Source organism: Rhododendron vialii, chromosome 7a, assembly GCF_030253575.1.
Source record: "Rhododendron vialii isolate Sample 1 chromosome 7a, ASM3025357v1".
Classification (NCBI taxonomy): Eukaryota; Viridiplantae; Streptophyta; class Magnoliopsida; order Ericales; family Ericaceae; genus Rhododendron; species Rhododendron vialii.
Genome location: NC_080563.1, coordinates 25996174 through 26068262, shown reverse-complemented (window position 1 = coordinate 26068262; position 72089 = coordinate 25996174). Strand labels below are relative to the sequence as shown.

Sequence of the window (72089 nt, the reverse complement as noted above, 5' to 3'; positions counted from 1 at the left end):
TGGCTGGCCCTTGCATCTTAGCTTAGTCTTGGCCTCTTTCATGTCCCCGCACTATTTTTGGGGTATTCTGTTGTCTTTCATGGCTTGAAGCCATCTCATCTGTCTGTAAATATATATACTCTGCTCTATTAGCTGCGTGGTTTGTCCTGGGTGTGCGCTGGTCCCTTTCCAGAGCCCAGAGGATTGCAAACAAAGACTGAGAAGCTAGATAAGTGGAGTACGCCAGTTGGGTTATGGCGTGCGCAGGTTACATCAGCATGCACTGGTTCGGCCAGTGCATGCTGGTGCGGAGCCTGTTCGCGTCCCTTCAAGACAGCGTACTCCAAATTATTCGGGTTGCTCGGTGCTTGTTCTCAATCTATATTTATCATTGCAAGCAAGTCATCCATAAGCATTTTATCACATAACTGTAACTTGTTACAGTTTTAATCCCCATTAACTGTTCCCCCTCCCTAACTAGCCCAAAAATGATTAATGAGAGAAAAATGCAAACGCTTTATAAAATGCCCGAGTAGAGACCGATCTCCGGATTGGGCGAGAGGGGGTGCCATAAAACCCTTCCCCTCTCGTAACCTGGCTCCCGAACCTCAGATATCGAAGGTGACGACGGTCCAGTCTACAAGCCTTTTTCAAAATCAAACAAATGTGGCAAACGTTTTCGAGTTCAGTTCCTTGGGTGTTTCACCGCTAAAACCCGAGTGGTGACTCTGAATCGAAGCGTTTCGCCGCGCTTTTCCAAGAGGGCAGCACCCAGATTTTCACAAATAAAATTTTTCGGGGGCGTGTGCCCACATAAGGTTCAGCTAATCCATGTATCATATGGATTACTCCCTTTGGATTCTGCTCGTAATCCAACTCCATTGCTTTTTCTTTATCCTTGGAATCTTCTTGGATAAATTCTTTGAGATAACCTCGCGAGACTAAATCATCAAGATGCCTTTTAAACATCTCACAATCTTCAATCATGTGGCCCCAATCCTTATGGTAGCTGTAGTGCTGATTCGTAGCACGTTTTACATCTTTATTCCCACCTAGAGTTGGAGGCCATTTGAAATAAGGTTGATTCTTTATTCGATAAAGAATCCTGTAAATGGGCTCTTTCCAGACCGTATTTATTGAGAAGAATGACTTGGGATCCGGAGCTTGTTTGTCCTTGTACGACTCTTTCTTTGCTTGCCCATAATCTTTCCTTTCACGATAAGTTTTGGGCTCTGGCTTGTCTGCTTTCTTTATAGGCCCCTTTACTTGCTCGGCGGCCAGCTTACCATCCTCCCGAAGAATGTCATCCTCATTTCTGGCGTGCTGCTCAATTCGCTCCATCAATTTTGCCAGTGTCTGCACTGGACTCATGTTTAAGGATTTACGCAGCTCCCCCCGAACAGGCAAGCCTGTCTTGAACGTGGCTATTGCGTATTCCTCGCTGCAACCTTCAATCTCGTTGAAGGTTTCCCAGTACTTTTTTGCATATTTCCTGATCGGCTCATCCTCGCCTTGCTTCATAAAGGAAAGGCTCTCAAAAGTTTTTGGAGCTTTCCTGCTCGTCAAAAACCGTGCAGTGAATTCTTCGGCCAATTGCACCCATGTTCGGATGGAACGTGAACCCAACCTATGAAACCAAGACAAAGCTACCTTCCCTAAACTTGACGGGAACATTTTGCACATAATTGCATCATCTCCTTCATGCATAAACATTGCCTGCTGGTAATGCTGTATATGCGCCACGGGATCAGCATCTGTCTCCTAGAGGATAAACGTTCCGTGTTTCACTCTGATCGGCAACTTAGCCTCCTGTAACTTTCTTGTAAAAGGGGAGGATGCTATATTCTTAAGTGCTTTCCGTGCTGCCTCTTGTGCAGTCATGGTTTCATCCTCTGGTCCTTTCTTTTCGTTGGGTCTAGTTCTTTCCCAGTCGAAATCAGGTCTTTTGTACATGTCCCTATGATGTTTCCTACTCCCTTCCTCCTCAGGGGTAGAACTTCGACCTCTGCTTTTCCTCTTTCTTGGAGAAACCCTCCTTCACTCCGGTGTTCGGGTCTTGCTCCTCTCTTTTCGTGGAGAAGCTCTATGTCGCCTTGGGGTTGGACTTCTGCTTCTGCTCTTCCTTCCTCTTGAAGGAGCTTTTCTGTATTGTATCATAGCATACCCACTACCTCTAGAATTTCTTCAAGATAGTCCGGAATCCTCCGGATGTTCCCTGATTCTCTCTAGTTCTCTGATCTCATGTTCTCATTTTTTAATCAGACGAGCATACTCCTCGATTTCTTGTCTCTTTTTATCAAGAACGTCTTCGCTACGGTACACACTCCTAGAGTGTGCGATCGATTCATCCCTTCGATGGGATCTACTCCTTCTCGTGGATCTTGAAACCGTCTCTCCCTTTCTATTTTTGGAGTTGTCATGGACGGTAAGGGGGCGGCCCTTACTCGTGGTCCTCCTGTGTCCACCCTCGGGCTTTCTCGAAGCCCCAGGTGGAGATTTATCCCTTCCTCCATCTAACACATCCTTTGGGTCGTGCGGTGTTGCTGGATCTACTTCCACCATGGTCGTATTTCTAAGGGAACTCTTTCGTTTCCCACAGACAGCGCCAATTGTAGGTGGACAAATTCAAGTAGTGCTTTGATTAGCACTAGATTGTAACGGCCTTTCGTGCCTCTTGATCGGAACCCGAATTTGTCGTCGGAACCCTTGATCTGCAAAACAGACAAGGAGTGAGCGCACCTTGCCTCTTGTGGCAAAGGCCCTCCGATGCCTTTGTTAGTATCTCGTACTGGTAATAAACCCTAAATATCAATAGGAAGTCACGTATGAATGCAATGTCTTGCATACCTTTTGCCTCTAGGTTTACCTCATATTTATAGATATGCATATGCTTGTTGCCCAAGCATTCCTGTTGCCATAGGATTCCCAACTCGTATAGGAAACCCAGGATATCAAGGATTCTTGTTTCCCTTATCAGTTTATTAGAAAAGAGTCCTTTTAGGATTCTTTTCCATTACTGGCCGAACATCCCATTCTCTCTGGGTATCTTTCTCAAATCCTATATTCTCTGGATCTTATTCCTTTTCGGGACATGACTATTCTGGAATCTTCCAGAGTATTCCCTCTGCTCCTACTCTTGATTGGAGCTCTTTCCTTGTTCGGCCTTCTCATAGCTGAACAGATGGCTTGGACCAGTCACTTCACATGTAACTGGTCCTTTATCAATTATTTGGACTAACGACCTCACATGCCTTTTTGTCTTTATTAGCCGATCAGACTGCATGGATCAATGACTTCCCATATCATTAGTCCATATCGTCGTTCACCATACTGCTCGGCGATAAGTCCTATCATACTTACCACGTGCTTCCAAATATCACGTGTTCGGCAACTAAAAGTATCTGTTTGGGAATACCCCCTACAACTGCGTACTGGATGCTCAAAGCCTATAATTTGAATGCTCGGACTCTAACTTTTGAATGCTCTAGGTTTACGCTCTGAATGTTCAAGTCTAGAACTTGAAAGAAGTTCTATGCTTAAAACAACACACACGCACAGGCCTGTGCACAATTGCATCACTATTATCACATCGAGTTTGCATCAATTACATTACCATATCCATTATCATATCTAACCATTATCATCACATACCACTACAAGAAAAATGAAAATTGGTGACAAAAAAGTGGCGACGGAATTTAATTTTGTCACTAAATGAGTATATTTGGCGACGAAAAAATAAATTCGTCACCGTTTTGACAACTTCTGTGACGAAATAATTTTGTCACCAATTATACATGTTTAGCGACGAAAAAAATATTTTCGTCACCAAAAGTACCCATTTGGCGACGAAATACATTTTTCGTCACCAAAAGCTTAAAAAAGGTGACGAAATATTTTAAGGGACGAAATTATTTTTTGTCGCCAAAGATAATCATTTGGTGACAAAAAATATATTTCGTCGCTAAATGAGACCAATTTAGTAACGAAATATTTTTTTTGTCACCAAATGCTTAACTTTGGTGACGAAAAATAATTTCGTCACCATTTTAACGCTTTCAGGGACGAAAAATATATTTCGTCATCAAATGGGCACCTTTCGTGACGAAATTTATTAATTGCGCTTTGTCACTAAATGTATTTCGGACATAACTCTTTACTAAAAACTCCGATTGAGATAATTCAAATTGTGTTTGAACAATAACTCAATTGCCTACAACTTTCATGTTTATCAAAATTACTAATTTTAATGTTTAAAGGTTCAAAATTGCATTCAAAATATATTTTAATGTTAAACATATATGTTATATATTAGATATTTCAAATATTTACTGAAAAGTGTGTGTGGTGCAGTTGGTTAAAGCTTGCGTGAAAAACTCAAGAGACTTGGGTTCGAAACCTAGCAGGAGCAAGAAAGAATGCTTTTTTTCCCATATGAAAACGTCTTTTGCAACGAAAAATTTCGTCACCGATGAGACTCATCAGTGACGAATTTTTTCGTCGCCAAAAGGAATAATTTATGACAAAAAATTTCGTCATCAAAAAGCACAATAAGCGAGGAAAAAAATTTCGTCACCAATTATTCACTTTTTGATGACGAAGTATTTTGTCATCAAAAGACACTATAGGTGACGAAAAATAGATTTCGTCACCAGGTAGGAATCCTCGACAACCTTTAGTCGACAAATTTTTTTTCGTCACCTATATTATTTGTGACAAAAAACAAGCAATTTGTGACGATTTTCATTCGTCACCCAATGTGATTTTTCTTGTAGTGTACCTTGTTTTGCATCTCTCTTCTCACTCATGAAATAGGTCAAACTTGCAATCAACCTGCTCTGCGCCTCTATTTTATTGATCGGTCCAGTGCCTCGATCCTCTGGCTCTACGCCAATTATGGAAGATGGAAAAGCTCCGTGCTTAGACCTTCAGCTTCATACCAGCTCCGCACCTCGGTTCCCTCATCTGAAACTCCATACTCCAGTTACTGGCCTTGTGCCCTCATATCTCAAAACCAGTGTCCGATTGTCTCCAAAAGCAGGTATGGATTCCACCCCAATTACATCTATTCCATCAAGCTCATTCACAAGGATAGGCTACCCTGTCGAGCTCCCCTTAGTCAAAGTAAGGATGATTTGGAAAAGCAAATGACTTGCCCGCTGTGTACTGATAAACCCAAAAATACTGAAGATGCTCTTCGAAAAAATTTCCTCGACAGCCCCGCGCTCCTTCAACTACTCTATGCCAAAATCCTGACATTGCCCAGGTACGATGCACTACGGCTTTTAAAGCCCGAAGGTACGTCTTTTGTTCTAAACCCTCTATCATTTTAATTTTCTTTATTGCCCTCCGTACTATGATTGGTCTAAATTTCCCTTGTGGATTGCCTAGGCAGCCTCCCCACCCGACCATAACTAAAATCATTTTCAAAAAACCCTTGGAATAGTGGTTTGACCAAATTGAAGTTGTTTTATGATTTTGACTCTTACTTAAACATGTCTCACGATCCGTCTAAGTTCAGTCAAAGAGGGGCCTTTGTAGACACCTCAATTTGGCCTAACGATTATTTCAAGTCCCACCTTGGGGACCATCCCGATGATGAATAGATATAGTGATTGCTGGTTGACTTCTCGTAAACCCATGAACTTTTGGTGAGTACTTTTAGCCATTTAGAGGACTCAATTCAGAGCCAAATAGTCTTTCAGACATGTTGCTTGAAACATGTTGCTTGAAAATCTCTCTGAAAGATTGATTCCTGGGCAGCCATATCCATTCTTCGGCCGCCATATCCATTCCTCTGCTGCCAGATCCTTTGCTCGACCGCCAGATCGTCTATTTTCCAAATTCTAAAATTTTCTATCAAGCATTTGATTCGTTCTCAAAATCCTAGTAGCCTTTTTTCGATGCATTCGGGCCACGAAGCAAATTTCGTCTAGAGATCCTATTACCCTATACTACCTTATTGATTCACGCCATTTGATTGGCCGGAGTGAGTCACCAATTGCCTATATAAATAGGCACTTAGGGTTCTGAAATAACATCGCAATCATCCTCATAAGCCATGAATCTTTGCGCAAACACTCTCTCATGTTCCCTCTTTAAAAGCCCTAACCACCCGAAGGCAACCGCAATTTGACGATCAAACCCACGAAGTACAAACCCTTACCCTAGGGTTTTTGAGAAGCAAATCCGTCAATCACCCTTAATCCGAAGCAATCAAGCAACTAAGGGATCAAGTTGATGAGGCCCAAGGGCCTATGGTTTGGTTTATTTCATGCTTTTATACATTAATCATAGCATTTTGATTTTTCTGTTAATCATTTAGTTTGGTGTGAGGAAGAACATTGGCTGGGGATTAATCCTTTGGCCGATACATCGATCCGGTGGGATCCCTCAGCCATGACATCAATTCACTGGCTGAGGGATCAATTTGCTGGGGCAGTCTGCCTGTTCTGCTTATTTTTGATGCATGCTTCAATTATTGTTCTGGCTCATCTTATCAACTGCTAAAGGCTAAAATCAATTTAGGTGTTTAGGATTAAATAAAGCAAGTACTAATCATATGTTGAACAATTATGGGCAGTCTTACGATTGGGCAAAGAGGGGTGCCTAACACCTTCCCCTTATTGTACTCTTGGCTCCCGCACCCGGAATCTCTACTTGTTTTTTCTAGTTTTTATAAACTAGGTGGCGACTCTGTTTTGATGATAATCATTATCGTGTGGCAAAGTTCCTAGCCATGGGAATATCCACAACTTTGGTTTATGAAGTGGAACCAAACAAGCATGATCAACCTCTATGGCGATACCCCGTTTGGGAGGTGTCTACAAAATCCCTAAAAGACAAAATCGTTACCTTTGATTTCTCCAATTTAAAAAAAAAAAAAAAACTTTGACGGGAGATTAGTTGAGCAAGCAATGTTATAGTTTGAAAAATAAGACCATTACGAAAAGAATGAAGGGAATCGGTCTCTTGCGATGTCTCCTACGAAAAGACTTCAAACTCTGACCGAAGATTAGTCTGCAATACAACACAAAAATGCAAATCATCAGCCTAACAAAATCATTAATCATTAATTAAAAACAAACCAAAACACAAAAAACGCAGATATCTTAAAAAGGAAAAAGGTGGCTTAATCAAAAATTTTAAGCTTTGTATAAAAATAAATCATCGGCCTTTTCACTTTCATTAGAGAAAAAAGATCTCAATCAATAAAATTAGGGCCATTGCACAAAAGTTGAAGGATTCGTTGTAAGAAAGCTACCTAAGATCGGCAAAAAAATCTGCCATCATGGAACAAATATATACAGAAGAACAAAGTATTTACCTTTGATAATTCAAAGTACCCGAGTAAGTTATTAATCTTATGACCTGCAGCAAGGAAAAATATAAATTAAAAATCCTAGTTGAAAGATAGAAAAAATCAAAACAAAGATATGAGTACGTACCCACAAACATATATTCTCTATACTCGGTAGAAAACGGGATGCTCAATTTCTTGTTGAGAAACCCACGTACATGCAAAATCAGCGATGTCACCTAAAACCAATGGTTTAGATACCCAACCAAAGAATAGATGAGCACCAATCAGACTTTCATAGCCCTAGAAATCAACTTACGTGACTGTGTCCTTCATTTAGTGAGTGAGGAGGGAGGGGAGAAGGAGGAGGCAGGGAGAGAAAACGGTGGTGGTGGGTGTGTTTTGAATTTTGAATTTTGAAATGGAGAGAGAGAGAGATATATATATATTTTAGATCTGGTTTTGGAATTAAACGACGTGTGTGAGGTGAGCTCATGGTTTTGAGATGTGCTATATTTTTGTCCTTAAAAATGCCAAGTTTTACTGAACTGCCATCCTAAAGTTAGTTTGTGAGAGGGACATTTTTTGGACCCTTTGATAGGTAGGATTGGAGGGTAGAGATTGAAAGAAAAGGCATATTATTTTGGAATCTAGTAGATACCTCCCCTCTCTTGTTATATTGAATTACCATTCTCTGCTTCTAACCAATCCGATAACGAACCTAAGCCAATTAGATCACAACCTAAGCCAATTAAATCACTACATAATGATCCGCATAGAGCAATTTTATAAGAGGGAAAGAAACAAAGGAAGCACCAACACTCCAAGAAGTTGCAGTATTCGTGTCCGATACAATGGGATACAACGTGGTATGTCCATTAGTTTTTTTCCCTCTTAAATTATGCACATAAAATTGGAAAAAGTACCGCCCTCGATTCCACCGCTCTCCCTTGAGACTACAAATGTTAACAGCAGCTTACAACAACCAATGGCAACATTGCCGCATATTAGAAAAAGAACCAATAGCAACTAAACCATCTAAATTCAGTAAATCTAAAAGAGTAAGATTGTAAGTACCTACACTTTAAAATTTAAGCACACCAGCAATTGTTCTGAATTTAACAACATAAGAGCAAATCTAAGCACACCAGCTAGTGCTCTGCATTTAACAACATAATGACAAATCTAAGCACACTCGCCAGTGCTCTGTATAATAAATGAATATTTACAGATCTGAAACCTCGCGATTCGGCGTACTTGGCAAGATGTTCACATATATCTTTATTTGATTAGATTCAGCTGTACACACAGCAAAATCATGCTTACCAAATCCCATTTCATCTATGGTGAGGTGCCTTTATTGGTGAGCCGGCAAATCCCAATTTCTGATGGCGAATCTCAATTTCTGTTTAGATGGATCATGGAATAAAAACAGTAAAAAAACTTTACTCAAACTTGGTTTACCAAAACCAAGAGTTACTTAAGAGATAATAATTACCATAGAATATCCAAAAAAAATGTACAAACTACAAAAAAAATGCAGCATACATGTAATCACACTATGCCACATAAACAATATCTTTCAGTTATACACTTGGCGATTAGGAGAGAGTGAGGGAAATGGATGTGCAGGTCTTCTAATGATTTGATCACATTCTTACCTAGATCAACTCAAACAATACAATTCCACTAAAAGGGTTACATATATACTGCCAATATAAATTAACCAAAATAGATAAATCGCAATAACTACAAATACCACTACAAGAAAAATGAAAATTAGTGACGAAAAAGTGGCGACGAAATTTAATTTTGTCACTAAATGAGTATATTTGGCGACGAAAAAATAAATTCGTCACTATTTTGATAACTTTCGTGACGAAATAATTTCGTCACCAATTATGCCTGTTTAGCGACGAAAAAAATATTTTCGTCACTAAAGGTACCCATTTGGTGATAAAATAGATTTTTCGTCATCGAAAGTTTAAAAAAGGTGACAAAATTATTTTTCGTCGCCAAAGATAATCATTTGGTAACAAAAAATATATTTCGTCGCCAAATGTGAGCAATTTAGTAACGAAATATTTTTTTCGTCACCAAATGCTTAACTTTGGTGACGAAAAATAATTTCGTCACCATTTTAACGCTTTCAGTGACAAAAAATATATTTCGTTGTCAAATGGGTACCTTTCGTGACGAAATTTATGAATTACGCTTTGTCACTAAATGTATTTCGGACATAACTCTTTACTAAAATCTCCGATTGAGATAATTTAAATTGGGTTTGAACAATAATTCAATTGCCTACAACTTTCATGTTTATCAAAATTGCTAATTTTAGTATTTAAAAAACCAAAATTACATTCGAAATATATTTTCATGTTAAACATATGTGTTATATATTAGATATTTCAAATATTTATTGAAAAGTGTGTGTAGTGCAGTTGGTTGGAACTTGCGCGAAAAACTCAAGGGACTCGGGTTCGAAACCCAGCAGGAGCAAGAAAGATGGATTTCTTTTCCCATATGAAAACATCTTTCGCAACGAAAAATTTCGTCACCGATTTCTTATATTAGTGACAAAAAATTTCGTCACTAATGTGACCCATCGGTGACGAATTTTTTCGTCGTCAAAAAGCATAATATGTGAGGAAAAAAATTTTGTCACCAATTATTCACTTTTTGGTGACAAAATATTTCGTCATTAAAAGGCACTATAGGTGACGAAAAATAGATTTCGTCACCAGGTAGGAATCCTCGACAACCTTTAGTCGACAATTTTTTTTTCGTCACCTATATTATTTGTGACGAAAAACATGCAATTTGTGACGATTTTCATTCGTCACCCAATTGAATTTTTCTTGTAGTGTACACTGCCAATATAATTACAAAAAACTTACCTAACAGGATCTCCAATCATAACATAGCCTTGCTTACTTGAAGGACAAAATCAAAATAAAACATGTACAGTGTTTGACTGTAGAGAGCCATATTTTTCTTAAATATCGAAATGTTATTAAATGTCTAATTGGGAAAATGTGGTTTATTGGGTTATTATTTGAATTGAGGACAATAGTGAAAGTTTTGAGACTTGAGGGAGTGTGGGTGTGATAAAGAGACACATGAGTATATATTGGGGTGTGTGCGGAGTAGGATATCATTTTTCATCTCCATTTCTCATTTCTCTCTGTCGTCCCTCTCTCTCTCTCTCTAGCCGACTCTCTCCCTCTCTCTTGCTCTCTCTCAAAACTTCACTCCATCTCACAAAACCTTCAAGAATCAACCTCCTTCCGGCCTTCCATTCGCGACCTTGCGCTCGAGAATCCTTAGGTCAAGCTTGAATCGAAGATTTGGAGTTCAAAGAGACTAGGGCTCGTTCAAATCGCTTGAATCTTGGCCATTGTTGTGAGGTAGGGACTTCTTTACCTCTTTTATGTGTATATATGTTGATTTGGTGTAAGGATCGTGCTTTGATCATTCCCATTTGGTGCTTCAAAAGTCTGTCAAAACTGCAGAAAATCACCTCGGAACAGCGTGGTATTGATACCCAAGCAAGGGGTATCGATACCCCTTCCTTTTCTGGACTTCCAGCCTGCGAGGTATCGATACCCACTATAGGGGTATCGATACCCCTTCTTTTCCTGGACAGTTTCAACGCTGTTTTGTGCTCCTTCGATCATTCCGACTTCCGATCGCTTCTAAAACCCTTTCGGACACTTCTAAACCAATTATATGCATGTTCAATTGACTTCCTATGATAATCCGATGTATTCTTGGATCTCTTGGTTTCCGTTAGTAAGGATCGAATAAGGATTTATTCGATTACAACTTCGTTAAAATATGCCTTGTTGATTAATTGATTACTTGGCAATGTTAGTGGCATAATTATGGCATTGTTGGCATACCGCATGATGTTTCATGTGAACGTGTGATCAATGTAAAGTCTTAGTTTATTTGTTGAGTATGAAGGTAGGTGTGTGAGTCGGAAGTTGGGCTAGGAAGTCTCGTAACGCAAGGGGGTGGTAATACGGAGACTTAGACGGTTTTCGTAATGCTAGGGGTGGTAATACGGTGAACTGAGTCGTTAGGGATCACCATGACGCAAAGGGTGGCAACATGGTAATCCTCGTGGTGTTATACGGTAATGCAAGGGGTGGAAATACCGATGGTGGAAATTTGGGATAGCGAGTCATGTTGAGATTGGAGAGAGTGCCTAAGTCTTGTGAATTGTGTGGCAAATTTTGATGTTATCATACCTTTGAAAGATCGTAATGAATGTCAATACACATATGAATCAATTGTTATCTTTTGAGTGAGCTACTTCTCCACGTCATCTCATTCTGCACATGTCTTCATATTTTTATACATAAGATTGGTAAAGATTTTTCTACTGGGCTAGTATAGCTCAACCTAATCTTTCTTTTCAGGACAAAATGCCGGACAATAGATTACATGCATTCGTGTGCTTGGACATGAAGACATTTTGGGAGTTAACTTCGTTTTAGTTACTTAAACATCTTGTAATGACTCTCTTTGACAAAGATGGGTTTGTAACTAATAGTTCTTGAATTCCTTTGACTATACGTTTTTAATATTTTAGACATGTTCATACTTGTATCTAAGCTAATTTGGGCCGTGGTGCCAAGGTTGTAATTCTCTAAACTTAGGGACTCAGTTTGTAAATTAAACTGGTGGGAAACTCTTTTGGGTAATTATATGAGATATGTGAGGATCTTTCATTGAAATGACTTATTTATTTACGTTGAAAATCGAGGGTGTGACATTGACGTTCTTAGAAGAAAGATCTGTAATGGTACAACCCAACCTATTACCCAAAAACACTTACTTTGCAATGCCTCTTGGTCAGCCATGGTCGATTGCTAGGGTTAAGAGTAGGATGTGACTATGTTGTTGAAGAGTAGGAGCAGGAAGACAAGGATAGAGGAGTCAGATGCTTAAACCCTAGGTAGAAATCAAAGACCCAAACGTTGAGAGATGGAGAGAAAGGTATAGAATATTACCTCAATCATCGCCGATTTGGACCCCAGAATTAGGGCTTGGATCGTTAGAGAAGCAAGCAGCTGATTTAGGGCTTGGATCGTCTGAGCCCTAAATCAGCTTGATATTTACCAAAATGACATCCTTGTTCTCAGCCCTTGAATTGGTTTCGATCTCAGCCCTTAAACACGTCCTTCTTTTGCCATTGAAAATCCAAAATATTTACGAAATGCCATCCAAAAGTTAGTTTGCGAGAGGACATTTTGAAAAACCCCCCTTCCCTTGTTATATGTATGAAGACCAATATATAAAGCTATCATCCAATATTCAGGGTTTTTTTGCGAAAAGCAATTTGGCTAATGAAAAGCCATAAAACAAAGCATTGGACAATTAACTGTGTTCTCTTTCCTCTCTGTTTTGGCAAAATGCTATAAGGTAATGCAATCTCAACTTCATTATTCCCAGGACAATACTTTTGTTTATAACATTTACTAATCGAGTATCCTCAAAGTTTATACTAATCGAGTATTCTCGAAGAAAAAAAACTATCTTCTCTCAACCAATTCTATGTGAAAGAAGGAAATTAAAACACCAACTCAAGCAGTTTATATGTACTAACATTGTAACGCCCCAAATTTTGGGTACGTTAAAAAGACAATTTCATTGAAAACCTCAAAATAGAGTCTGGCTCTTATTACAACGAAACTCCCACAAGAGTTCAATAATTACACAAATGAAAAGGGTTCTAGGGTTCCTAACTACAGCTCCATCTGCTTCTCCATCCTAGCCAGCTCCTCGGCTCCAAAAGCCTCCAAGGTGTACTGTTCATCTTGATCATCTACAAGGTCTGACACATTATACCGGCGTCGCCACCAATATAATATGTCAGGGTCATCAAAAGGTAACACCGTGAGCTACAAAAGCTCAATAGAGTAACCCATACCCACTAACCCTTAACTTACAAACAATATATCATAAAGTCAACAAATTCCACATAACACATACTAAACTAACCAAAAAAAAGAATTAATAATGACACATCCACATTTGATATTCAATCATCGCTGGCGTCCAAGAGTTATGAGTTTCTCCTACGCGACATCTCGTAAACTGTGTCTCATTTTCACATACCGATCAACATTTCCAAAATCATTTTTCAACACACCCAACCTCTGTTCCGCCGTTCTGGGTTCCCGAGTATCCTCACAATGGTTCCACAGTCCCGGGTTCCCAATGGCACACATCAGCATTGGCTCCGTACCGCGGATAACCAAGCCATACCTCACCATGGTTCCGCTGCTCCGGGTTCCCATGGGAATGCACACAACCTCACAATGGTTTCGTTATTTCCGGATCCCCATTGGAACACACACAACCTCACAATGGTTCCGCTTTTCCTGGATTCCCATTGGAACACACACAACCTCACAATGGTTCCGCTTTTCCCGGATTCCCATTGGAACACACACAACTTCACAATGGTTCCGCTTTTCTCGGATTCCCATTGGAACACACACACACCTCACACAATGGGCAAGTCCGGCCACATTGCGGATTCCAAAACATTTCACCCTTTTCAAATATTTCTTTTACACACGCACACACACAACTCACATTATGCAACCAAAACCGGTCATAATGTAGTTTCAAAATATTTCTTTTTTCACAATCCATGCAATGGGCTACCAAGTCCGGCCACATTACGAGTTTTCATACACACAACGGGCTACCAAGTCCGGCCATGTTGCGGTTTTCACAATCCTCACGATGGGCTACCAAGTCCAGCCACCTCGCGGGTTTCCATACACACAATGGGCTACCAAGTCCGGCCACATTGCGGTTTCAAAACACATCTCTTCATTAACCACACCCTAGGTGTCATGTTTCTACTTTCTCGATTTTCGTGTCTCGTTTTCATGCATCGACTCCGCGGTAGGACAAAAGTAAGCAGGAATCATTCTAACAAGATCATCCAATTCTATATTACTTATCATGCTCAATCACCACTTATAGCATAACGCCACATGTACGGACGCCCTTGGAGTAAAATCACTTATGCTTACTCGAAGCACAACGCCACATGTACGGACGCCCTTGGAGTGAAATCACTTATGATTTATCACACCACAAGTAATACAAGCAATTCATATATGCATACTCATAATCATTTTAAAGATCAAAATACAAATACTTCTAAACAAACGATAAGTTCTATCTTTCAAAAATCCATTCTTTCCTCTTTTGTCGAAAGTTCAAAACAACACATGTTTATAAAGAGTAAAGACATTCTACTTTCTAACATACGGTTCTATACGTAGAGTTAGGGGGCAAGGGGTTCTACATATATGTAGAGATAGGGGACAAGGGATTCTACCTTACTTAGAGATAGTGTATACGGGATTCTACTTATACGTTGAGTTAGTGGACAAGGAACTCTACCTTACTTCTTGGCGGTAGGGCGGCTACGGAAAGTACGTCGGTGGTTGGACAGAGTAACTTTCTACGGTAGTTCCCGGTAGCTTCGAAAGAGAAAGGTCTCTCTCGAAACCTAATCTTGACTAAACTACTTAAGCTTTTTGGATCGAAGGGTGGTCAAGTGGCGGTTTAGTGGCGGCTTTGGATGAGTTTCTTGAAGAACACAAGAACAACTCAAGAACATGAAGAACAAAAGAAAGAACAAAGAAAGAACAAGATTTTTCTAGAGAGAGAAGTTGCTAGGTGAAGGTGTGAGTTGAATGAGAAACATGGGGTGCTATTTATAGCCAAAATCTTGGGCTATCCCTCCCCTCTCATGGCCGGCCTTCTGTCTCTCCAAATCCTCCATGGATTTGCTCCATTAAGTTGTCAAATGACATCACATGTCATGTCATGCCTTGTCCAATCATATCTTAGGTGTAAGGCTATAGAATCAAGTAAGATCTTTAGGCTTTTTAGGTGAATCTAGGTAATTATAACCTAGGTCTAGCTTGAAGTCAAAATCTTAGGCTAATAAAGGCTAGGATTTGTGTCATAATGGCCCATCAATGGTTGTCATTAGGCAAAATAGACTTAGGCCTATTTAGGTAGCTTGCATGGCTAGGTTAGTCCTTGGATTTGATCTTTGGAAGATTTGTTGGAAGGAAAGGAGACAATGGTACAAGATTTGGTTTTAAACAATTGAAAGATGTACAAAAGAGGACAATGGTGGTTATACTTGGCTAGGAAGAACAACCAAGGATTTGGTAGTACATTGGAAGATCAAAGATCAAGGTACACATCAAATCTTCTCTCTCTCTCTCTCCCTCTCTCTCCTCTCTCGGCTCACTCTCTCCTCTCCCTCTATCTCGGCCTCTCTCTCCCTCTCTCTCGGCAATCTCTCTCTCTCTCTCTCTCTCTCTCTCTCTCTCTCACAAGTACACTTATATAATATAAAAGTACAAGTACTAGATTTTCCCAAATCTAATAACCAATAAAGAATCTTAATTAAACACATGTCTCCATTAAACTAATAAACCAGTGTACTAATGTACTAATGTACTCTAGGAAGATCAACTCCCCAATAAATTAATCCAATTGGGTACAAAACCCCAATATAAAGTAATATAAGAGTACTTAGGAGAATCTTAGGCCTTAAAGGCTATTAAGTCTAATAAGTACTTTAATAATAAAATATATGTACTTCATCACATGGGCAATTAGGAAAAAGACTAGTTTAATAAACCCTAGTACTAGTTGAAAGAATAACTCTATTACCCAATGGATAATAGTTTCCCTTGCGGTTAATAACCAAAGGATAATAGAAATACAAGTACTTTTATACTTAAAATAAGATTTTGAAAAGACTACATGTACTTTAAACAAAATATAATAATGAAAAGCTCATTGTCCAATGGACAAAAATTACCCTAACATTATGAACCAAAGGGTAAAGGCAAAAGGTTCAAAAGGTTCATCTAGTAACTAGGTGAGTTTGGTTGCTCGGTTCCTCCAAGCAGTCGGTTGGAATCTAATTCGATTGGCCCCGAAGGACTAGAATCTAAATACGACGGATTACTGGAAGTAAAAATAAATAATTTAAATAAAATTCAAATATTGAACGAAATTTTTATTGACCAAAATTCAGGGGCGTTACAAACGTAGAATGAATCCTCAGTTGTACTTGTACCTGGAATGGAGGTAATGGCTTACGATTATCCAATATTTCAAACTACTCGGGATGCAACTTGACTTGCCACAGTGTTTCAAACAGGTCATTGAGAAGCTATATATATGTTTTCGTTTCAAACTCCCTTTTATTTTCATAGAAAATAAACAATAAAACCAAACCAGGTTAATCGTGAGAAATGTAGTAGTCTGATTGGCAAAAATAAATCTTTAAAAGGAAAAATCGTTACCTTTGATTTCTCTGATTAAAAAAAAAACCAAACTTTGACAGGAGATTAGTTGAGCAAGCAATGTCATAGTTTAAAAAATAAGACCATTACGAAAAGAATGAAGGGATCGGTCTCTTGTGATGTCTCCTATGAAAGCACTTCAAACTCTGACCAAAGATTAGTCCGCAACACAACACAAAAACGCAAATCATCAGCCTAACAAAGTCATTAATCATTAATTAAAGACAAACCAAAACACAAAAAACGCAGATATCTTAAAAAGGAAAAAGTTGGCCTAATAAAAAATTTTAAGCTTTGTATAAAAATAAATCATCGGCCTTTTCACTTTCATTGGAGAAAAAAGATCTCAATCAATAAAATTAGGGCCATTGCACAAAAGTTGAAAGAGTCGTTGTAAGAAAGCTACCTAAGATTCGCAAAAGAATCTGCCATCATGGAACAAATATATACAGAAGAACAAAGTATTTACCTTTGATAATTCAAAGTACCCGAGGAAGTTATTAATCTTATGTCCTGCAGCAAGGAAAAATATAAATTAAAAATCCTAGTTGAAGGATAGAAAAAATCAAAACAAAGAGATGAGTACGTACCCACAAACATATATTCTATGTACTCGATAGAAAACGGGACCCTCAATTTCTTGTTGAGAAACCCACATACATGCAAAATCAGTGATGTCACCCAAAACCAATCGTTTAGATACCCAACCAAACAATAGATGAGCACCAATCAGACTTTCATAGCCCTAGAAATCAACTTACCTAACTGTGTCCTACATTTAGTGAGTGAGGAGAGAGGGGAGAGGGAGGAGGCAAGGAGAGAGAACGGTGGTGGTGGGTGTGCTTTGAATTTTGAAATGGAGAGAGAGAGAGAGAGAGAAAGAGAGAGAGAGAGAGAGAGAGAGAGAGAGAGAGAGACATTTCAGATTTGGTTTTGGAATTAAACGACATGTATGAGGCGAGCTAGTGGAGTTGAGATGTGCTCTATTTTTGTCCTTAAAAATGCCAAGTATTTACTAAACTGCCATCCTCAAGTTAGTTTGTGAGCGGGACATTATGAGAGGGACATTTTTTTGGACCCTTGGATAGGTAGGATTAGGGGGTTGAGATTGAAAGAAAAGGCATATTATTTTGGAATCTTGTAGATACCTCCCCTCCCTTGTTACATTGATGTACTTCATACGTGATATAATGATCTCTCATGTCGCACCGGGCCCCACACACGTGGGTCTTTGATATAGCATATTTAGAAGCAATGAATTTTCTTTACCAAGTGGGCTATCTTGTGGTTGAATTCTATGCTGCTATTAGTAATTCATAGGGTGCACTACCAGCCTCATTGACTATCTTGTGGTTGAATATTCATTACTGCTGCTATTATTATCCTGTTAGTAACTCACAGAGTTCTATGCTGCTGCTATGGACTATGAATTTGTGTTACTAATCTGTTGGACAGTTGGCCTCTAGACGTTGTGTTACTATAAGATGTTAAGTTGTAAATGTTCAGTAAACTTGAACTTTGGGTTTGTCCCATTGAATTTAACCTACCTTGGGGGGGTTGTCCCTAGGACTGTTTAAACTTTTCTATGGAGCTTGTCCCTAGCTCACTACCCTTTCCTTTGGTTTTCTTACTATCATTGAATTTAACTTACCTTGGGGGGGGGGGGGGGGGGGGGGGGGGGGGGTTTGTCCCTAGGGCTATTTAAGCTTTTCTAGGGAGCTTGTCCCTAGCTCACTACCCTCTCCTTTGGTTTTCTTACTATCCATGGTAAGGCTCTAGGCATTGGAGCATCTCTACTTATTCACTAGTTGGTACTACTATTCTGCTTGTGAACTGTTGTCCAACAACTTGATGTCCAGCAATTGCCGTCTAACTTCTGTTGACCGGTAAGCTGCTGCTATTTCTTTAACTGTATAGCAAACTGCTGCTGTCCGGCTGCTACTATTTTGTGCTGTTCTGTTACTGTTGTTGTACACTGCCTCCAAGATGGTAGCTACGGCAACAATATGCTGTCCAGCAATCTGCCTTTTTCTGTTTGGTTGATCTGCATTTATGATATGGCGATTGTATTGGTTCTATCGCTCTATATGCTGTTCTATGTATAATCTATGGTATAAGTTATGACTTCGGTCCCGACTGCTACTACCTATTTCTTCCATGTCACTTTTGTAATGCTTAGGTGTCCAAGCACTTGCCTAGACACTTTTAGGCGTTGGCTTTGGCAGTAGTTCTTTAAGGCATTGTTTTCCTTCCCTCTTACTAGATGAATTGGAAACATCACATATCTTGTAGCCACTTGGCGTAGGCAATTTTCTTTACTTTTGTTTTGCTTTCTTTCTTTCCTCCTAGGGTATGCCCCTTGTAGGCTGTATATTAGGTTAGCCTCTTTTTCAATTTCAAGCTGATTTACCCAAAAAAAAAAATTTGTACAGTCACTAATTAGGGGACGTGAGAGGGTCTAATTTTATCTTGGTTCTAAGTATAAGTAGATGACCCATCTATGAAACTCTGGATTGAGCACTGACATGAATATAGCTTTATATAAATTGACTTGCTAAAAGGACAAAAATATACAGACAACTAATTTAGTGATAGCTTTATATAAATTGACTTGCTAAAAGAACGACAAAAATATATAGACAACTAATTTAGTGGTCGTATAGACTATGGAGCAACATCATCAGACACCCTGTTTCATGATAATCTAATCCACTAATTACTGCTAATTAACATCAACATCTTATGTATGAACAAAAAAATCAAAGGCATGAGGGTACATTTGTTAGGAAACCGAATCCTGAAGACCCAGTAATGATGCGTAAAGATTAGACAACAAAAAATTGCAAAAAAAACCCTATAAGGCGGAATTAGGGTTTTACCACCACTGTCGCGTCACGAATGCTGGTCGAACTTGTTACAGCAAGCACATCTTGCTATATGCCACGAATACTGCTCAATCGTGATCTTCTGTCATATTTCCTTATACCTCGAATCACGTACCCGTATGTGGAAACCCTACGTGATTATTTGTTCTCTCTCACAGCTCACTTTTCTAATCTCTCAAAAACATGTCGTCGACTTAAGGAGAAATAAATCTGGGCTCCCTGTGTAAATAAGAAATCTTAATCCCACCAGGATTCTATTTCTTATCATACAAATTACAATTGACTCCACTACAGAATTGTAATTGCACTCCCATTCTTATCTCAATTATATTTCAAGCTCCATGTTATTAAATACTTATTAATCTTCCCACGTTAAGATCACAGATATCCGTTGATTAAAATAAATTACTAACAATCTCCCACTTAATCAACATCTTATACCTTGAGACTATCTGCTTAACTTATTCGATATGTTGGACACAAAATCCACCTGCAGGGTTTGACATATTCGAAACTTATAAGCTTACTCAAGGGGGTATCATCAATCCCTACTGGGACGTGGATTCCATCAATAATTAATAGTTGTCATATACATAATGTTGCTACCCAACTCACCGAGACTATTGACCGTATAAAGATCTTACTCTTTAATGAATCAAAGTCAACAACATTAAATATATACCTCTAATAATTATCTTTGAATTAAGAGCATAAGCATTCATAATAACCATAAGGTTCCGATTGTCTTATAAAGTTAGTATGAAGACAATTACCTCAATGCAGTCCCGTTCAATGCACAATGAGTTGAAACTAGACCGTTCCCTACAGTCAAGACAGACTTACTAAACATTGTACTACAGTCCTACTGATGGTGTGTCCAGTTCCATCTAAGACTGTGAACCATATCTTATATTTCACAAATAACTGATGATCTAATCTTCTGTGTATAAGCCGAACTCTACACACCAGATCATCTACTTTGTAAAATAAAAGACACACATGCACAACATAGAATAATATTATGCAAACATTGCCCATAAAAGATTCTCATAAAAAATGGATAAAACTGATTAATAAATAGCAGTCAAATATTAATCCATTACACAAAAGCATGACTTTTAGTATAATTTTCTAACAAACTTCTACTAAGACTCAAAGTCATGCTGCCACACATCTCACTCCCATTCCCTTTACATGACTATCAAAAGTTTTAGCCTATAAGTTATTCGTAAAAAGATCTGCTGGGTTGTTTACTGATGCGATCTTGGACACAGCTACATCACCTCGCTGAACGATCTCTCGAATCAGGGGATACTTACGCTCGACATGTTTTCCTTCTTATGAGTTAGCAATTCCACCACTATTGTCACAATAGATGTAATAGCTAATTGCACTAAAGGAATCACTTCTAGATCCATCAAGAAGTTTCTAAGCCAAACGGCCTCTTTGGCTGCTTAAGACGCTACCACATACTCGGCCTCCATGGTGGAATCAATCAATGCACGATTGCTTGATACTCCTCCAACTTGTGGCTTTGCCTCCTAGGTAAACACATATCTTGAGGTATACTTCTGGAATCCTTATCTGACACAAAGTCTTAGTCTGTGTACCCATAAGGTATCAGACTATCTGACTGGTAAACCAACATAAATCTCTAGTCCTTTTCAGATACTTAAAAATATGTTTCACTATAGTCCAATGCTCTTGCCCTGGATTAGACTGAAATCTACTAACCATGCCAACGGCAAAGCAAATATTAGGTATAGTACACAACATAACATACATGAGGCTTCCTACTGCCAAGGCATAAGGAACTGCTTTCTTCTTCTCCATCTCCTCAGGTGTCTTACGACACCGATCCTTGGATAGGTTGATTCCATGTCTAAAAAGGGAGGAACCCTTTCTTAGAACCTTGCATGCTAAAATGAGCAAGGATTTCATCGATATAAGAAGCTTATGATAAGCCCAACATCCTATAATCTCACATAAGCTTAATCCCAAGGATGTGACCGGCTTCTCCCAAGTCCTTCATATCGAACTGGCTAGATAGTCACACATTTACCAAAGACAACATTCCCACATCGTTTCTGATTAGTAGATCATCTACATATCGTATCAGGAACACCACCACTTTTCTGTTGCGCTTCTTGTACACATATGACTCATCCAAACATTGATCAAAATAAAAAAAAACTTGATTGCTTGATCAAAACGGATGTTCCAAGATCTAGATGCTTACTTGAGTCCATGAATAGACTCCTTAAGCTTGCACAACATGTGCTCTTGACCCTTTGCAATGAATCCATCTGGTTCCATTATGTGGATGCGTTCATCCAGATTTCCATTAAGGAGTGCAGATTTCACAACCTTTTGCCAAAATTTTGCATCTTTATCTTCTAATTCGTCATTGAAGTTACAGGGTTCAACATGTTGTTGTTCAGGGATCATATCATAAGATTCTCCCAAGAACGTATACCGATTGGGTGGGACAATAACACTCTCACTACGATGAGGTACCGAGTGTGTCAACAACTCTTTCTTGCAGTGTAACCTCCTATTCAATTGGTGTTGAAGAAGTCTTTGTCGGTCCCTCTCCTCTCAATTTCTCTAGAACAATCTTGCTTCTGGGCTTGTGGTCTATTACATAGTCCTTTTGATTCTTAGGACTATAAAATAATCCACATTTCGTTCCTCTAAAGTACCCCACAAACAGACAAACTTATGTCCTTAATTCCAATTCATCTGCGTTCCCATTCAGCACATGTGCTGGACTACCCCAAACCCGAACATGCTGCAAACTAGGTTTGCGCCCAATCCACAGTTCTGTGGGTGTAGATGGTACTGACTTAGATGGTACCAAGTTAAGAATGTACGTTGTTGTCTCTAGTGCATGTCCCCAAAACAAAATTGGTAAATCTGAATAACTCATCATTGATCTCACCATATCTATAAGAGTCATATTCCTTCTTTCTACTAAACCATTTTGATGTGGATACTTGGTGCTGATAATTGGGATGTAATCACAAGTACTCCCTAAACTCTCCTAAGAGGTATTCGCCACCACGATCAGATCGCAGTGTCTTAAGACATTTACCCAGATGCTTCTCCGTTTCCGCCCTATACTCCCTGAATTTCTCAAAGAATTCAGACTTACAGTGCATTAAATAAATGTATCCAAACATTGATAATTATCAATCAAAGTGATAAAATACTCAAAACTACCTCTTGCTTGGACATTCATGGGTCTACACAAATCAGAATGTACCAATTTCAACAGCTCTTTGGCTCTTATTACCTTTTGCTAATAAAATAGCCTCTTGGTCTTCTTAACTTCTAAACAGGATTCACAGACTAGAAGTTTCTCAACTTTCAATGAACCTAAAGGTCCATCCCTGACCAGCCTAGAAATCCTATTCAGATTAATATGACCAAGACGTAAGTGCCAAAGATACGTTTGGTTCAATTTAGAAGGCTCATTTCACTTACATGACAAATTATTAGTGTTATTCAATTCATTCAGTTGCACTGTAGGAAATATAGGATTGATAAAGTAGAGATTATCCACCAATGAACTAGAATAGATAAAACGTTTATTTAACTTAATAACCACAAAGTTACTAAAATAAACCAAATATCCATCTTTAATCAACTTAGAAACTGAAACCAAGTTTCTTCCAAGTGTGCGAACATAAAGACAATCTCTCAAAATTAAACTCCTATTGTTACTAAAATTTAAAATAACATTTCCTACTACAACTGTTGCCACTCTAATAGCAATACCCATGTGTAGATAAATCTCTCCATCACTGAGTCTTCTGATTTCCTAGAACCCATGCAACAAATTGCAAACATGATTAGTGGCTCCCGTATCTACACATCAAGTACTTGTAGATAACACCACTAAACATGATTCAACGACTAGCGAAAAGATCTATTTTGATTATTCACTTTATAAAGATAGAATAGACATTCCTTCTTCCAGTGTTCTTGTTGCTTGCAGTGAAAACACTTGCCCTTAGGCTTTTTCACTCCACCTTGAGGCACTCTAACTGGCTCCACAACCTTCTTTTAAGACTTGTTCTGCTTCTTCTTGCCTTTCGACTTAGAAGTAGAATCCTTTTCTGGCACTAATACAGATGGTTTCTTCACACCCACAAGACCCTCAACTGCATAGAGTTCCTTAAGATGTTTGGCCAAAATTAAATACATTTTGTTCATAGAATAGTTCAGGTGAAACTACTTAAAACTCTCAGACTGCATTGAGTTAAGAACGAAATCGATTTGGGTTTCTCCATCAATTTCAGCTCCAAGGATCTCTAGTTCATTAAGAAGAGCTATCATCTCTCTTGTGGAGTTCAATTTAAGGCGTTCGGTAGGTTAAGCTTCATGTTATTAAGTTATTCTTTTATTGGTGTCATTAATGCATTGTTTTCCTTCCCTCTTACTAGATAGTTTGGAAACAACGCATATCTTTTAGACCTTGTAGCCATTTGGCATAAGCAATTTTCTTTTCTCTTGTTTTGTTTTGGTTTCTTTTTCTTTTCCTTCTGGGGTATGCCCCCTATAGGCTATATATTTGGTAAGCTTCTTTTTCAATTTCAAGTTGATTTACCCCAAAAAAAAAAAAAAAAAAACATGGGTGATACTCACCAATTTTTATAAAATTTTGCTTCCTGTTCTATGACATTATCATCAGGTCTAGGAGGGCACACCTCAGACAACACAAATTTGTGCCATTCAGCAATTATCACAATATCCAAATTCCTTTTCCAATCAATATAACTCGATCCAGTAAGTTTATTTGCTTTGAGAATAATTGCCAGTGGATTGAAAAGAACCCATTTTTGAATCTGAGAATCACATAACAATAATTATGAAGGACAATAAAAACTTGAATTTCATTTTAATATTGGTTCCCTTAACCACATGTTAAAAGAAAAACATTGGCAACCTTACACACAGTGAAGAACATGCCTCGATGGGAAGGTCGTCTACTCTTCATCATTCGTGTAGATAGGCACAACTTTTTAATTTTACTATCTAGAGACTATACTATACCAAGCAAAATTAAAGAGCCAATAATGCTTCGGTCCTATAAAAAATAACAGTGACTCAGATAGAGAGGATATTATTATTTATAACTAAGTGTATACTATTATCTAACTTTTAGACCTATTGTTCCGTTATGAACCACCTCAGATGGAAAAGTGACCCACACAACAATTATCTTAGAGCTATCCTTATAGGTAGTTTGTACCGATGATGCCACAATTAATTTTGTCCGATAGGGAGGAAGGTTCTGAAACCAACACACAAAATTAATTATATCATCTACAGACTAGGAATGGAGACCATGAGATTTATTCAAAATAAATTCTCTCTCCCACTTAGTTATTTAAAAAATTTGTGAGGGTTATCAGATTTTCCAATTTGCAAATAAATTGTGATCTAGGTAAAAGGCAAAATATTACCATGTTGTCCCAATATGGTAAACTATCACACATGCAAACAATATGGAAACACAAGTAATAAGGAAATACAAGATAAAAGAATCCAACTATTATGGTCAAGGATGCAATCCTTGAACGACAAGGAATTCTTCCATAACTTGAAATTCTTAAATGGGAAGGAATGTTTCCGTAGCTTGAAATCCTTAAGCAATAAGGAATCCTTCCATAACTTGAACTCCTTCAGCCATACTTGTGTGGAAGGCTTAGATACTTTGAATCAATCAAGGAAACTGTGGGGGTTCGATTTGACGGGACCTTGACCGTAGTTCGAGTTAGGTTCCTTCCTCCGTGGCTCTGCACTTCTGCTACTGGACCTACAATAAGTCACTAGGGCTGGCGTAGCCCAGTGACCCTCCGATGATCAAATTAGATCTCAGGGGAAGAATGTAGGTCTAGGGTTGGGGTAGAATGGCATACCTCTCCAGGTGAGTATCCCTTTGTATTTATAGACCTAGGTTTACTTGGCCTCCAATCTAGCGCTTGGAGGATCCACTCAGATAACCGCCTCAGGTGACGTCATATGTGACGAATGGGGAAAAGCGGTTACGGAGCACATGGCCAGATCTGATCCCAATGATTACACTTGTCGCACAATCCTCACTGGCCCCATCTGGTGTAACTACTTCTCTTAGGCTCCTAACAGATACACTCTGTTCTGTTGATAATTACCGAAGCAAGCACAGGGGTTTTATTACTGAGCAATAAACCGAACAACACATAGGAACCATTAGCTTTTGCCAAGTTGCAGTCCAACCCCTCAAGAGCCATCAGTTCAAACCATCTAGCCAGGTTATTGAGACGGTAACCAAGGCCACCACAATAGCCCCTCAACTTCCAGGAGTATCACTTCTTGGCTTTAGGGAGTTAACCCTTTCTCGAACCACCATGCTTGAATCTTGTACACTTAAGTTACCGAGGTGACAAATGACTTCAGTTAGTATTTGGACCGCTAGCCCCAGTTCTCAGGGCCACGTATCGATCATCATCGAGGAGCTGTCTCTGCACGTGCCGTGTCAGTCGATTAGTACGAAACGTACTCCTTTCGGGGATGCGTGTCATCATGCCAATGGTTCGGTAATCCGGCGCTCCATCCCCGGTGCAGAACCTCCACTACTAATCGTCCGATGAGAAAACATGTCAGAGATCCAACGGCTCGGTGCATGACGCTACATTTCCCGCGCAACCCTTTGAACGCTCCACTATAAAAGGAACGGCAGTAGAGATAATCAGCCATCATTGCTCTCTGTCATTGACGAACTACTGTCGCTCATTCAACCCAACTTTCGATCGAGATTTGGAGTGCTTTGGAGGCAAATCTCCACACGAAAACCAGGTATGATGATCTCCAAACATTAAACTTCATGTTTTGGTTTTTTTTTTTCAAGTTTTTCATCATTTTTGACATGCATTGCGGCTGAGCCACCGCTCACCGGTATCTGGTTCATGGCAACGTTGGATTCCTCTGGCGTTGTTCATGTTCTTCCCGAGGCCTAAATCCTTCCCGAGGCTTGAATTCATCCCGAGGCCAATCTTCATCCCGAGACCATAGGAATAGTTACAAATCACAGGATTCTTCCCGAGGAGGAGTGCTCTTGATAAAGACCAAGACCTAGAGACCCCAAAGTGCAACGACGATTTTGTCCCGAGCATTAGATCCTCTTGCTTTCCCCTAGGCATATAGCTAACAGGTTTTTGCACTCTCCTCTTTGTTAGGTAGGGGCGAATGGTTGTTGAACTCTCTTCGGACAGCTCTAGTAGTTCAAGCTCTTCTCTTGTTGAGATCCCTGCGAACATCGTTCAAGTGGTTTGGCTTCGGGCATTCTACCGAACACCGATCTATCATATCGAGCCAGTTGACCACTTTAGAGCTCCTCGTGAGGTTACGACATTTGATCCTCGGGAGATAGAGGTCCCTAGCGCATCAAACCAAGGACCGGGACCATTTGCGAATTTCCCCGATGAGGTCCAGGGACGTAGGAGATCAATGAGGCCTTGTCCTTATCGGAATCAATACTTCAATGGCATTCGGGCCGCCTACGCCGAGTTCAAGAGAGTTTATAGCATTCCTCTGGATGTCAAGGTCCGGCTGCTTTCTAACACCGACCCCAAGGATCTTTCTCACCGGCAGGGGGAATTGATTTTTCCCTTGATGGCGATCATCGAAGGGGGAATTAGATTTCAAAGAATTGACGAAAACAAAAGATCGCAAGAATCATTGCTCGTCTTCCCTGACTCGAAGGTCACCAATGTAAAGGACAAGGTATCCCAAAAATCCCCAAAACATGGCAAAGAGACTGTAGAAATGACAAGAGCAAATAAAAAGGCATCAATCAGATTCAAGCATAAGAAGGGAAGAGCGCCACTTGGCTAAAACAAAAATCCAGATTCTCTAGGAAATGGAAGTAGCAGCCGAAGAATGGATTCCTCGGCCAAGCAATTCATTCCTCAGTCAATGTTTCAAACAAAGAACAGTTTTTCTGCAAAACTATTTTCAAGGTTATCAAACCTCATTGACTCAAAACAAAAAATTCAAAATAGTTGCATACGAACTTGGAGCATATCAGGAAACATGTTCTCGTAAAATGAAGAGTTTACATCACAAAGCATGCTAAAGTTGCTTCATCAAAATTACATATCCTCATCTATTTTAGAACTAACAAATAGAAGAGAATAAGAAAAGGAACAAAATGGCTAAACTACTACCCACGACCCCTCTTGGATGCACGACGAGAAGAAGAAGGACGAAAGCGCTCAGGGACAGGGATGTTGATCCTCTGCCTCTCATCTCCATCATCAGCTCCAGTGGCTCCGTCACAAGCTCTGGTACTCCCACCTTCGCTGACTCCAGCACTTTGAGTAACAAACACTGTCGGCGCCTGCTCCGCTTCAAGCTACAAAGGTGAATGTTCAGATTCACGCAAGGATACAGAAGAAAAGGAGGAAAGTTAGAGGACACATACCGCAACTATCCGGCTTCGCTGACGTCAAACCAAGGCCTCTGCACTCTGAAATGCACGCAGCCATTCCTGAACTACATCCGTCGACACCTGCAAAAGAAGTCGCGTTATTTACAACAAAGTATAGGAAGGATATCAAAGGCAATCAAAATTCACAAAAATACCTGTTGAACCCCAGTGGGTAGCATGTAAAGCTGAGTAGCGCATGGTGTCAGTGTCAAACGCTCCTCTTTTCCATTGGCATTATGGAAAGAAATAAAGCTAGGGGCCCGTGGTGAAACGAGAAGAGCAGCAACAGCGGTGGCAATAGACAGGGTCAACAAGGCCAGGCGGAAGGCCGAGTAATCCCCCACTACAAGGAAATTTGTGGCCTACTGTCTCTCGAGAGCAAGAAGTAAGCCCTCTCCTATCAAAAGATGAGTTGACCTCATACTAGCTGGAGGAGGGAGAGGAACAAGCTGCAATGCCTCTAAGCGCGGGAAATACTGGCTCACCACCCTTTCCCTAAGGTACCAAGCCCTCGAGAAAGGCCCCTCCAAAAGGAAGTGCTAACTATCCAAAGCTTGGGTCGAAGTCAACTCCAAGGGAGCACTGTCAAGTAATGTATCCCACGGATCAAAACGCACCCGTGAAAAGAGAAATAACATCAACATAACATGAGTAGAAAAAGCATGAAGATGAAAGGATAGGATGCGTAATACCTGGTCCGCCGTCAAACGGTCCAAAACTCGCTTCTAACCCAACAAATCCATAGTAGGCGATCATGTCCTCCGAACTCCCTTCAGTCAACAAGCCGCCCGCGGAACAAACCTAGGCTCTCCATGCCTAGTCGGAGGGGGAAACTGTAGCAAGTGATCAAAAGCCCAGAGCTACAAACAAAAATGAAATCAAAAGACAAGCAGAGAGCAAGGAAGTAAAGGAACGATGAAGAAAGCTGAAACATATACCTCGAGAATGCGGTGGTGCCCACCCAGTGAAAGGCTAATGCCTCGAGAACAAGCACTCAGGTGCCCATACAGTGTAGCTAAAGCAGGAGTCCCCCAGTCAAACTCCGCTATGGTCTCCAGATTCACCAAAGCAGCCAAAAATTGGACATGCACTAAGTTCTCCTCGTTGCAAAACAAGGTCTGTCTAAGGAGGTAAAAAAGGAAAGCTTGCACCAGCTGGGATACAAATACCTCTGCTAAGATGCCTTCCCGATCATACTGTGTCCAGCTTCATGGCGACATGTCCGCTCTCCGATACATCAGGGGTCTTCCCCAAAAGATAGCCAAAGGCACCCTCACGCTCATGAATCCGTGGATCAAGTGGAAGAGGATCGCCACCAATTCTCAAGCCTGTCAGCAAAGCAAAATCACCCGAAGTTATCGTCATATCTCCAGCCTCCGGGAGATGAAAAGTGTTTGTGGTATCCCACCACCGTTCCACAAGCGCGGTAGTCAAACCTAGCTCCACCTTCGGAAGATGGAAGCCCAATATTAAAGGCTCAAAGCCAGCCAAGGTGACTGCATCCTGAGGAAGCCTCTCGTACCATTCAAACACCTGGGGACTGCTCCCCCACATACGCAATTTCTCATTTGCCTATAAAATACGAGAAAAGATCAATACGATAGCAAAAACGCCTGAAAGAGGGCAATTCCTAAGAACTCAATTTCAATTTCAAATATCAATTACTGCTTCATAAATTCTAATACAAACAAAATCATTGGAAGGGAAAAATTTACCTTCACATTAGTAAAGCCAAAGTGTTGCTCTGGTTCTCTGTGCAAAACCTCCGGCAGAACGTCGCTAAGAGGAGGGCGATATCGCAATGAACCACCCCGCCCGATTATATGAACCAGAGGGGCATATGTATTAGCATCAAATGGTAGCAAAACTTCATTGCCTGCATCAGCGGGAGCCCTGAAATTTGTCTTGGGAGGATGGGGTTGAGAAGAACTCCCCCCGGTAATCGGTGTACGCCAACTCAAACGAAGGACGCGGGTACTCGAAACCCCGCCAAGAATCGTGGCCTCAACGGCCGGGGCCTTGCTCGAACCCCTCGGTGCGACGGCAGAAGGTGAGCGGTCATCAGACGATGGAAGAGAAGGCGGTGACGAAGACATGCACTATAAGAAATATAAGCTTTCCCGGCACTCAAATCCCGGCATTTGCAAAAAACCCTGGGAATGATAAAAAAAAAAAAAAAGACACGCCAGCAGCCGAAGAAAGCAACGGGCAAAGTGGGTCCCCCAATTTCATCCCCTGCTCACACATGAAACGACTGTGTTTAGACAAAAGCCCTAGCCCAATTTCACCCCCAAAATTCCCTCCCCCAATTTCATCCCCCGCTCAAAATTCCCTCCCCCAAAATTTCGGCAAAAGCCCTAGCTGCTCCCTCCTCCTCAATTAGACATGCCTCTCTCGCTGCTCTCTATTAGGTAAGTGCTCTCTCTCTCTCTCTCTCTCTCTCTCTCTCTCTCTCCATCTATTCCGATCGATTTCTTACTCTCTCTCTCTCTGCGACTGCACGCCGGCGTCGGAGTCGGCGAACGATTTCTCACACCTCTCTCGCTGCTTTATCCCGTACACACACACACACACACACACTCTCTCTCTCTCTCTCTCTCTCTCTCTCTCTCTCTCTCTCTCCATCTAATCTGATCGATTACCTCTCACTCTTTCTCTGCGACTGCAGGACGTGCACTGGCGTCGGAGTCAGAGACGGTGACAAGAGGCTTACTAAATCGATTTTGTTTCATCAATTAGTTCTGGTACACACACACACACACACACACTCTCTCTCTCTCTCTCTCTCTCTCTCTCTCTCTCCTGTTGTTTGCATGTATGCGTGTATGTATACGTAGATTTCCGATACTGAAATCTGAATTTGTTGACTAGTTTATCAAATTTGTTCCTTTTGATGCCGACACAATGAGATTGTTTAGTATTTTTCTATTCTGAAACTTGTGCCCTTTTGGTTTATGCCGTAGTTTTTTTAATGGAGTGAACTTTTTTTATTTATTTATCGTTTTATCTCCTTTATGAAACTAGAGAGATTAACCTCACCAAGATAGGTAATGGTAGGTGTGACTAATCAATAATCTAATCTCAATAACTAAATTACACATCCTAACATTCCAACATCTAACTTGCTGACTTACAAAAAAAAATAAAAATTTAACTCGCTGCCCGCCACAACTTGTTGCTCTACACGCTCGGCCGTTGTTTTTTCCATTTTGCTAAAGAATGAGAAAGCACTTGCTCTTCATAGCACTCTCACTCATAGTGGCTTCTGACATTCATTCCTAAAGTCATCCATGCAAAGCGGTTCATTCAGTGCTGGCCCCAATGTTTGCGGTGCCTAAGCCCGACCTCAAACTTGGTTGCTCCACTTACAATTAAGTCATAGAAAACAAGGTTATATCGGGTTTACATTTTTTTTTTTTCCGTTGCCCCATGGCGGGGTGTTGCCCAAGTCCAAGGTCTCGTGGGGCTTACCCCGGAGCCGGCTCTGGATTTAGTAAATAGTCTCTAATACCTTTACCTGAGATTGCTTTTGTGACAACTCTTTTTGGAAGTATTTTCTTGCAAAATGAGCATCCATAAAGAACCCAAATAAAAGAAGGGAGTCGAGTCCCAAATAGTAGTAACATGTCTTGTTGGATTATTTGGATAAAAACTGAAAAAAGCGAATCCACTTTTGCATACAACATAATTTAATGGTTAACCTCTACTGAGTAACCTAATGGAACAAGAAGATCCTACCACTTCCTATCGAATCGACTTTCTTAAGCTGCATTGGCAATCCAGAGAAACCAGATTGGGAACGGTTGAACTCATCGCAACTTCTTCCATTGAGATGAATTATTCAATATTTCAGCACCGCCATGCGTCCCTTCTTCTTTCAACTCTGCAAAAAAAATGCGGCCAACAGCCCTTAGAATCTTGAATTTTTGTTGGGATCACATAGAAAAACAAATGTGGTACGTGTACTATTATTGTTACCTATATGTTCTTTTCAACAGAAAACAATTTTACTCGCCCATATGTATGACTTTATGCGAAGATAGACTAATTCTTATCTAATTGACAAGATAAGTTCCACTTTCACAAAACAACCACTCAAATACACCCTTTTGGAGTAGAACACATTCAAAATCCTTAACAGAAAACAGGTTGTTTAGAATCTTTATTGACGCGGATCAAAAAAAAAAAGAATCTTTATTGACACCCTCAAGAATCAGTAGGTTCTGCTGTGTCAAATTGATTTAGGCACCAATAACTCCCACAAAACATAAGCACATTGTATAGAGTTAACGACCTCTAAGAAGTTCATAACATACCATTTTCGGATACTTATGATGGGTCCAAGTAAATAATTTCTGCCCGTACTGAAGCGCGCCGGAACCGCACCAATTCCTTGAGCAACTCCCATCCAATCTCGTTTGAAGCGGGCTTAACAGTCATCCTTTCAAGCACGGACGAATTTGCGAGTAGAGAGTTGATGAAATCCAGTTCGCATCTCACCCCAAATATGCCAACTACCTTAACAAGCCGCAACTGGTTAAATGGACGGTTGTTATAATCTTCCTCCCAAATGTTTGCAACTCTTCCCACAGCAGTCTGTTCCTCTGGACGAGCCTACACAACATTACATGCCAAAGGAATCCAAATGCTAAATCTGGTTGTTCAATTGATAAATCTATTGCAAAACAGCTTATAATATAGTGTAGGACCCAGGAACAAAGTTTGACCAGAACAAAATATTAGCGGAATCCCGAAACCCAATGTTTCTGCCAACAGATAATGAAACACACCGAAACATTTCAAAAAAAACATAGATTTCATGGGTATGGTGAGACACTCTACCACTTTGGTGCATCACTTATATTTACATATTGTTGAAACTATGCTCCGTTTAAGTTGAACTAGTTTTGTCAAAAGTTTGTATCTAATGTGGTATTGCATGCATTTGCTTTATTTGTTTTCTCCAGAATGTAAATGGAAACAAACATCGATAAAAGTTGGATAAATTTGCCTGGGCTCGATCCAAGATACCTACAAGGGGTTATAGATTTCATGGAATTTGCTTGTAAGAACATTCTTGATCGGCAAACAGAAATTGCATGTCCGTGTAAGAACTGTCATAATTTGGCTAGAAAAAACATTGATTTAGTAAAGGAACATCTTGTCGTGAATGGATTTACTCCAAGTTACACCGTTTGGATTTTCCATTGGGAAAAATCACAGCCTACAAATTGTGGCGTTGAAAATAGTGGATGTGGCAATTTTAATGGGCAAGATGAGATGCAAGAAATGGTGTACGATGCATTTGGAATTCCGCCAATTCAAGCCCATGATACTGATCTTGATCCACCTCTGGGTGATGGACATACTCTTGATGAAGAAACTACCAAGTTTTTTAAGCTTTTGAAGGAAGCTGAGAGAGAGTTATATTATACCCAGGGTGTCAAAAGTTCTCATTGCTCTCATTCATTGTGGCATTGATGCACATGAAGTGCCTATGTGGTTGGAGTAACAAGTCTTTTACCATGTTGCTTAAGCTGTTGAAGAAGGCCTTGCCTGAAGGTGAAATATTGCCTAATTCTTTTACTACGAGCAGACAACTATTGGGTGGTTTGGGCCTTGAGTATCATAAAGTTCACGCATGCCCTTGAGATTGCATGTTGTATTGGGGTGAAGATACAAAGCAAGTTGATTGTAAAGTCTGCAATGTTCCTAGATATAAGCCAGAGGAGCAAAAAGATGGATCAAAAAAAGGAGGCAAAATTCCGCAAAAGAATGTTAGGTACTTTCCATTAATACCTAAGCTGAAAAGATTGTACTCGTCCAAAAAGACGGCTAGCTTAATGAGATGGCATGCAGAGAACCCAGCTCCTATTGGCATTTCAAGGCATCCTATTGACTCTGATATATGGAAACTCTATGATAACCTCCATCCGGATTTTGCTCAAGATCCTCGCAATGTGAGGCTTGGTTTAGCATCTGATGGCTTTAACCCATATCGTACAATGAACACCACTTATAGCATTTGGCCCGTGGTGATGATGACATACAATTTACCACCTTGGTTGTGCATGAAACAACCTTATATGATGTTGACACTGCTTATTGATGGACCAAAGTCACCTTGAAATAATATTGATGTATTTTTTAGGCTTATAGTAGATGAGATGAAGGAGTTGTGGGATATAGGTGTTAACACTTATGATGCATTTGGCAATGAGATGTTCAAAATGCGAGCATTAATGTTGTGGACAATTAATGATTTGCCTGCATTAGCTATGTTGTCAGGTAGGAGTACAAAGGGTTATCTTGCTTGTCCAATTTGTCTTGATGAAACTTGTTCACGTTGGTTAGTTCATGGGAAGAAGGTATGTTATTTGGGGCATCGTAGATGGTTGGATAAGGCCCATAAATTTCGATATGAGAGCATGTCTTTTGATGGGACCGTTGAACTTCATCCTTGTCCAACTCGTGTATCTGGTCGTTAAGTCTTAGCAATGTTTCCCGCTAACTATGTGAATAAATTTGGAATGGAGGGGGATGAGGATTTACCTGTTACAAAAAAAAGAAAGACACGCGATGGAGAAGATGAAGATGATTTACAAGGTAATTGGAAGAAAAAGAGCATTTTCTTTTATCTATCGACTTGGGAGTAAAATCTGCTTTGACATAATCTTGATGTGATGCATATTCAGAAAAATTTGTGTGAAAGCTTGGTTGGGACAGTAATGGATCTTGATGGCAAAGGGAAGGACAACTTAAATGCACGTTGTGACCTTCAAGTAATGGAGATTCGAAAGGCAATGCATCCCCAAATTCTAGATGGTGGCAAAGTGTATCTGCCCCATGCATGCTTTGCAATGAACAATATGGAGAAAACCACGTTCTGCAATTTTTTGAAGAATGTGAAAGTTCCAAATGGCTATGCTTCTAACATTTCACGCTGTGTCAATGTAAAAAAGCAAACCATATCTGTACTAAAGAGTCACGACTACCATATATTGATGGAGCAATTTCTTCCAATTGCAGTAAGCAGAACACTTACAAAGAAAGTGAGTAAGCCAGTGATAGAGCTATGTAATTTCTTTAGGCAATTGTGTTCGAAAGTTGTAAAGGTTGATGACTTGGATAACCTTCAATCTCGAATAGTGCTCACTTTATGTCAGCTCGGAAAAATATTTCCTCCATCCTTTTTTGACATAATGGAGCACTTGATTGTTCATTTAGTTGAGGAGGTAAAGTTGGGTGGTCCGATCCGGTTCCGATGGATGTATTATGTCGAAAGGTATGGATTCTAGTATGCTTCATTTATTGTCCATTTAGTAATATGTTTTAACACTTAAACAATTCTCACATAAACTAATTTGATTCTAGGTATCTTATGACACTTAAGAGATATGTGCGTAATCAAGCTCGTCTGGAGGGCTCTATTGCAGAGGGGTACTTCGTTGAAGAATGCATGACATTCTGTTCTAGGTACTTGGATGATGTTGAATCCAAGTTAAATCAACCTATGAGGAATGATGATGGAGGTGATGCGGGTCAAGTAGGGGGCCGCCCTTTAGGAAAGCAAGAAAATTTTTCTCTTAATCTCCTACAAAAGACACGGCTCATCGATATATCCTATTTAACACTAAATCCATCACTCCATATTGAGAGTAAGATATTCCAAGTCTATCTATCAACTAAATTTATTCAAACTTATTCTCTCTAAACAAGTTGGATGAATATTGTAGGAAGCACTGTGTATTTCTTAAACAACATAATCGTTGGATTCAAGATCATGAACTTGAACGCCTTCACCATGAAACATTTCCCATTTGGTTTTGAACCCACGTAAGTCATGTATTTTAGTACTACTATAGAAATCAAATCCTTAATGACAATTTTGAGTATTTATTTCATATAAGTTCTCTTATAGGTCCACAAGTTACAACTTGAGGGGTCCGAAGAAGTATCAAATGAGGTTGCAATTCTGGCATTGGGTCCTCGTGACACAGCAATTAGATTTAGTGGCTATATCATCAATGGGGTTAGATATCACACCAAAGAGCGTGAGCTTAAAAGGAAAACACAAAACAATGGAGTTATGTTGAAGGCAAAGACTAATAGTTATTCAAGCGCTAGAGATATGAATCCTCAAGAAGGAGATGTCACATATTACGGAAGGATCACAGACATGGTGGAGTTGTATTATACACATGACCACAAACATGTGTTATTCAACTGTGATTGGATAGATAACAATCGGGGTTTAGTACCGAATGATGAATTTGGCTTCACACTTGTCAATTTCAATTGTTTGCTCTATACAATAGAACATGCCTCCAACGAACCATTTATACTAGCATCTCAAGCTCAACAAGTTTTTTATGTGCAAGATCCGGCCAAAGAAGATTGGAGCATTGTAATCAAAATGAAACCTAGAGACTTGTTTGAAATTTGTGAAGTTGGGGATGGTCACATAGCCGACATTGAAGTTGATGGAATCTATCAACAACAAGAAGATTATACTACATTGCATGATGAGGATAACGTGTGGATTAGGGATGATTTACCTGGCCTAACACTAAATGATGATGTCAATATGTAGTAATTCAGGAAGTGTTAGGTTGCAAGCATGAGAGAAATTTTAGTTAATATCTCTATGTTAATATCAGATACTTGTCTCTTTTCTAGTAGTTCGAATATATCTATTGACGTTAATATCTGATACTTGTCTATTTTTTTTAGCAATTCCAATCGAAAGGTACGATTATGGTTACTTGTGTCATGTATATTTCTTTTTAGCAGCAATTTAATTTGTATCAGTAAATGTTTTTTTTTTTGGAGATTGCAATGTCACGTAGACGTGCTGCTACATTAGAGGATCCTATTGAGCATGGGAGGATGCGTGAGCCACCACGTACATGGTATCCGATTGGCAACAACCTCAACTCGTCCTCCCAAGGCGAGACTAGATCACTTTCAGATGGCTCATCATCGGAAGTTGGTAATGCAATTATTCATGATATCCATTCTTCTGTACTTGTCGATTAATGTTCTCTGTTGGGTTTGTTTTGTAGCTATAATGTTCCATTCTTCTGTACTTGTTTTGTACCAAGTAGTGTCATTGTCACCACCTCTTTGTTATATGATATTTTTATCTTGGTTCTATAATGTTCTGTATATTCTCATTTAGGTAACTTTTCAACGCAAACCCGAGGGAGAGGTCCCTCATTGATGAATGCATCATGGAGTACGGGTAATAACCCAATAAAGATTGTACTAAATGATAGGGGACAACCTGTAATGCCTGAAGCATCTTCTCTTGCCACTAATTTGGGGGTGTTGGCGAGGGATGGTTCCCTTCTACCATTGCACTATACGGATTGGCGATACGTCCCTGCGCACTATAAAAAGAGAGTATGGGAAGAAATCAAGGTAAACTTGGGGTGGTTTATATATACATATTGGGCTATCTTATTCAGCATTTATTAATTATTTATAAGTATCTTTTTGTATTGTAGGCTCATACAGATGCAAATGATTCTATGGAGAGGTGGTTCATGCAATCTCTTGGAAGGAAATGGCAAGGATGGAAATGTGAAGCAAAAAAACAAGGATACACGCCATATAATAATGATGCAGACAGAATAGCTCATAGGCCTAGTAGAGTTACGGAGGAGCAGTGGTGGTGTCTGATGTATTATTGGAATGATAGAGATATAAAGGTATGCGAAACAGATTAATAGAAGAGTTATGATGTTATAATTTCCGTATTGTTGTCAAAGATAAGAGAAAATTAAAATTATTGATTTTGATAGGAGAATAGTATAAACAACAAGGGTTACAAGTCCCAACAAAAATTACTACACACAAGTGGGCGGACACCACATTATTTTTTAGCAAAAGGTTTGATAGATAAAAATTGTTTATTTTATTTTATCGTACTTCACAGCATTTTTTTGACATGATCGAGGTTTTACTTTTCATATGCATTAATGGTGATGCTAGGACAAGGATAGTGGAAAAGCCCTATGCGTATTGATACATTTATCAAAACACATACTCGATAAGGTGGTGGAGTAGTTAATGAAGAAACTTCTACTATCATTGTAAGTTGATTTCTGGTTTTCATGTTCTTTGGTTATTTTTAGTGTTGATCTTGTTATGTAATAAGATTGTATCTTTAAAATTTTGCCCTAACGCTTGAGAGACTTCTTATAGAACAAATTGAAAGCGTTGCGATGCCAAGATGGGTCTAGTTCACATCCCATGTCAAAGGGTGCGATTTTCAATCAAGCTATAGGACCTGAGCGACCCGTGCGTACTCGAGGGCTAGGCTTAGAAGCAACTAAGAGTAAGCTGCTTGGTGCAAAGAATAATGATCAAGCACCATCCCAATCCTCCACCGAATGTGATCGAGAGTTTATGAAGATGAAATCCAAAGTGCAAAAGTTGAAAAGGTTCTTAGAAGCTATGGGTTACACAGATGACACAGATGACGATTCAGATGAGTTCAATGAGGCACCCAACGAGAATGTACCATATTCATTTTCATGAATTAATATACTGAATATTACATTTGTTCCTTATGGCATTTTCTTTGCTAAACTTGACTTTATATGCATGTAATTATTAACAACATCCGAATGCCTCTAGCGCGCACCGCGAAATGACAATTGGCAATAACCAAGCAGGTCCAGTAGAGATAAATCTGGCACACCGGTCGCAGCTGGAACCAACTCCATTTGCACGACCGAATCAATAGGCTGATTCTCATCATCAGTGCGAGGTAAGTTGCACAATTTCTTCGTCTCTCATGTTCTCTTTTTTTTCCCCATACATTAATATAGTCTTTGTGATCTAATTGGGATATCCCAATCGGGATCTACGGCTGCTGCTGACCTTGCCATGTGGAAGCAAGCTGAGGCAAGTCGAGATGCTCGCAAGGTGGGTTGCACCACCCTCTTATAAGCTCAATAATCTATTGTAGTCATCTTTCTTTTAGGCTAAGTGTGGAGGCTTCGGTCATTGCCTCAGTAATCTGACCGGACCACCATCAACCGAGGTATCATATCGGCACGGTCTATAGGATTGTACAGGCGGGCCAGCGTATATCCTTCTGTTTACTCGCTCGGTATCAAGTCTCCTGTTAACTCTTCGGTTTATTACCGAAGCAAGCATTCCGTTAGTCTCTTGAAAGAATGTACATAGCAGAAGGTGACCAAGAGCGATACGTGGCGGATAGGATCATCTAGGCCAGGTCTGGCCATGTGCTCCGTAACCGCCTTATCCGGTGCGTCATCTATGATGTCATCCAAGATGGCTACCTGAGCGTATCCTTCACGCGCTAGCTTGGAGGCCAAGCAAACCTAGGTCTATAAATACAAAGGGATTCTAACCTAAAAAGGTATGCCATCTTTCCCTAACCCTAGATCAATATCCTCCTCTAAGATCTAACTTGATCGTCGGAGGGTCGCTGGGCTATTCTAGCCCTAGTGACTTGTTGCAGGTTCAGAGGCAGGTGAACGGAGCAACAGAAGTGGAATACTAGCTCAGGTCGAGGTCCCTCCAAATCGAACCCCTACAATTGGCGACTCAGCTGGGGACCTAGCCACCCTTTCAACTTTCACCTCTTCCCCTTTCTCTGCTCCATTCAGCGTTCCTGAATCGAACATGGTCGAGATCAACGACACGCATCACGGTGGTACCGCCCACGGGCTCGGTTCCCTCGTGGACCACAGCCTAGCTTCTGGCGGAGCAACCGCCCTTGGAAAGACCCATGTATTCGTCGGAGTTGGCGCCGGAGCGTCAATTCCAGACCCAGGCCCATCCTCCGAGCTCCACTCCTATATCCGCCATCTTGAGCGAAAAATCGACGACCTCACGACGGTGATGGACCGCGACAGACACGTCCGAGACGAGTTGGCGGAGATCAAGCACCTCCTCCAAATTTCCCCGTCTCATTCCTCTGGGAGTCGTGGCGGAAGAAAGGACCGTCACACCTCCCCTCGTAGTCACGAAGGCGGTCACCTGCTAGGGCACAGACCCCTCCCCTCAGTCAAGGATCGACTCGAGTCACCAAGAGCGGCAGACACACGAGCCCCAAAAGACACATCGCACAGAGACCGTTCCCGCTCCCCTGTGCAACTTCGAAGGAGACCATCGGCCTTTGAGAGACTCGGTGGCGGGAGCGTCTCTACCTCCTCCACCCACTTGGTCCTAGTGGGCAGGACAGGCCGGGAATCTACCCCTAGCCTCACAAGGGCAGCCAGGGGAGATGACGGCCTTGTAGAGATCCAGACCAGAGGATACCGCGAGCGCTTGAAGGGCTCCGGAGCTAGAAGTCTCATCGTCTCGCACCCCGGCGGCGCACAAAGCAGGAGCTCGATCACCGAGCGCCTTGAGCCTTCCGCTCGGGACAGCTACCAACATCACCGCCAAGAGCGCTTTCCTAGGAAATCGGTTAGTATTGATCCAAAGAGAAAGGAATATGAACGATTGGACAAACTCGTCCCCAAGAAGCGTACAGCGACCGAGCGTCCAGACGGTCTCGACCGTTCGATCCGACCTCTTCGCGACGCACGGCTTACACGACTCACAACCTCCCCCTTTATAAGAGAGATCGACTCGGTTACCCCCCCCAAGGGATTCACCCAACCCAAGTTTGCCAAATATGACGGCAAGACCGAGGCGTACACTCATCTGGTTCAGTATAAAACTGTCATGTCTCTGTTTCTTCGGAATGAACCCTCGGACGACACCTTCTTGTGCAAAGTGTTTCCTGCAAGCCTCGGCAACCTGGGCCTCACCTGGTTCAATCAACTCCCGGCTCGGTCAATTTCTTCATTCGATTCCCTCTGCGATGCCTTCATGGCCCGATTCGTAACTAGCAACAAGCACGAGAAGGAGATTGATTCCCTCTTAGCCCTCCGCAAGAGGAACGACGAAACGCTTCGGCAGTACGCCGGCCGTTACTGGGAACTATTCAATGAGATAGAGGGTTGCGACGGCGTCATCTCTGCCCGAGGATTCAAGCTCGGTCTCACCTCCCAAGATGAGCAAGTTTACGACGACCTCGCTCGCCATAAGCCAAACTCTATGAAGGACCTTATGACTCAAATTGAGGGTTGGTGTCAGCTCATCGAATCAAAGGCAGAGAGAGGCATCGGGAAGCCTACGAGTTCAAAGACGTTAAACACCTCGGTATCCACACCGGCTGTCGCACCTGTCCCAACACCGAAGAAACAGGTCAACACCATCAAGCAGTCGCCGAGGAGGGGACCGAAGCCAAGCGATTTCAACGCCGAGAAAACCGTCTTCACCATTCCCATCTACCGGATCATCGATCAAGTAAAGGACCAGCCCTTTTTCTCCTTCCCAAATCAAAAGCTAGGAACAGAAAAGGGGAAAATCAAGAATCCCATCGTCCGATGCAGTTATCACAATGAGCAGGGTCACTTCACCACGACATGCAAGCCCTTCAAGGCCTACTTGGAACAGCTTGTTGCGGGTGGCCACCTCGGCAACTTCATCGATCACGAGAAGACGACGGCTCGGGGACAACGGACCGAAACAAACACCGAGGAAGAAATCCAGATGATCCACGTCATACACGGTCTCCTAAACCCTGAGGCCGCTCGCATCATCCGGGCCGAGTTGAACAAAGCCTCCTCCTCCAAGCAGGTCATGTTAGTCGGTCCCAAACCAAAATGCCCCAGAACCGATGACGGTTCCAAATGGACGATAACATTTACCGAGAAGGATCTCGACCGCATCCAGCTTCCCCACAACGACGCCCTCGTGGTCACGCTACGTATCAGAACTTTCAACGTCTATCGCGTCCTCGTAGACCAGGGCAGCTCGGCCAAAGTCATGTACTACTCTCTGTTCAAGGATCTGAAGATTCCCGACACCGACCTCCGTCCCTCCGAAGTTCCCCTTATCGGCTTCAACGGAGCTCCTGTCTGGCCCATCGGTATGATCACTCTTCCTGTCCGCGCCGGCTCGGTAACTCTTGAAATGGAATTTGTGGTAGTTGACGTCCTTGGCCCTTACAACGCAATTGTCGGGCGAACCTGGCTGCATAAGCTTAAAGCGATTGCCTCCACCTATCACCAAGTGGTTCGTTTCATTGGCACTCATGGGCACCAGGAAGACTTGTACGGAGACTAGACCGCGGCCAAGCAGTGCTACGTCAACGCCGTCCGAAGTAACAAACAGACCTCCTGGGTGAATCTCATTCAAGCCCCCGAGGCCCCAGTTTTGGAGGACGTCGGTAGATCCCCCGACGACAAAACCATAGAAGACGTGTCCACCATTCCAATAACCGAGGACGGTTCCCGTTTCTTCCTTGTTAGTTCCTCACTTACTGAGATTGATCGGAATGACACGGTAGCTTTTCTTCACAAGAACATCAAAGTGTTCGCTTGGACCCCATATGAGATGCCCGGGGTCGATCCCTCCTTCATTTGCCACGAGCTAAACATAGACCGAGCCAAACGCCCAGTCATACAGAAGGCACGACGATCCTCTCCTGTTCATTCCGAGGCCGTTATTGAAGAAGTCAACCAACTCCTAAACGCAGGGGCAATCAGAGAGGTCCAGTATCCCAAGTGGCTGGCCAACACCGTCGTAGTCAAGAAAAAGAATGGCAAATGGTGGGTATGCGTCGATTACTCAAACCTCAACGACGCCTGCCCAAAGGACTTCTTTCCCCTCCCTCATATCGACCAGCTCATCGACGCCACCTCCGGACACGAGCGACTTAGCTTCTTGGATGCCTACCGGGGCTACCACCAGATTGCCATGAGCGAAGGCGACGTCAAGAACACGGCCTTCATCACCCCCCACGGCATCTTCGGGTACCTTGTTATGCCCTTCGGTTTAAAAATACCGGGGCCACCTTTCAGCGAATGATAACCAAGATGTTCAAACGGTTGCTAGGCGACTGTATGCTGGCTTACATCGACGACATGGTGGTCAAAAGTTTGCGTGCCGGCGATCATCTAGCTCACCTCGCCGAAGTCTTTGAAATACTCAAGAGCCACAAGCTCCGCCTCAACGCTGAGAAGTGCGTCTTCGATGTCAGCTCCGGCAAATTTCTTGGCCACCTCGTCTCCCGACGCGGTATTGAGGCCGATCCTTCCCAGATTCGCGCTATTAATCAACTCTCGGCTCCCCACAACAAGCGTGATGTTTAGCGTTTGACCGGCATGGCCGTAGCCCTGAATCGGTTTATAAGCCGTTCTTCGGATAAATGTCAACCGTTCTTCGCACTTTTAAAAGGCAGCCGACGGAGCTTCAATTGGACAGAAGACTGCGACTGAGCCCTCCAACGACTAAAAGAGTATATTTCTATGGCTCCACTCCTCGTCACCCCTCGGGACCAAGAAGATTTGTTCCTTTACCTAGCTGTCTCTCCGCACGCTGTAAGCTCGGTCCTCGTCCGCCAGGAGGATCGGGAACACCAGCCAATCTATTACTCCAGTAAAACAATGACTCCCGCCGAGACACGTTATCTACCGCTAGAAAAGCTCGTTCTTGCCCTCATCTCAGCTTCCAGGAAGCTCGCTCCTTACTTCCAGTCACATCTCATCATTGTCCTTACCGAATATCCTCTCAAGTCCCTCCTCCGGAAGGCAGATCTCTCCAACCGAATCTCACAATGGGCCGTTGACCTTGCCAATTCTGAAATCCACTTTCAGCCTCGGACAGCAATAAAAGCTCAGGTGCTGGCCGACTTCATCGCCGAGCTTACGCCACCCAACACACCCGCTTCGGCGCCTACCCCGAGCACCGAGTCAGTACTCCAGGCCAACCCTAGCACAGCCTGGCAGCTTTTTCACGGCGATGTTTGGAAAATGTACCTCGATGGCGCCTCTAACAGCCGAGGCGCACGTGCAGGAATTGTTCTCCTCTCGCCCTCCGGTGTCCTGCACGAAAGCTCGCTATCCATCAACTTCCCAGCCTCTAACAACGAGGCCGAATATGAAGCACTAATCTTGGGACTCAAGATTGCAGAAGTCATTGGCATCGAAGAGCTCGTGGTTTACAGCGACTACCAATTGGTGGTTAACCAACTCTCCGAAGAATACAAAGCTCGGGATGACCGCATGCGTACCTACCTCAGCACCGCAGTCCAGCTCATTAAACGCTTCAACGCAATCAGAGTCGAGCATATCTCCAGGGAACAGAACGCCCACGCCAACACCATCGCAGAGCTCGCTTCGGCATTCTCATGTACTGGACACCGTTCCATTTCCTTCAATTCTATTGACAAGCCCAGTTTTGAGCTCGAAGATCTACAAAAGGAAGTACTCAACATAGAGCTTGGCCCGAGCTGGATGGACGAAATTGTCCTTTACCTGAGGGATGACTCCCTTCCCACTGACAAAAAGGAGGCTCACCGACTCCGAAACAAAGCCGCTCTCTTCTGGCTCAATCCCAACAGCAAGCTTTACCGACGATCATTTACCGGGCCATACTTATTGGTTGCGCACCCACATCAAGTTCCGGGCATCATCGAAGAGCTTCATGCCGGCGACAGCGGTTGTCACTCTGGTGGACGGTTACTCGCCCGCCGAGCCATCACTCAGGGGTATTGGTGGCCGACAATGAAGAAGGATTCTGAAGAGTTCGTCAAGCGTTGCAAGAGGTGTCAGATGTTCGCTCCCATTATCCATCAGCCGGCCCGGGACCTTAGCCCTCTCACCCGCCCCTGGCCCTTCTCCCAATGGGGCATGGATATCGTTGAAAAGCTCCCAGTCGCTCCAGGTGGATTCAAGTTCCTCTTAACCGCAATCGATTATTTCTCGAAATGGGTCAAGGCCGAGCCCCTGGTCACCATTGAAGAAACAGACATCATCCGCTTCGTATGGCGAAACATCATCTCTCGCTTCGGTGTGCCGTTCGCCATAATTACAGACAATGGAAAGCAGTTTACAGGGCAGAAGTACCGGGCCCTGCTTGACGAATACGGTATCAAATGGGACACATCCACTCCGGCTTACCCCCAGGGTAACGGACAGGCCGAGGCTGCGAACAAGGCAATTTCATCTGGACTTAAGCGATGACTCGAGTCACGACGAGGAAAGTGGGCTGAAGAGCTACCCAGGGTACTCTGGGGCTACTGTACTACGCCTCGGCGATCCACTGGTCGCACTCCCTTCTCCTTGGCATTTGGAATGGAGGCGGTCATCCCTCTCCAGGTCGGACTCCCGACAATGCGTATAGAAAACTTTGATGAGTCAGTCAACAACAACAGCATTGCTTCGGACCTCGACTTAGCCGAAGAGGAACGTGACAACGCAAGGATCAAGCTCGCGTCGTACCAGCAGGAGGTTGCAAAAAGTTACAACCGAAGCGTCTGCCTTAGGTCATTCAAGCCTGACGATCTCGTATGGAAAAAAGTGGTGGAGAAATCCAAAAAGTGAAAGCTAATGCCCAATTGGGAGGGCCCCTACCGAGTTCTCAAGCACCTCGGATCAGGAAACTACAAGTTGGAGAAGTTGGATGGTTCCCCCATTGCTAAAACATGGAATGCAAACAACTTGAAGAAGTTCTATGGATAGTGCTCGGTTACCGAAGCCCAATTAATCTTTATTATGTTGCATTTTCTTTTAAAGTTTCGAAGGCAATTTGCTTATGTATTGACGGCACTCCAACAAGTTTGAATGAGAATTCTTTTTGGCGCTATTCGTACCCTTTGTTGTTTAAATTACTTACACTCGGTCCGTTCTTGCCCGGACCATTTTATACCGACTTCAGGGATATTGTTCTCCCATAGGTGATACCCTCGGACAAAATTCCCACCAAGTCGCCCAGGCCTCTTCGGTCGTTTGGAGTTCTGGTCACTCGCTTTAAGGATATACTTGGCTTCCTCCCGAGCCCCTTATACCGACCCACCAAGAGTCTCTCACTGCTCGGACTCGCTGCGTCCCGAACCTATGGCAGAAGCCATATCCCTTCGCGACTCCAGCCTACGTCCCCAAGCAGTACTACCGTCTCGCGTCCACTCGCTAGGTTAATTTCCATTAAACAAACAGGGGGGTGCAAACCCAAAATTCATTAAAGAATTGCTTCTGATTCGGTCCCTACCAACCCTCCTAAAAGCAGGGGCTTCGGATCAAGTCACTTTTTCTTGATTAAACATCTTTTTATGCTTGGCAAAACTCTTCGGTTAACGCTTTGGTTAAAGTTGTTTCTACAAACTTTTCAAGTCTCACCGAAGCAGGGGCATCATAACCCAAGGAGCAAACCAATCATACAAGCATTTCAAAGATAAAACATTCAGGAAAAGAAAGCATTCATTCACAAAGCATTATGGGTTTCAGCAACAAACCATAAACAAAAAGTTACTTCTTCAGTATCAAACATTTACAAACCCTGGAACGGCAAACTCCAAATGTCCGGAGCCGTCCAGTTAACTGACCATTCAAATAAAAGATTAAAGCATTTTTCAGAGCTACGAGGGACAAAGTTCCTATGCATCATTAGGGAACAGGGGCGCCGGGGTCAACTTGCTTCTCGGTCGCTTGGGGCTCTGGGTTCGGCACCTGCTCGCTTTCCTCCTCTGGTAGCATGAGCTCTTCAGGAAGGGGCTTAGGCACGGTTCGAAGCTCGGAACCCTCTGGCAGAGTAAGCTTGCTTATCAAGGCTTCGTGCCCGTACCGAAGTCCGTCCAAGAACCAATCTCTGAAGAGCTCGGCTTCTATCTCCCGAACCTGTTTCTTATATTCTACTCCGGCAGCATCCCGGCCTTCATCGTAGCCTTTGTTCTTCGCAAATTCAACCTCCCGGGCTCCAGCAACCCTCAAGGTGTTAGTGTCCTCTTCAGCTTTTGTGGCCCTCCCCTCAGCAATTACCCGTTCCCGGTCGCACCTCTGAAAGTTGGCTAGGTAGAGGTCACAAGTCTCCCTCGCCACCTTCAGGTCATCCTCTCTCTGAGCAAGGGTTTTCCTCAGCAGCTCTATCTCCTGTTCTTGCGCCTTGCATCGGTCATTCACCACGAGCACCTGAGCGCCGGCCTACCAACACAATTAAAAATGATCAAATTCCAACAATCAATCAAGGGGGTAAGAAAAGTAACTTACTTTCAGAAGTGCCTGCGCTATCTCTCCTGTCAGATCCTCGGTGCAACCCTCGACAGCTCGGGCGTCCTTCGGAAGAATACACGACTGAAGCAGCCCAAACGCCATCCCAATGTTGGAGGATACACTATCGGTGTGATGAATTAGGCACCCCAAGTAGTGACGAACCTCGGGGGCCCATGGGACCTCCCTCGCCGGAACACGAGTCCCCGTGTCGGTTCCCCCCCTGCTCTTCACATCTCCCTCTTCTCCTCTGACTCCTATCTCCTCTATCAAGATCGGCTCCCCGCTCCTCCCTTGTCCGAAGACTTCTTCCTCGGTCCGAGCCCTCTTCTCTTGAGGCTCTTGAGGAGAAACAGGGACTACCCTCGAGGTTCCAGCCCCCGGCAAACCAATCGTGACGCCTGCGCCCCGTCCTCGTGGCCTCTGGTGCCGTAGGTTGAGCACTTCCCTTCTGCGACCGCTCATTTCGTCGCTAAGTCCCGTCCTCTCTGGGGTGTCCCTGTCAATTTCTTCTCGGATTGCGCCTCGAGAACCATAGTCACTCACTCCGTCTTCTGGTGCCCCAGCTCCTCCGCCTCCCCTCCCTTCTCTTCTTCCTCGGCTTCTCCCTCGGCCACGTCCTTGTCCCGCTCGAGGAACACCTTGCTGCCTCGGCCTCTTCTTCAAATAGCCGGTGTAAGTCGGTTTGTATCCAAGCAAGTCAGGTGCATACCGACTCGTGATAGGAATGGCATAGGCAGCTGTTATTCATGCTCGGATAGCCCTTTCCCGAAGCTCTGCAACAACGCCCTCGGCTGAAAGAGGCATTGGAAGAATCAGTATACGATAAGGTTGAAAGAAAAAAATATATATGCTAACATGTACTAAAGGTAAAGAGAGATTTCTACCGACCAGGAGCCCCAGTTTCGAACTGAACTGTGGTGGCAGTGTCCGCGCTTTCCCCGGGCCCAAACATAAAATTCCCGATAACCGATACGTAAATACTCGCCCATTCTTCCGAGTCGGGAAGATGGTTGATAAGGAATGTGTCATATCCCGTCCTACAGGAAAGGTAATATCGATCACTCTCTCGGTTAACTCCAGCCAGGTACACACCGAAGAGTTCCTCGAGTCCAAACATGAGGTTGTATTGCCTCCTCAGCTCTATAATGCTCGTGATGATCCGGTAGGAGTTCACCGTGAGCTGAGAAGACGTGAGAGAGAGGGCTCGGAGAACCCTTCGGACGAACTGATGAAGGGGGAATCTAACACCCCCCCTCGGTGATAGCCATCAAAGGGAAGATCAGTGCTCCCTCCCGGTGAGGAAGGTCCTTGGGGTCACTGTTCGGTAAAATTCGAACATCAACGTCATGAGGAACGCTGTACACCCTCTTGAATTAAGCATAAGAAGCCGAGGAGCCATCAAAATATTGGTTTCGGTATGGGCATGGCCTCATCGCCCTCCTGCGTCCCCGAACCTCCTCGGGGGCATCCGCGAATGGACCCGAACCTTGGTTCGAGGTACTTGGGGCTTCCATCTTTTGGGGGTCAAACGTCGTCACCTCACGAGGAGCTCTCGAGGTGTCGAGTGGTTCAATGCGATCGATTGGAGTCCGAAAAATGCTAGGGCCCGAAGTGTCTGGCGAATATCCTCGGGAATCTTGATGGGAGAAGAGCCTGAACTACTGGAACTGTCCGAAGAGAGCTCAATGACCATTCGCCTCTACCTAACCAAGGAAAAGAATGCAAAAAACCCGTTAGCTATATGCTCCGGGAAAAATCAAGGTTTAACGCTTGGGACGGAATGGTCATCACTCCTTGGAATCTTCGGTTACTGGTTCCTACGAAAGCGCTTCCCTTTCGGGAAGAGTCTTTGAGGTTCAGAAATCTATTACTATGGCATCAGGATGAATTTAGGTCTCGGGATGAATGTAGGCCTCGGGATGAGTTTAGGCCTCGGGAAAAACATGAGCAGCGCCGGAGAAGCCCAGCGCCGCCCTATACAGACGGTGGCGAGCGGTTGCTCAGCCGAAATATACACAGAAAACAGCGAGAAACTCAAAAAGAATGGTCAAAACATGAAGATTAAAGCAAGGAGATCGACATACCTTAAATTCGTACAAGATCTCCCAACCAAAGCACTCAAAATCTCGATCAAAAGGATGAAGGCGACGGCGGCAGTACGATTTGAGAATCTAGGGAACTTCATCGACTTCTCTTTCCTCTCTCTCTTATATACTCGGGTAATTTGAGGGGTCGCGCGGGAAACGAAGCGTCGTATATCAAGCCGTTGGATCTCTGACGCGTGTTATCATCGGACGGCCAGCATCAGGGGCTCTGCACCGAGGACAGGCGCCGGATATTCGAACCTTAGGCGTGATGACGCGTGTCACCGAAGCGACGTTTCGTACCAATCAACTGACACGGCACGTGCCGAGACAGCCTGTCTATTCTGACACCTCGGCAACTGCTGACACATGGCTCTCGTCTCTGGAACAGGTGAAACGGGATCTACTGAGGCAAGCGTACTCTCCGATAGTTCTCTAAGGAAAGGATCAAGGCCTGATGTTTCATATAAGGAGGTCAAGACCCTGAAGCAGGGGTACAAGGCTCCAGGGGCTTGAGGGGCTATTGTGAAGGCTTCGGTCATTGCCTCGGTAATCTGACCGGACCACCATCAACCGAGGTATCATATCGGCACGGTCTATAGGATTGTACAGGCGGGCCAGCGTATATCCTTCTGTTTACTCGCTCGGTATCAAGTCTCCTGTTAACTCTTCGGTTTATTACCGAAGCAAGCATTCCGTTAGTCTCTTGAAAGAATGTACATAGCAGAAGGTGACCAAGATCGATACGTGGCGGATAGGATCATCTAGGCCAGGTCTGGCCATGTGCTCCGTAACCGCCTTATCTGGTGCATCATCTATGATGTCATCCGAGACGGTTACCCGAGCGTATCCTTCACGCGCTAGCTTGGAGGCCAAGCAAACCTAGGTCTATAAATACAAAGGGATTCTAACCTAAAGAGGTATGCCATCTTTCCCTAACCCTAGATCTATATCCTCCTCTGAGATCTAACTTGATTGTCGGAGGGTCGCTGGGCTATTCTAGCCCTAGTGACTTGTTGCAGGTTCAGAGGCAGGTGAACGGAGCAACAGAAGTGGAATACTAGCTCAGGTCGAGGTCCCTCCAAATCGAACCCCTACACTAAGATTATAGTCTTCTTGTTGATAATTGGAATCATGTGCTGAAGCTTTGTTTCTGACAATGTGCTTGTGTTGTATATGTTAGACTACAAGAGTCACAAACAAGAAGAGAAGAACATTGCAAATGGTTCAAATTGAGTTTCTTTGGGGCATCTTTGTGTCTGTTTTTGCTGCTTTCACTGTGAGTTGCTGCTTCCATTTTCTTGCACTCTATCTCCCAATCATATTTGTGCTTGGATTGGTATACTACTACTATGAGTAGCCTGAGCAAGAATTTAATGAGCAGTATTGGCGCATAGTTTTTGTGAATCTGATTGTGGTTGTTTGTTGCACTCTGTTTGTGATTGGTTTTTGCACTTTGTTTGTGGCTGATTTTGTGAAAATGCACTCTATTTTGTGACTGGTTTTTGCTCTCTAAACTTGTGAAAATGCAGCTCTATGAACTTAGGAATTGCAGGTCTCTAAGGGAATAGATGGACCAATAGAATAGACGGATCAATTATCTATTATGTTGTTGCTGCTGCTGCTGTCCAGCTCTTTGAACTTAGGAATTTGCTAGGTTGCTGCTGCTGTCCAGTTATCTGTTATGTTGTTGTTATGTTGCTGCTATGCTACTGCAGTGACCATGCTATGTTTTGGCTGCCCTATTGCTTGATCCAGCTCCAGATTGGACCTGTATCCTCTAGATCATGTGGATGGGGTTGAATCCACATGAGTGTATCCAGCTGCTGCTGTCATCCTGTTCTGTTCTGCTATGTTTTGGATGTTAGTACTGCTGCTACTGTTATTCTGTTAGGCTGGTCTGTTATGTACAGTCTAAGCTAGCTATTTTTTGTGTTTCGATGAAATGCAAGTTCAGACAGGTTTATTAATGTGCGTAGTGAACGATTTGGGATTAGTATTAAGACAAGTAGATTACTTTAGCATGCAGTTTTTCACTCCTTTTTCTCTTTTCTCTATGAATATATACATACATTTTTTGTGTGGGTTTCTTAGTTATGTTACCTGTTCAGGAGATAAGTCTTTTAAGTATCACCAAGCATGACTTCTTGGTTTGGCTTGTATGTGATTTCTTTTAAGTATCATCAAGTTCTGTCCATGTTTTTGGCTACTAGTGGTGAGTTTTTCAATATGTTTGAAACTATGTTCATGACGGAGCTCATGCTTTGCAGTTTGTGATTGTCTCTTTGTCTAGCTGGGGTTTGCTCTTCTTTGGGGGGTACAAGTTCTTCACCGAAGGCAAAAAAAACAAGAGGTAGTGTTCTATGATCTTGAAACCTTGAGTATCAGATGTTACCTATTTATTCAAGTCTGTTTAGGGATTATTTGTTTGTCAACATTGTATGTTCATATGGATAAGGCATTCTTTCGTTTTTCTACACTTTTGCTCTTTTTTAGTCCTCCATTATGAAATGTTGTTTCCATAAAGATTGGGCTGACCATGAAAGTACCTCAAGTAGAAGTGAACAATGCATCCGTTATTTAGAGATCTAGCCTAAGTTACAAGTATGCTGTACTAAGTAAGAATTAACGTGATGTGATGTTACCAAAAAAGACCAATGGACGGTAGTTTTGCCAAGAATCTCAAGAACATAGAGCAGACTGTCAAAACAAGTACTTGTTATAGGCAAAAGACTCAAAACTAAGTTTTCTTTGTTGGGACACAATAAAATTGTATGCTTTTCCTCCTTAAAAGTATAGCGAGGGATGTTTGAATAGGCACCCCTTTATAGGCCATACCTCAAAAACTTAGTGGATCAACAGCTGGTCTTGACCCTTATTTGCTCACTATTATATTGAGTAAACACTTAACCATTACCTAACACAGTTTTTGGCTCAGTAATGTTTGCTTTGGAACTTATGTTTCACGTTGGGTTGAATTGTGGTAGGCTCAGTAATGTTTGCTTCGGAACTTATGTTTCACGTTGGGATGAATTGTGGTGATTACCTAATACGGTTTCTGGATCAACAGATGTGACTTGGATGCTTTTAAGTTTATTTTGGTCTTAATATAGTGTTCCAATACCAAGCTAATGTTTTGATTCTCTTATTTTGTTGTTGTTTGATTTTAGGTTTATCGAAGCTAAAGACGATGTAGAATCAAGTGGCTACTTGATGTAAATGTAATGTTTGTCTATTATGGTAGTACCAAAACCTAATGTTATGTTCATCCATTATGGTGAATTTTTTGTATTTTGGAAAATATTTGGTTGAATGTAGTAGAGATATTGAAAGACAACAATGGGTTATGGCAGGAAACTTTATTTTGACATTAGTTGTGCTATGAGATATTTAATACTTTGGGAGCTTATATGTTAGATGTGTTTGAGAAGTTGTATGTTGTAAATTAGTGAATTGCATGCGAAAAATGGTGCAATAGGGCTAAATTTTCTAAATTAATCTAGTGATATATTACCGGCATTTGTGTATGTTATTTCAGGCGTTTATTAGCTAGCGGAAAGTTCCCTGCGTTTAAAAAATCCCGGTAAAGAAATAAGCTTTCCTCGCCCACCTAGTACTTTTCCCGGCGTTTAACAAACCCCGGTAAAAGATTCTAGATCCGGCGTTCAATAAATGCCGGGTACACTTCCCAGCGTTTTTAACAAACCCGAGTAAAAGTCAAAAGCTCCGGTCACCGGAAAACTTTTACCGGCGTTTTATAAACGCCGGTTACTCATTCCGGCATTTTTAACAAACCCCAGTAAAAGTCAAAAGCTCTGGTCACCGGGAAACTTTTACCGGCGTTTATGAAACGCCGGGAAAAACGCCAGGTCCTTTCTCGGGGTTTATCAAATGTCGTATAGTATTCCCGAGCCCGGCAGTCGCGGCGTTTAGTGAAAACGCCGGGAAGGCTTTTGCCATCGTTTATTTCACTTTAACCGGCATTTTATAAACGCCAGGAAAGCCATTTTTTCTTGTAGTGATGGTGGCAGAAGAACGATGACGGAGTGATCTTGGTCGCTCGAACCAAAGTAGGAGAGGTTGAGGAGAAAAGATAAAATGGTCCGCGAAATCGATTGAACCGAACTTAAATCGATTTCCTGATTGTTGACGTTCTCACAGCCGAGACTTCGATTCCCCAGCCGAGACATCAATTATTCGGCCGTGAGATCGATCTCCTGGCCCCCTAATCCATTCTCCACAACGATGTCGGATCTTGCTCAGTGCACCAACTCAAGCAACTATGAAGTTTTGGGTCCTCGACCAACAAATCCATTGATGAATACTGATTGAATCAGCCTTAGAGGCATGCCCAAGCACAAGGAAGCCCTCTCTCTATATCAGGAAGCTCACTCGGCAGCCTTGACCTCATCTAGCAACTTCATTACCAACACCGGCTCTAAGCCCATTATCTCAGCGGTTCCACACCCATGAGCTCACTAGTTCCTCCACTTCAGCAACTCCATCATCACCCTCAGCAGCTCCACGCTCGCTACTTGAGTAGCTCTGCACTCACTACTTTAGCAGCCCTGTGCCCAAGTCGCTTAACAGCACCATACCCCTTACACCATCAGTAGTTCAAACCTAGCAGTTCTATGCTCGCTATCTCAATAGCTCTACGATCGTTCACTCAGCGGATCTACGCCCATACTCACTATCACTCAGCAAGCTCTCTGCTCGCTCCATACGTACCACCTCAAGCTCCACAAATACCATAGTCCCATGGTCATTATCTACATATTCACCGTTTCAGCGACCCGTGCTCACCATCTCATAAACTCATTACTATCAAGCCATTCAGTAGTTCTACGCTCGCTATTGTAACAACTCCGATTTTTCGTTCAATAAAAATCTCGTTGTTATTTGAAATTTCTTAAATTCTGTTAATTGCCCGTTGAATTTCTTATTTGATTTCCTTGTTGTTTGTATTTAAGCAATCGATCGCCTTATCATCACGTTTCTCGACTAGAAACCCTAATTGCACTTTGGACCCTCGAGAATCGTTTCTTGACGACTTAGCAAGCCTAGTTAGCTTCTAACCGGCTTGATGGAGTGACCAAACTAGGAAGTCACCTAGTTACGTTTCCCTAACCAGAGATGGACCATTTTGCCCATTTGAACCTTTTGAACCTTTTCAACCCTAGACTAGAAATTGTTTAATTGTTTTCTTTTATTGTTTTAACTTTATTCTTTATCCATTGGACAATAAATGTTAGGGGAATTATTATCCATTGGATAAAAGAAACCCATTTCTTTATATTAAAAGGATTTTGAAAGATTTAAATCAAGTACTTTGATCTTTTAAAGAAGTGACTTTTGAAAAGTACTTTTGATTATTTTTTCTAATAAAAGTACCCAAGTAACTATGGACCATTGGATAATAACCATTAGGGTAATCTTTACCCATTGGACAAAAGCTTTTTCTTATTTTATTTGGTAAGTACATATATATATATATATATATATAACCATGGGATTTTACAAAAGGACATGTAGTCATTTCCAAAACATAGTTTAATATTTAAAGTACCCGTACCTTATTATCCCTTGGATAATAACCATTAGGGATTCTATTAACCATTGGGTAATAGGCTCATCTTTCAACCAAAGTACTTAACCCATTAAACTAATATTTTGTTAAGATTCCCGGGAGTACAAAAGTACATTATTTTATTAATTAAAGTACTCGTACTTTATAATTGTTTATTGGGGAAAATCTTGACCCTTTAAGACTAAATTGCCCTTAGTACCAAAAGTACCTATTATTTATTTGTATTCTTACATGTTTGTACATATATATAGACATATGTATATAGCTAGCACATGGGAGAGAGAGAGAGAGGAGAGAGGAGAGAGAGAAAGCCGAGAGAGAGGAGAGGAGAGAGAGGCCGAGAGAGAGAGAGAGAGAGAGAGAGGGAGGAAAGAGGAAGGAAGAAGAAGGTGGATTTGATGTGTGACATTAGTCTTTCAAAGTACTTCAAATCTTTGGTGATTCCTTTCCTAGCCAAATCTTAACTCCATTGTCCTCCTTTGTACCAATTTCATTTGTTTAAACCAAGAATCTTGTACCCATGTCTCTTCCATTGCAACATATCTTCCAAGAATCCCATCCAAGGACCAAAGTAGCCATGCAAACCTACCATTTAGCCATTGATCTTCCAACCAAGCCTTAACTTCACCCATCAAGCTTTCAATCAAGCTTGACATGTGAAAGAAAGGTGAGACTTAGAGAGAGAGAGAGAGAGGGGCCGGCCAAGGAGTGAGAGAGGGAGAGCTTGGCCTATAAATAGAAGCCATTCCATGCTTTGAACTCACACCTCAAACCATTGCTCCAACTTCTCTCTAGAAATTCCAAAAGTTCTTGCTTCCAAAGTTCTTCTTTTCTAGTGTTCTTGAGAGAAACCACCAAACCACCTCCCAAAACCACCGTTAGATCTTTTAAAGTAGCTTAGTTAGTTAGAAAGTTGTTTCTAGGAAGAGAAAAGATCAACTCTCTTCCTTTCGAAGCAAACCGACGCCGTTACGCCGCCGAAATCCAAAACCGACGACCGAATCTTCTTAGCCGACTACTACCGCCAAGAAGCAAGGTAGAATATTCTTATCGTCCACCCCAAATATAGTGTAGGAACTTCTTATCTCTATTCCTAAGTATAAATTAGTTTTGTATCATAACCCTAAAATAAGTTCATTTGAAAGTAACTTTGATCATTAAGCTTATGTAGATAAGGTTATCTTTGTTTAAAGATGCATAAGATGCATGATGTTGTTATTGTGATTCAAGCATGTTGTGTGGTCAAGAGTTGAATAATATTGTTGTATTCATTTTGGAAATTTATAAATGCTTGTTATATGGAAAGTCCTACACCACAGAGTCTATGTATGTAACGTGACACGAAAACCAAGAGAATAGAGACATGGCACCTAGGGTGTGTTAACGAAGATAAAAATGTGTATCCGAGGGAAGAAATATTTTGAAACTACATAATGACCGGTTTTTGGTGCATTATGTGAGTGGTGTGTGTGTGCGCCAATGGGAACCCGGCGCGGCGGAACCATTGTGAGGATACTCGGGAAATCGGCGCGGCGGAACCGAGGTTGGGTGTGTGCTTGGTTATCCGCGGTACGGAGCCAATGCGGTTGTGTGCCAATGGGAACCCGGCGCGGCGGAACCATTGTGAGGATACTCGGGAACCCGGCGCGGCGGAACCGAGGTTGGGTGAGTTAAAAAGGAGTTTTTGGGTAAAAAGGAAAGTGAAGTAATAACATGGTCTACGATGAGTCTTAGTAATGAACACAACGTTAGACAAGTAAGGATTGTGGATCTGAATACTTGTATGGACTATATGCATGATCTAAGTGGAAATTGTTGTTATTATGTTCCTCGTTCATAAGTTAAGGGTTAGAGGGTTTGGATAGTTCTATTGAGCTTTTTGGCTCACGGTGTTGCCTTTTTGGTGACCCTGGCATAATATACCGGTGGCGACGCGGGTATAATATGTCAGATCTCATAGATGAGCAGGGCGAGCTTTACACCTTGGAAGCCTTCGGAGCCGAGGAGCTAGCTGTGATGGAAGAACAAGCGGAGCTGTAGTTAGGAGCCTTAGTTTCCTTCCGTTTGTAATAAAAGTACTCCTCTTTCATGTTTTGTTGTAATAAAAGAGCCAGACTCAGTTTTTATTTCAATAAAATGTTTTATTTAACGTACCCAAAATTCGGGGCGTTACAACTTGGTATCAGAGCTTTAGGTTCAAAACCTCGGCCATGGGTAGAAAGGGTAGAACCACACAATAAGTTGACCGTTGCATAAACGTAAATTGAATTTAAGTTTACCGTCCCAAATTGGGTGGAATTCTGTCAAAACAATCTTCGGATTGAAGCAAGGCACGGAAATTGGCAGTACGGCCGAGCTGGGAATTCCCGAACAATTGGATGATGACTTAAATCAAATATCGAATGTGGAATGTAGAAACCTAAAAAGTTTTCTCTAAGTTTTACTAAAACTTCTTTTCAAAAACTTGACTAATAGAAATTTTTCCTTGTAGATGAATCACTTGAGTGCATACCAAATCAACCTGTTAGCCGAAGCACACCATCTCGCGAGTACCCTAAGATCAATGACGAACCAGCTGGTAAAAGATCCTTACTTCCCTTATGCCTTTCCCTACACAAATGACTTCTATCGAGAGCATGGCTCGATCATACTTCCCGAGGGAGGAGGTGATGTCGAAGCGGCACCGGTTCTAGTCCAAATAGCACCTCCCATTGACGTAGAATTCCTAATGGAGGGTAATGGAGAGGACAATGCGGGAGCAGCCCTCGCCCAAATTCCGATGATCCCTCCCATCAACATGATTGCGGGAGAACCGGAAGAGGACCCCGAGGAAGATCCGGAGGAGGAAGAACCTATGGAGGAACCCGAGGAGGACCCCGAAGAGTTCAGCGACGAAGAAGATTGGCAGCAATTGATGCAAGGACCCGATCTCGATGCACCAACCGACGACGAGGATTGGGAATCCGATGAGGAAGCAGAAGCATTCCTAGGAGCGGAACCCGAAGTCATGGATATAGCCACTGACTCCGGAGACGTGCCACCACCACCCTTTGAGACTGACATAGGCGCTTATCGGATGGAGTTTCCTAGTATTTTCTAGAATAAGTTAGAAAGCTTAAGAAGTAGTGGGACTTTTTCTTTCTATGTAATCAGTTCTAGTAGGAAGTTGTGGCCAGCAAAGCCTTCTATGTTGTACCTGAAATAAAAGACTTGTGTTTCTATTAGACTTGATCACTGTTTATGTATAATTGTATGCATGCGATTACATTCCACCATCTTAAGTCTAATATATAACTTTCCTTACTGTAGATATGGATTGCCGTACCCTTATCACCGTAGCAGACCTGCTATACTACAAGACCTTGATATCACCCGAGAGCCCTATCCCCATCCCACACTTGGGAGTCCGCGACCCCGAGACCGGTGAACAGCTATACGAGATAGTTGTAATGACACCCTACACCAGCGAGGATCAGTACTTGGCGCTCGATCCTCAGGACTCACCACTGAGGGAACTTGCTGAGAAGATTCACCGAGAGGGAGAACGTTGGCTCGAGATCCGGGAGAAGGAGTGGATGGAACAGCTGAGAGAGTCATTCGGACTCATTCCACCTCGTCAGTAGAGTAGTAGTGTTAGAATAAGGTTTTGATAGTTTGAGTTGCCCTTGAAGCGCTAAGGCTAAAAAGAACCATGTAGTAGGATCATTTCATCTTGTAGTAGGAATCTCATTTTCAATCTACTTGTTTTATAATAGAACTCTATGCTTATGAATGTAATTTCTCGATTATCAATGAAAAGCTTGCTTTTTACTATTGCGTGTTATTGGATAAGATTGCGTTTACCAAAGAAAATGTTTTAAGTAGACTAAACCGCCCCCGTACAATTTTTACTCGTAGATGGTGAACCGACGCAGCGGACTAGGATACGAGAACGGAGAATCCTCGAACACTAACACCGACCTAGCTCAAGTCATGCGAGCACTCGTAACCGCCCTGAACGCTAACCGCCATAACCAAAACCACGATGATGGACCAATGACCCGCACCCGGGCGATGAATGAATTCTGCAAGCGTCGACCCCCGACCTTCAATGGAGATCCTAACCCTACCGTGGCGGAAGCCTGGCTGAAAGAAACCAAGGTGATCCTGGACACCTTGGAGATCACCCGGAACGGAGACCGTGTGGCCTTAGCCACTTACCAGCTGAAGGGAGAAGCTCGTTACTGGTGGGAGTTGATGGAAGCCACCCATGCCATTGCCGCCATGACATTCGCCGAGTTTGAGACCCTTTTCCTCGACAAATACTTCCCTACACCCCTTCGCCTAGCCAAGGAGCAGGAATTCATGAACCTGAAACAAGGGACAATGACCGTGACCCAGTACGCGGCCAAGTTTGAAGAGCTGTCCCGTTACGCCCCAACCGCTGTGGCAACAGAAGGCAGCAAGGCAAGGAGATTCGAGTGGGGGCTGACTACCGCTCGAAGGGCCGTAGTGGCACAAGCCTTTACCACCTATAATGGTGTGGTTCAATGTGCCCTCCGCCTAGAAAGCGAGGAAGCTGACTTCAAGACTCGATGGAGGAAGGCAACGGGCAACACTGGCGGGCCAATCCGAACCCAGCCACCCAACAACAACCGTGGACCTTACCCGACCAAGCCATTCACCTCAGCTCAAAGCAACCAACCCTGGAGGACTGTTGCATCCGGGCATAGTGAACAACACAGGGGCAGCCAGAACAAGGCATTTGTGCAATGCTTCAACGGCCAGGCCATGGGCCACTACAAGCGTGATTGCCCCCAGCTTCAGAGGGAGAGGAATGGGAGCTTTGGGAACCAGAAAACTCAACAGCTCGGGCAGGCCAGCTTTGTGAAGCAAAACCCTGGAGGCCCACCGCAGCAGCAGAACGGGCAGAACAAGGGAAAGCAGCCTATTGGAACCCAGCAAGGCACGGGAGGGCGTATCTTTGCCCTACAGACCGAGGACCAGGAGCAGGACTCCTCTGTGATCCAAGGTACACTACTATTGTATAGCACCTGTGTACAAGCTTTATTCGATTCTGGAGCATCGCATTCGTTCATATCTTCTACTTGCGTAACTGCCCTAGCACTAGAAATGGAACCCCTGAGCAAAAGTACTAAGGTAGTATCACCAACAGGGGGGAGCATAACTGTTAATCTAGTGTGTAGAGGGTGCGAGTTAGAAGTAGCCAACCTACGCCTGACCTGCGACCTCAGAGTGATCGACATGGTGGATTTCGACGTGATACTAGGCATGGACTGGCTATCGGCTCACCAAGCAGTCATAGACTGTCATCAGAAGACAGTGACGGCCTACACCCCTAAGGGAACTCGTTTTCGTTTTAAGGGGGATAGAGAAGCAGCGAGTTTGACAACGAAGAGATCTAGGTGGCAGAATCAACTATTTGGATGGTTAGCTAGTCTCCAAATGGAAGAAACTGACAGAATAGAGTTAGGATTACCTCACATCGTGTGCGAATACGCCGATGTTTTTCCTGAGGAACTTCCTGGCTTACTACCTCCTAGAGAGATAGACTTCTCTATAGAACTTCAACCAGGAACGGCCCCAATCTCGATGGCGCCATACCGAATGGCCCCGGCCGAACTAAAAGAGCTCAAGACCCAGTTGCAAGAACTGTTGGACAAGGGATTTATCAGGCCGAGTACTTCACCGTGGGGAGCGCCTGCTCTGTTCGTGAAGAAGAAAGAAGGGACGCTGCGATTGTGTATCGACTATAGGAAGTTGAATCAAGTCACAATCAAGAATCGATATCCGTTGCCTAGGATCGATGACCTTTTTGATCAATTAAGGGGAGCAACCTGCTTCTCTAAAATCGATCTCCGATCAGGCTATCATCAACTACGGATTCGAGACGAGGATATTGCCAAGACGGCTTTTCGTACCAGATACGGCCACTACGAGTTTGTAGTAATGCCATTTGGGCTGACCAATGCTCCGGCGGTATTCATGTGTCTCATGAACAAGATCTTTCAACCCTACTTAGACAAGTTTGTAGTGGTGTTCATTGATGATATATTGATATACTCTGCCAACAAGGAGGAGCATGAAGAGCACCTTCGGATAGCACTACAAGTACTTCGAGATAACCAACTCTACGCCAAGGCAAGTAAATGCAAGTTTTGGCTAGAAGTGGTTAAGTTCTTGGGACATGTAGTATCCAAGGAAGGGATTGCAGTGGACGAAGGAAAAGTCGAAGCAGTGCTGAACTGGAAACAGCCAACCTCAGTGTTCGAAATCAGGAGCTTCCTAGGATTGGCGGGTTATTACCGAAGATTCATCCCGGACTTCTCAACCTTGGCCAAGCCAATGACCAAGTTAACTCAGAAAGGAGTGAAGCTGGATTGGAATGAAGCATGTGAGAAATCTTTCCAAGAATTGAAGAAAAGACTGACCAACGCACCAGTACTTATCGTCCCTGAGCGAGGAGTAGATTATACCGTTTATTGTGACGCTTCAAGAGATGGTTTGGGATGCGTGCTGATGCAGAATGGGAAGGTCGTGGCCTACGAATCTCGACAACTTCGACCTCACGAGAAGAATTATCCTACCCATGACCTAGAATTGGCCGCAGTAGTGTTCGCCCTTAAATCCTGGCGATGCTACCTGTGGGGAGAACAATTCGAAGTTTTCACCGACCACAAGAGTCTCAAATACTTGTTCACTCAGAAGGAGTTGAATTTGAGACAGCGCCGATGGATGGAATACTTGGAGGACAACAAGTTTACGCTTCAATATCACCCCGGCAAGGCCAACGTGGTAGCTGACGCTCTGAGTCGAAAGGACAGAGCACAGAAAGTCAAGACTGCCATCAAGGAATGGGAGATGGTGGACACCCTTAACGAGTTCAACCTGCGACCATCATCAGAAAGCGAAAACGCACGACTGTACGCTCTAGTTGCGGAGCCAGCACTTCATCAGGAAATTTTGCTAGCCCAAACCTTCGAGCAAAATTGTGAGTTCGTCCGACATCGAATCCGAGAAGGAAAAACGGTGCCAGGATGGACTATCGAGGAGAATAACAGTCTAAGATTCAAAGGAAAGGTGTTCGTACCTGATGTTGGAAACCTTCGAGAAGATGTACTCCGAGAAACTCACCATTCAAACTTCGCAGTTCACCCTGGCGGTACAAAGATGTATCACGACTTGCGAAGAACGTACTGGTGGGAAGGAATGAAGAAGGATGTAGCACGGTTTGTGTCTACCTGTTTGGTGTGTCAACAAGTCAAGGCTGAGCATCAGAAACCTGGAGGAGATCTTCAACCCTTACCAATACCAACCTGGAAGTGGGAGCACATCTCGATGGATTTCGTGACGGGACTGCCAAGATCTGCCAAGACCAACACAGCCATCTGGGTGATCGTAGATCGACTCACCAAGTCTGCACACTTCCTGCCTGTCAAGATGACAGAAAACGTGGAGCAACTAAGCATGTTGTACATTCGAGAAATCGTACGCCTCCATGGAGTACCAATCTCGATAGTCTCCGACAGAGACCCACGTTTTGTATCACACTTTTGGAAAGGATTGCAGAAAGCATTGGGAACCGACGTAAGGCTTAGCACGGCCTTTCACCCCCAAACCGATGGACAAACGGAGAGGACTATTCAGACCTTGGAAGATATGCTGAGAGCCTGCGCCTTGGATTTCTCTGGAAACTGGGAGCAGCATTTACCGTTGGTGGAGTTCGCCTACAACAACAGCTATCAAGCAAGCATTGGGATGGCACCATATGAAGCTCTATACGGTCGACCCTGCCGATCTCCAGTCTGCTGGACCGACGCTGGGGAAACGGGATTGATCGGGCCTGACATAGTACGAGATACCACGGAAAAAGTCAAGACTATCAGACAGAGGATCCAGACCGCTCAAAGCCGACAGAAGAGTTATGCGGATAAGAGGAGCCGACCATTGACTTTTGCTGTGGGAGATCATGTGTTCCTAAAAATCAGACAAAGAAAGGAGTCATCAGATTCGGGAAGAAGGGGAAGTTGTCTCCGCGCTTCATCGGACCATTTGACATCGTGGAGAAAATCGGGAAGGTTGCATACCGCCTCGCACTACCACCCCAGCTGGACCAAGTGCATAACGTGTTTCACGTTTCCATGCTTCGCAAGTATCTAGCATTACCCACCCATGTTCTCAATTGGGAAGATATCACCGTCGAGGAAGATGCGACATATGAAGAGGAACCGATAGAAATTCAAGACCGAAGCGAGAAGACTATCCGAAACAAGACCATCAAGTTGGTACGAGTTTTGTGGAAGCATCGAGGAGCTGGAGAAACCACATGGGAAAGGGAAGAAACCATGAAGATGAAGTACCCTTATTTGTTTGAATCCTAGAATCCATCAAATTTCGAGGACGAAATTGTTTAAGGGGGATAGGTTGTAACAACTCCGATTTTTCGTTCAATAAAAATCTCGTTGTTATTTGAAATTTCTTAAATTCTATTAATTGCCCGTTGAATTTCTTATTTGATTTCCTTGTTGTTTGTATTTAAGCAATCGATCGCCTTATCATCACGTTTCTCGACTAGAAACCCTAATTGCACTTTGGACCCTCGAGAATCGTTTCTTGACTATTAAGTCCGACTTAGCAAGCCTAGTTAGCTTCTAACCGGCTTGATGGAGTGACCAAACTAGGAAGTCACCTAGTTACGTTTCCCTAACCAGAGATGGACCATTTTGCCCATTTGAACCTTTTGAACCTTTTGAACCTTTTCAACCCTAGACTAGAAATTGTTTAATTGTTTTCTTTTATTGTTTTAACTTTATTCTTTATCCATTGGACAATAAATGTTAGGGGAATTATTATCCATTGGATAAAAGAAACCCATTTCTTTATATTAAAAGGATTTTGAAAGATTTAAATCAAGTACTTTGATCTTTTAAAGAAGTGACTTTTGAAAAGTACTTTTGATTATTTTTTCTAATAAAAGTACCCAAGTAACTATGGACCATTGGATAATAACCATTAGGGTAATCTTTACCCATTGGACAAAAGCTTTTTCTTATTTTATTTGGTAAGTACATATATATATATATATATATATATATATATATATATATATATATATATATATATATATATATATAACCATGGGATTTTACAAAAGGACATGTAGTCATTTCCAAAACATAGTTTAATATTTAAAGTACCCGTACCTTATTATCCCTTGGATAATAACCATTAGGGATTCTATTAACCATTGGGTAATAGGCTCATCTTTCAACCAAAGTACTTAACCCATTAAACTAATATTTTGTTAAGATTCCCGGGAGTACAAAAGTACATTATTTTATTAATTAAAGTACTCGTACTTTATAATTGTTTATTGGGGAAAATCTTGACCCTTTAAGACTAAATTGCCCTTAGTACCAAAAGTACCTATTATTTATTTGTATTCTTACATGTTTGTACATATATATAGACATATGTATATAGCTAGCACATGGGAGAGAGAGAGAGAGGAGAGAGGAGAGAGAGAAAGCCGAGAGAGAGGAGAGGAGAGAGAGGCCGAGAGAGAGAGAGAGAGAGAGAGAGGGAGGAAAGAGGAAGGAAGAAGAAGGTGGATTTGATGTGTGACATTAGTCTTTCAAAGTACTTCAAATCTTTGGTGATTCCTTTCCTAGCCAAATCTTAACTCCATTGTCCTCCTTTGTACCAATTTCATTTGTTTAAACCAAGAATCTTGTACCCATGTCTCTTCCATTGCAACATATCTTCCAAGAATCCCATCCAAGGACCAAAGTAGCCATGCAAACCTACCATTTAGCCATTGATCTTCCAACCAAGCCTTAACTTCACCCATCAAGCTTTCAATCAAGCTTGACATGTGAAAGAAAGGTGAGACTTAGAGAGAGAGAGAGAGAGGGGCCGGCCAAGGAGTGAGAGAGGGAGAGCTTGGCCTATAAATAGAAGCCATTCCATGCTTTGAACTCACACCTCAAACCATTGCTCCAACTTCTCTCTAGAAATTCCAAAAGTTCTTGCTTCCAAAGTTCTTCTTTTCTAGTGTTCTTGAGAGAAACCACCAAACCACCTCCCAAAACCACCGTTAGATCTTTTAAAGTAGCTTAGTTAGTTAGAAAGTTGTTTCTAGGAAGAGAAAAGATCAACTCTCTTCCTTTCGAAGCAAACCGACGCCGTTACGCCGCCGAAATCCAAAACCGACGACCGAATCTTCTTAGCCGACTACTACCGCCAAGAAGCAAGGTAGAATATTCTTATCGTCCACCCCAAATATAGTGTAGGAACTTCTTATCTCTATTCCTAAGTATAAATTAGTTTTGTATCATAACCCTAAAATAAGTTCATTTGAAAGTAACTTTGATCATTAAGCTTATGTAGATAAGGTTATCTTTGTTTAAAGATGCATAAGATGCATGATGTTGTTATTGTGATTCAAGCATGTTGTGTGGTCAAGAGTTGAATAATATTGTTGTATTCATTTTGGAAATTTATAAATGCTTGTTATATGGAAAGTCCTACACCACGGAGTCTATGCATGTAACGTGACACGAAAACCAAGAGAATAGAGACATGGCACCTAGGGTGTGTTAACGAAGATAAAAATGTGTATCCGAGGGAAGAAATATTTTGAAACTACATAATGACCGGTTTTTGGTGCATTATGTGAGTGGTGTGTGTGTGTGCCAATGGGAACCCGGCGCGGCGGAACCATTGTGAGGATACTCGGGAAATCGGCGCGGCGGAACCGAGGTTGGGTGTGTGCTTGGTTATCCACGGTACGGAGCCAATGCGGTTGTGTGCCAATGGGAACCCGGCGCGGCGGAACCATTGTGAGGATACTCGGGAACCTGGCGCGGCGGAACCGAGGTTGGGTGAGTTAAAAAGGAGTTTTTGGGTAAAAAGGAAAGTGAAGTAATAACATGGTCTACGATGAGTCTTAGTAATGAACACAACGTTAGACAAGTAAGGATTGTGGATCTGAATACTTGTATGGACTATATGCATGATCTAAGTGGAAATTGTTGTTATTATGTTCCTCGTTCATAAGTTAAGGGTTAGAGGGTTTGGATAGTTCTATTGAGCTTTTTGGCTCACGGTGTTGCCTTTTTGGTGACCCTGGCATATTATACCGGTGTGGCGACGCGGGTATAATATGTCAGATCTCATAGATGAGCAGGGCGAGCTTTACACCTTGGAAGCCGAGGAGCCGAGGAGCTAGCTGTGATGGAAGAACAAGCGGAGCTGTAGTTAGGAGCCTTAGTTTCCTTCCGTTTGTAATAAAAGTACTCCTCTTTCATGTTTTGTTGTAATAAAAGAGCCAGACTCGGTTTTTATTTCAATAAAATGTTTTATTTAACGTACCAAAATTCGGGGCGTTACAGCTATCAACAGCTCAATCTCAGCAGCTTCATGCCCATCATCTCCACCATACTCAACAGCTTCATGCTCATTACCACTCAATGGCTCTATGCCCGTACTCGCCATCATACCAAGCAGCTCCATCTCAGTAGCTCCGTACTGACAATCCCCGCAGCTCTATGCTTACTCACTCAGCGGCTCCAAGCACACTATCTCAATTGGCTCTACGCCAATTATTTCAGTGGCTCCGCACCCATGTTCGCCATTTCAATGGCTCTAAGCCCATTGCTCAAAGGCTCTACGCCAACAAACTCAGCGGCTCCAAGCCCATCAACACCACAGCCCTATGCTTACTCCCCTTAGTGGCTTAAAGCCCACCATTTCAGTGGCTCTACGCCCGTATTCACCATCTCAGCAGCTCTACGCTCGCCATCTCAGTGGCTCTACGCCCGTATTCACCATTTCAGCAGCTCCAAGCCTACCATCTCAACCGGCTCTACGCCGAACACTCAACGGCTCTACGCAAAACACTCAACTGGCTCTATGTCGTAGCAATCCTCAACCCGCTCTACGATGCCTCAGTCAACAAGATATCATCTGTTCTCAAGCTCTACGCTTGAATGCTCAAAATCCAACATTTTGAATGCTCGAAGCTCTTCGAATGCCCAACCACTGCGTACTGGATGCTCAAAGCCTGTACTTTGAATGCTCGGATTCTGTCGTCCGAATGCTCGAGCTCTATGCTCTGAATGCTCAAGTCCATAACTTGAAAGAAGCTATGCTTAAATCAAACACACACGCACGGGCCCGTGCACATATTGCATCAATCACATCGAGTTAGCATAACCATCATCATATCTGTTTACATCTAACCATCACCATCACATATACATATTTTGCATCTCTCTCTCACTCATGAAACAGGTCAATCCTGCAGTCAACCGGCTCTACGCCTCAGTTTTATTGATTGGTCCAGCGCCTTGATCTTTTGGCTCTATGCCAAAAAAAATTTATGATGAGAAAGCTCCGTGCACAGACCATCAGAATCCAACCTGCTCTACGCTTCAGTTCAACCACCTCAAAGCTCTAAGCTTCAATTTCTCAGGCTCCCGCCTTACGAATGCAACTGGCTCTATGCCTCAATTCCATCAGACCCCTCAAGCTCTCGCCTCATTATTGCAAATCGGCTCCGCGCCTCGGTTCCGTCGTCTCAAGCTCCACGCTCCAGTTACTGGCCCTGTGCCCCCCTCCCCCATCCCCCATATCTCAAAATTTGGCATCTAACTTGTCTCCAGAAAATGGCTTGGGTTCCACCCCATATCTCAAAACCGGCGTCCGATTCATCCCCAGCAGATGGTGAGGATTCCACCCCAATTACATCTATTCCATCAAGCTCATTCGCAAGGATAGGCTACCCTACCGAACACTCCTCAGTCAAAGTAAGGATGATCAAAAAAAGCAAACAACTCATCCGCTTTGCATTGATCTACCCTAAAATACTAAGGACGCTCTCTGCAAAATTTCCCCCGGCAGCCCTGTGCTCCAACTATTCTCCACCAAAATCCTGGCATAGCCCAGGTACATTGCACTACGGCCTTTAAAGCCCGAAGATACGTCTTTTGTTTCTACCCCTCCAAAAATTTTATTTTTCTTTATTGCCCTCTGAACTACGGTTGGTCTGAATTTCCCTTGTGGAATACGTAGGCAGCCTCCTCGCTCGACCATAACAAAAACCTTTTTCAAAAAACCCTTGGAATAGTGGTTGGACCAAATTGAGTTGCTTTTACAGCTTTGACTCTTACTTAAACATGTCTCACGATCCGTCTAAGTTCAGTCAAAGAGGGGCATCTCTAGACACCCCAATTTGGCCTAACGATTATTTCAAGTCCCACCTTGGGGGCCATCCCGATGATGATATGGATACAATGATTGCTGATTGACTTCTCGTGAACCCGTGGACTTATGGTGAGTACTTTTAACCACTTAGAGGACCCAATCCAGAGCCATATAGCCTTCCAGACAGAAATATAGTATCCTAGGAGAATCCATCTGTCAGCCGTAACATCGATCTCACGGCCTCAACATCAATTCTTCACCCGTGAAGCCCATTGCTTGAAAATCTCCTTGAGAGATTGATTCCTCAGTAGCCAGATCAATTCTTCCGCCGCACAATCTATTCCTCGGCCGCTAGATCCTTTCCACGGCTGCCAGATCGTCTATTTTCCAAATTCTAGAATGTTCTGTCAATCGTTTAATCCGATCACCAAAACCCTAGCAGCCTTTTTCCAATGCGTTCGGGCTACGCAGCAGATTCATCTAAAGATCTTGTTGCCCTAGAATTCCTTTTTGATTCACGCCATTTGATTGGCCGGAGTGAGTCACCAATTGCCTATGTACAGGGCCCTTAGGGTTCCAAAAATATACACAATTCATACATCAATTCACCCTCTCTAGTCACGAAACTCTGCACAAGTACTCTCTCATATCCCTTCTTCAAAAGCCCTAACCTTCCGAAGGCAGCCGCAATCTGACGATCAAACCCCCGAAGTTCAAACCCTAACCCTAGGGTTTTCAAGAAGCAAATCAGTCAATCACACTCAATTCGAAGCAATCAAGCCACTGAGGGATCAAGGTGGTGAGGCCCAGGGGCCTTTGGTTCGTTTTACTTTCAAATTATGCATACTAACTATCATATTTTAATTTTCTGTTAATCGTCTGTTCTGGTGTGAGGAAGAACATCGGCTGGGGAATCAATCCCTCGGCCGATACATCCAAACCAGGAGGATCTCTCCGCCGTGACATCCATTCACCAGCTGCGAGATCCATCTCCCTGGGACAGTTTGTTTTATTTTGCTTATTTTTGATGCATGCTTTCAACTACTGTCTTGGCTCACCATAAAACTATTAAAGGCTAATAAACAGACTATATGTTAGAATTAAACAAAGCATGAATTAATCATACATCAAACAACTATGGGGCCAGTCTCACGACTGGGCAGAAAGGGGTGCCTAACACCTTTCCTTTACTGTACTTTTGGCTCCCGTACCCAGAATCTCTACTTGTTTTTCCTAGTTTTATAAACTAGATGGCGACTCTATTTTGATTATAACCGTTATCGTGTGGCGATGTTCCTAGCCATGGGAATATCCACGATCTTGGTTTATGAAGTGGAAAGCAAACAAACAAACAGCAACAATCAATCTGTATGGTGATGCCCCGCTTAAAGGAGGTGTCTACAGCATGCAAGAGAGGCATGTAGGTCGCCTTGTCAAAGGTGCCCTGGCCGTGAAGAGCCATCCTCGCCTTCTCAACTACCGTCTTTCGTGGAACCAACATATCCTCGCCTCCTCAACTACAATCTTTCGTGGAACCAACACACCCTCTTCGTCAACCCGTCGCTCCTTCTCTGCCTTAGCCTTAGCCTCAGCCCGCTATTCCACCTCGAGGGCCACAAGCAAAGCTACCACTAGCTTGGGCCCATCTCATAGGGACTCAACCAAGTCCTCAACACTGATTCCCTCCAAGAAGTCACCCATACCTATGGGTCGTGATGAACAAGCACCCATGCCTGTGCTCACAAAGATGGCCGACGTCTCCGTCTCCACTGGCTCATCCACAACAAGCAGGCCCTTCCCCAAGTCGGACCGGGGCTGCCTCACGAATGAGGCCTCCAGCACCCTCTCCTCTACACCACCACCCAAACCGTCAACTTGGACCTCTGGCGCCCTCTCCGCAGTACCACCATTTTCTTGGGCCTCCACGCTCACAAAACCCTTGCTACCATCCGCCCAAGCCTCCGCGCTCGGAGGAGGCTCGTCCATCGCATTACCGCCATCACCGCTACCATCGCCATCGCCATCACCACCCCCCGTGGTGGCCGAGGCCACCACCTCCTAGGCCATGGGCACCGAAACAAAAACCCCAGGGGCCCCCGAGCCTCTCCAACTGTCGCACCGCTCTCTGGAAGAGTCGAAGACAGTGTAACCTCCACCCGTGATGGTTAAGCATCGTTGGGTATTTCGCTACTATCCATGATAGAAAGAAAGAGAGAGACACACACACGCACACACACACAGAGAGATGCGAGACGTAGAAAGAGAGTGAGAGCGAGATAGAGAAAGTGAGACTGAGAGTGCAGAGAGAGAGAGAGAAGAGTTTGAACTCGTGGGGCGTACTGTGTACGCCCTGTCCCCTTTTATACTCTTCCAACTTGTTTCTCCTAAAGTTGGTTCTAGGTCGGGTTTAAATTTAAAACACTACATGGTGTTTTAAGTTCTGAACCCTATTCAAAGGACGTTTGGAATCCTGCCACTCACTTTTGGGCTTCATGCCTATTAAATTATGCACTGCTCGATGATCTATAAAAGCTTGGTGGCAAGTTGGTACGCCGTGCATTGTTGCATGAAAAACTGTGCGTGGTTCTATTAGACCATGCAGTGTTGTAGTTTGCAGATTAACGTTTCAGTTCCTGAAATTGGTTTTTGTTTGGATTAAAGTGGTATTGATTCAAGTCTTAAAAATTTGAACACCAATGATGTGATAGAAGCAGAGAGCAAGTGGCCATTTAATTAATAAAACCGGGAAAGCAAGTGATTCGTACAATCGAAAAATGAACCAAAAAAAAAGAGAGAAAAAGAAGAAAAAGAAAAATCCTACTGCTCCTTCCAAGTTATCCTCCACCTAGTCGCTGTCAACATGGTTGAAAACCTCGAATGCCTCGTCACCAACTCCATTCCCACCATCGCTTCCATCTCTAGAGTTGGCATCGTCAGAAGTGCCATTCGCAGCATTAGGACAATTGTCAAAAGCATTGGGGTTCCCATCGCTGTCCCCTTCGGTCCCTTCAGCCTCTTGGCCTCTTCCGAATTCTGGGTCGAGGTTGTCATTCTCGGCCCCAAAAGCCGCATCTTGAAGACTTGTGATCGCTCTACAATAGAGCGGATGGTGGAGAGGAGAGTGGCAATGTGACCATTGAGATGCTCTATCTCTTGACGGAGCACTGCCATCTTAGCCTCCAGCATCAGCACATGGGCACCCAAGCTTTTACCATGATGGAAAGAAGAAGAACTTGAAAGGTTTTAAAAGAAAAGAGATTTTTGATGATGATGCATGGAATGGAGCATCACTTCTCCCTTTAAAGGGGTCGTCGACGACGGAGAGGCATGCCTGCAATTAATAGCCGCACCTAAACAAGAAACTGTTTGCAGAAAACGAAGAGTCACCTGGGAAACTAAAACGCCACACGGTGTTATGAGACACTGCACGGTGATATCGCCTCCAGAATTTAAATTTGTGGGCCCATTCGACCCACCTCCATATCGTCCTCCAGAATTGACATTTTGCTGCCGTTAAAAGCATTAAATCATCAAAACATTGTTTCTTGATTTAAAAGTTGCTTTAGTCCTTCGGGACTCGTCTTGCATTCAATTCTTCGGGACTCGTCTCATTTTAGTCTCCCGGGACTCATCTCGCTTTAGTCCTTTAGGGCTCGTCTCATTTTAGTCCCCCAGGACTCATCTCTCTTTAGTCCTTCACGACTCGTCTCATTTAGTCTTTTAGGACTCGTCTCACATTTAGTCCCCTAGGACTCATCTTGCTTTAGTCCTTCGGGACTCGTCTCACATTTAGTCCCCCGGGACTCATCTTGCTTTAGTCCTTCGGGACTCGTCTCATTTTAGTCCCCCGGGACTCATCTCGCATTTAGTCCTTCGGGACTTGTCTCATTTAGTCCTTCGAGACTCATTTTACATTGGCCCTACGGGACTCGTTTCCCAAGATTTCATGACACTTAGCACTACATGCACTTGATCGTCTCAAGTTTTACTATCAACTTTTGTGATTCGTCCTCTGAGACTCGCTTTATTTGCATTGTCCCAGTTGAACTATGTTGGTCTAATCCTTTACAAACGGGCTACATAGGCAACTCCGAGAGCACTACCACCATTGCTATT

The 72089-nt window shown here is 42.9% G+C and overlaps 2 protein-coding genes across 2 annotated transcripts; both read left to right on the top strand.

Moving 5' to 3' along the window:
- Positions 1 to 30206: 30206 nt before the first annotated feature.
- Positions 30207 to 37967, top strand: LOC131334080 (uncharacterized). Its single transcript, XM_058368950.1, has 6 exons — positions 30207 to 30422; positions 30680 to 30755; positions 36844 to 37003; positions 37193 to 37434; positions 37521 to 37724; positions 37818 to 37967. Exons 1-6 carry the CDS (start codon positions 30397 to 30399, stop codon positions 37965 to 37967), a joined length of 858 nt encoding a protein of 285 aa, XP_058224933.1. The 5' UTR covers positions 30207 to 30396.
- LOC131334081 (uncharacterized) lies at positions 35737 to 36721 on the top strand. Its single transcript, XM_058368951.1, has 2 exons — positions 35737 to 35847; positions 35933 to 36721. The coding sequence occupies exon 2, from the start codon at positions 36101 to 36103 to the stop codon at positions 36602 to 36604; it is 504 nt and encodes a 167-aa protein (XP_058224934.1). The 5' UTR covers positions 35737 to 35847; positions 35933 to 36100; the 3' UTR covers positions 36605 to 36721.
- Positions 37968 to 72089: the final 34122 nt, after the last annotated feature.

Coding starts and splice junctions, on each gene's coding strand:
- LOC131334081 (XM_058368951.1), top strand. CDS start 36,101: ATGTTGAAGGCAAAGACTAATAGTTATTCAAGCGCTAGAGATATGAAT.
- LOC131334080 (XM_058368950.1), top strand. CDS start 30,397: ATGCCTCTCTCGCTGCTCTCTATTAG. Junction 30,756..36,843: donor TGTTTCATCAATTAGTTCTG/GTACACACACAC, acceptor TTTTTTTTGGAG/ATTGCAATGTCACGTAGACG. Junction 37,004..37,192: donor TGGCTCATCATCGGAAGTTG/GTAATGCAATTA, acceptor ATTCTCATTTAG/GTAACTTTTCAACGCAAACC.